The sequence below is a fragment of the Apium graveolens genome, chromosome 1 (assembly GCF_009905375.1).
Source record: "Apium graveolens cultivar Ventura chromosome 1, ASM990537v1, whole genome shotgun sequence".
Classification (NCBI taxonomy): Eukaryota; Viridiplantae; Streptophyta; class Magnoliopsida; order Apiales; family Apiaceae; genus Apium; species Apium graveolens.
Genome location: NC_133647.1, coordinates 190,214,093 through 190,286,181, shown reverse-complemented (window position 1 = coordinate 190,286,181; position 72,089 = coordinate 190,214,093). Strand labels below are relative to the sequence as shown.

Sequence of the window (72,089 nt, the reverse complement as noted above, 5' to 3'; positions counted from 1 at the left end):
GGGCAAAGCAGTTTTGGTTAAGGGAAGGAGATAAAAACACTCGATTTTTTCATAAGTTCGCATCGACTAGAAAGGAGAATAACAACATAAAAAAAATTAAAGATGCACAGGGGGAGTGAAAAGAAACTGATGTGAAGATACATGAGGTAATTACAAAATATTTTGGGAATCTTTTTAAATCAGGTTGGGCTGAGGAAGGATTGAGGGAAAGGGAGAAGATTTGTATGGTTTTTGAGGAGCAGAAAATAAGTTCATGATTCCGGTGGAAAATGAAGAAGTTAAGCAGACTGGTTTCACGATGTACCCAGAGAAGTCCCCGGGGGTAGACGGTTTAAATCCGGCTTTTTTCCAGAGTCCAGACGTATTGGGATATTGTGGAGAAGGATATGGTTGGATTTTTGTAGGAATTTTGTTGAAACAGGAGAGCTCCTCAGAGATTTAAACCAAAATCTTATTTGTTTAAGTTAAGAATCCGAAGCAAATGTCAGACTTACGCCCGATTTCCTTATGCAATGTGCTTATGAGGATTTTGTCGAAAGTAATGACTAATAGATTAAAACCATGCCTGAAGAGTATTGTTACTGAAAACCAGAGTGCCTTTATAAAAGGGCGACTTTTAACGGATAATGCTTTGATAGCATTTGAGATAAATCATTTAATCCAAAGGAAAACTCAAGGAAAAACAGGTATTGCTGGATTGAAGGTTGATGTGTCGAAGGCCTATGATAGGCTAGAATGGAGTTTTATGGAAAGTATGTTGAATAAATTTGGTTTTCATACCAATTGGATTAGTAGGATAATGACCTGTGTTACTACGGTTTCCTACAGTTTTTTGCATAATGGAGAAGTGTTTGGGGATATTAAGCCTAAGAGAGGAATTCGACAGGGGGATCCCATTTCCCCTGATCTGTATATTCTGTACGCGGAGGGATTATCAGCAATTATTGGGAGTTATGAGGCAAATGGGTTGCTACATGGTTGCAAGATTGCGCGAGGAGCGCTAAGTGTGTCCCATCTCTTGCATGCTGATGACTACTATTTCTTTTTCAGGGCAACAAGTTCAGAGGATGGTTGTATGAAATCGATTCTAAACAGGTACGAGCAAATCTCAGGACAGGCTATTAACTATGATAAGTCAAATATTGTTTTTAGCCCAAATACAAGCCTCACCGATAGAACGATGATTTGTGCAAGTTTGGGTGTTGGGGAAGCTAGTAAACTAGAAAAGTATCTGGGAATGCCTATGAGTGTTGGGAGAAATAAGGTTGAGGTTTTTGGTTTCTTGATGGACCGTGTGAGGCAGAAGTTACAAGGTTGGGTAAAAAAGGACATTTCAAAGGCTGGTAAAATTACGTTGTTAAAATCTGCTGCTCAAACAATTCCAAATTTTTGGATGTCCATGTTTTTAATTCCAGAGGGTATTTGTGAAGCTATAGAAAGAATAATGAATGGATTTTGGTGGGGTAGGGAGTCGAATGGGAAGGGAATAAGATGAATGACGTGGGATAAACTTTGTATTCCGAAAGCCAGTGGAGGTTTAGGAATGAAGAGCCTGTGTAGTTTCAATGTTGCTATGATAGCTAAATAGGGTTGGCATATTTTGAATAACGTGAATCCTATGGTGTCTGCGATAATGAAGGCTCGTTATTATCCTAAAAACGGATTTTCTAAATGCAGAGTTAGGAGTCAACCCCAGTTTTGTGTGGTGTAGTATCGTAAGTGCCCAGGAGGTGATTAAGGTGAATGCCGCCGGAAGATTGGAAATGGTAAAAATTCGGAGGTTTGGAATGCTCAGTGGTTGCCAGACCTTGAGAATGGGTATATGACTACGGAAAAGCCTGTACAACTGCAGCATATCACAGTTGCAAGTCTCATGGGTATAAATAGTAAGGAATGAGATGTTAAGGTTTTCGGGACATTTGTAATGAAAGAGATTCAGAGCTTATTAGTCGAATTCCAATTCCAGCGGTTAAGAAGGAAGACTCATGGTTCTGGCTTAGAGAAGAGAATGGAGTATATACTGTTAAAAGTTGCTATAGGTGGTTGAAAGGGGAGTGTGTTATTAGTCATGAAAGGTTCTGGAAACGATTGTGGTCCTTGAAGGTGCCTGGTAAAGTTAGTAGTTTTTTATGGCGAGTGTGTCGAGGATGCTTGCCCACGGTTCATGCTTTGGTTATGAAACAAGTTGCTGAGAGTGAAGGTTATCCCTGGTGCCTTAATGGAGTTGAGTCTGATTGGCATGCTTTATTTGGATGTGATTTTTCCAGGACTGTGTGGCAGAACTCGGATGTTAAACATTTGGTTCAGTTTGCTCCGGAGGAATCTGTGTTTGAAGTGCTATGTAGATGTTTTGCTATGGGATCATTAGAACATTGTGTTTTAATTGGTATGATGTGTTGGAGCATTTGGAATAGGAGGAATAAGTGGGTGTGGGAGAAGGTGAATGGTTCGGTATTTGGAGTTATGGCTGCAGCTAGAAATCTGTTAAATGATCGGAAAGACGCGCAAGGAGGTGGTAAGCATTGTTCCAATCAAAAGAGTAAGGCTGAGAGGATATGGAGTAAACTTGCAGCTGGGTGGTTCAAAATAAATAGTGATGCTACTGGAATATTAAATAGAGGAGTAGGAATCGGGTGTGTTATTCGTGACTTGCATGGAAGATTTGTGGGTGCTTGTTGTCAGAGTATAAAGGGAAGTTGGACCCCGAGGGAAGCTGAGGCCATTAGTCTCAAGGAAGCTCTGTCGTGGGTCAAGGAAATGGGGCTGAAGCAGTGTGTATTTGAGACGGATTCGAAGGTTTTAACTTTGGCGTGTAATGGTAAAACAGGAGAGTCCTATATTCATACTATTGTCTTTGATTGTATTCAGTATTTTAAGCACTTTGATCATGTGCTAGTAGAGTTTGTGTATCGGTCTGCGAATTGTGTGGCATATGAGGTAGCAAGAGTCGCGCATTCTATGACAGGCCTTGGCGAGTGACATGTCACTCACCCGGAGTTTATTAATCATGTACTCGAAAGAGATATCGTTTAAGCAATGCAAGTACGATTGATTCAAAAAAATGTAATTGAGCTTGGTGCCAGATTTACATGAGAGTATGAATTCAAAACCTTACATTCTTTAGTAAAAATCAGTTTAGTTGTGTCAAAAGTTTTCAATTTCATAGTTATTATAAAAAAATTGTTTTATAATTTCATTTTTTTATTAGCAAAAGTGTATGAGTATACTATATATCAATCAGGGATAAAAAATTATTAGACTATCAAATAATAAATAAACCATTATTAATTTATTATTTTAAATGGACAAGATTTTAATTGTAATCCTATCTGGACTTTAAATTTTTATAATCCAATCCTCAATATTTTAAAAATTCTCTCTCTGCAACAAACTAAAAACTAAAATAACTTAAGTTTCCCATGGCAACCTACGATCACAAACCTTCACGCACTAAACACATTTGCAACTCTAACTACGAAACGCAAAATCTTTCTAAACGTCATAAACGTCACCACCACCATTATAACCACCGCTCCAAGAATCGCGAAATCAAGAACGTGCGTTAGGCCATGTTCCTCGACAAACTAATGCATGTGTTATTGTTTCCAACGGTTATAAGCAGTAACTAGATTATGATAGAGAAGAAGACGAGATTCTCGATGTTGGAGTCGATAACAATGTGAATTCTGATTGTTCTGATCACGCAACAGTACGTTTCCTTGTACATTGTAGTAATTTAGTTCACTTTTGCGATTTTAAATTTTGGTTTTAAATTTTTGATTTTGGTTGTTGTAGGTTTATACTGCTTAAACTTTGAAATTTGAGGATTTGGATATTTTAGTCACTAAATTTGTGGTAACTGAAGTCGATATGTATATGAATTTCAATTGTTCCGGCCACAGTACAATGCCTATTATTATACATTGTGTTAACCTAGTTTATTTGTGTGACTTCAATTTTAGTTGTAGGTTATGAGTGTACTGTTTTAATGTCTTGGTTCAGTTTTTGCTTTAATTTTTATAATCATGTATTATGAAACCTGTAGGTTTTATATTGTTTATACCAAAAAACGTGGATTTAAGCAAGATAATTATTTGGCAATTATAAAGAAATAAAACAGGAGTTTGGGAATTTTGTTTTTCTTTGTAAGTTTTTTCAGGCCAAGTAACTCTAGGCATCCCATGAAGACTCTTGATGGCTTTCAATTATTCGTAAGAACTGGTTTACTACTTTTCTCAGTTAAATAAATATTTTGTTAGCATTTTTTTTTCTGTGTGGAGTTTTTAGTTTAATGATTTTCTTTTGTATTGTATATCAGGAAAAAGTTAGCGTTCAAGTAGAAGACCAGAATGATAAAGTTGGTAATGGTTTAATGTGTTGAAAGATGCTAAGAGTGATGTTAGTTTTAGGGTTAGTGTTGTACCTGTTCGAAAAGGAGAAAGTAGCTTGAATACTAACATATGTGATGGGGTTGAATTGCAAATGAATTCGAGGGTGGAAAATCATGTCAATGGTTTTAGGGCGCACCAACATGAAATCTGGGGCTCTAGATTGAATAAGCAGACTCTCGAGACTTCTGAATGTAATAAAAATAAGAATTTGGAGGAGCGAGATAGGGAGATGGAGAGAAAGAGTAGCAGGGGTAAGGAGATGGCGAGATAGAGGGACAGAGATAGGGACAGGGTGAGAGAGCGGGATAGGATAAGAGAGAGGGACGGGGTGAGATACAAGGAGATGAGGGATAAGAAGAGACCCAGGGACACCAATAGGGAGGAAGATGGTGTTAGAAATAGTTGCCACTGTATATATTAAGATGTAAATACTACTGGTGATCTAGATAAGCATTCTGATAACAAGCATTAAAGATTGCTAGATAAAGAGTATAAGCAAAGATCAAGAACAAATGAGAAAGAACAAATTAATAGCTATGAAACCAGTAACTTAGAAATAGACGCTCAGAGGATATGCAGGCGCGCTTTTTTAAAGCATGGTGTTATTTAATATCAGGTTGAAATATCATGAGTACTTGCATAATAATTTGTATATTGCAGAAACGAAGTTGAATTGGAAGATCTCCAAGAAACGGTTTGTAGCGTTGAACAAGTGGAGGAAGATCTCAATAGAATTAAAGAGGAGAGTAGACGACGGAGGCAAGCTATTCTTGACAAATATAAAGCTTAGAAAGCGCAACAGAAGCATGAGCTGAAGTCAGAGGAGACATGTGATACTTTTTTCCTTTTCTAGAAAGTTATAATTCGATAACTATGCTTGTTCTTTACATTAGGTAGTGCATGTTTCAATGGTTTTATTTATAGCTGGGAAACTGGAGAATTAGCCTTGTCCGCTCTCATTTTATACTATAATTAGCCTTATTTATAGCCGGGAAATTGGATAATTAGCCTTATTTGCTTTGAAGTATGAGCTAATGCGTATTAGAGGTATGTGCTATTCATAAAATATGAAGTAAACGTTTCAAGGTGTTGCTGTAGATCAAAATTCTTAGATATATAAATTGTAACTAACTTAATAATGTACTCTTGATACACATGGCCGATCCGTTGATTGTTTTGAGGCTTCAAATGAAAAAAAATAAATGGACACAATAAGCTTCACCGTGATCTTCCCCCTCCAGCAAAAACCTTATACTGATCTTAGTGGCATAGCCTTCTAGAGAAAATATATATCAACCCTAAGCAAGGCTGCTGCTGCTGTTTCTTCTAAACATTGGTCTATCCTATGCATGTTTTTGTGCATTTACTTGCAGAAACTTGTGTTGTCTCTATAGTGACGTTATATAAATTTTACTAATTTATTATCAACTGTTATTGCATTGAACAACTAAAGAGAGCTCTAAGCAGCCATCTGAATCAATTGGGGAAACTTATAGCAGCCCGAGCCAATTTTCTGGCATGATCCTCGATCATAAATCATTTTCCCTGGGCCCATCTCCTGAACAAACGAAACCGTCTGCCTCGAAGATTTCTAGTCCTGCGACACTGGGGGAGGGTACTCCAGAGGTGTGTCCACTTCTACTGTATTTGTTGGACATCTTCTGTAACACAGGGGCCATGACTGAAAATTAGAAATTATTATATTAAACAATAAAAGGGTTCGTTCTTGCATGTCAAACATAAACAATAGAAATATTCAGAAATTGGCACATACTTGTATTATTTGTGTTTCGAGTATCTATAATAGTTTTTGAGAATGTGACCGGAAAACCTTATAGAAGTTTAACTTAAAAAAGAACTAAGAAATGACTTTGTGGTGAAGTTGCATTAGTATTTTCATGATTGTTGAAGATGGAATTTGGTAATCTGCTCATTAAATTTGATAGCCTCTACCTACACATGAATTTTATCTGTCTATTCATTGTTACCATCTTTTGCCTCTGTGAATGTTGCTACTTATTGAAGTGCCTGATTTTTAATAATTGACTAATTTATCGTGTTTTAAAACTTGCAGGGGAAGGCATCAGAAGACATGTTTTGTGATATTTTTGGAGACTCTCCTGCTGGAGTACGCAGACAGGTTATCCTCTTTCTATGATTTTTCTGCTTCATATTATGCAACTTTATTATTCTTCTTTTGACAAGTCTGGAATGTATACAATATCTTGTGTACGAACATCCATTAGACACTTGGGGTATGATGACAGCCTCCTCATAGGTTTGAACATATCCTTTAACGAATGGTCCTTGGTTGGAATTTGTAAAGAACTCTGATAGATAAGTTATATCTCCACTAAACTCATTTAACTACTCGAAACATTTCAGAAGTTCAGATAAGCCACAACCTCTCTATATTATGCCAAAACTTCTACCTTTGTCATCGAAAAGTATTAAATTTTATTTACAGGTATGTAGTATATTGTTTGATTCTGAAAATAGGACTAAACTTGTCTTGAGTTCTTAGCTGCTTTATCTGTCTGGTAAGATGTAAATAATGATGACATGCACTGCAGCATTTTCAAAGGTATGTGTTTGGTTAAACTGGTGCGGAAAATTAACGAGTCACTTGGTTAAGAATGTTACACTAATAATTTAGATATCTTCCTGGAAAGAGTTGGTCGATGTCTCTTACTCTTTGACTTTGGCTTAGGCCGCTATGCCCTTTTACGACATGGCATGGCACCACACTTATTCTTGAGGTTATTAAGGCCTTTGCCTTGTCTCCATGTTTTAAGAAGTTGGTATCCTTTTTCCGTAGAATCACTTTTACTCTTTCACGACTACCAAAACAACTTAGCAATTACATACGTGCATTAAAAAAATGTTGTGTATATTATAAAAGAGAATTTTAGATATGTGTCAAATGTATTTACGTGATGCACAGTTCATAGTTGCTAGGAACATGCTTAATTAATTCATTGAAGTTGCAGGTTGTTAGATATGAATACAACACAGAGGGGGTGAATATGTTTTGGCTTAAATGTTTACTTTTTGATCGACTTTGGGTTTAGCAGTTGGTTGTTATCAATGATTTTGTAGAATAGATGTTAAACATAAATAACAATGCAAATATGTAAAACAAAGATCTTCAAAACTCACTTAATTTTATATTAAAAATCAAGCAGTATTTTGCTACAAAATCTCTAAGTTCTTGGTTTAGAACTTAGCTTCTTTCTTGAGAGAGAATACAATTTCTAATCTATTCAGTCTTATCTTAAACAAAGGACCTCAAGATTCAATAGGGCTTCTTCAGTTTTCTTGGGCTCTACTTGAGATAGAAAACATGCATGTAGGCATTCATTAGCAGTTGCACTTCTCGTTCTCACACCAGCTGAGGGATCACCAATAATAGCTTGTATTGTATGACTCCTATCCCACTTTCTAGTGTGTGCCTGTTGACTAGTGCCTTCATCATTTTCTTCAGTATTACCATGATTGTCATTTTCATTCTTTCCTTCTCCTCTGAGTTTGTGTCATCAAATGCAGGTGTCTGAAGAGAGCTTTCATTCCCATGATTTTGTTCAGAGGTCTCTTCATTTGTCATTTATTGTGCCACAACTTCACCTTCCTCATCAGAATCACTATCAATGGTTAGATTCTCAAATGCAAGGGCTTCAGCATCATTTACATCAAGACATTCCAAGCCTGGACACTTGTCATCATCAAAAGTCACATCTGTGCTTTCCATAATTTTCTTTTGATCAATCACATAAACTTTGTAGGCCATTCTTTCCAATGAATATCTCCGAAAAATTGCTTCAAAAACTTTAGAGTCAAATTTTCCCACATATTCAGAGTTGTCTTTTAAAATATAACACTTGCTTCTAAACACATGTAGATGCTTCACTGTAGGCTTCCTGTTAGACATGATTGAGTAAGGTGATTTTCCATGAGCTTTGTTGATGAGATATCTGTTTTAAGTGTAGCATGCAGTATTAACAGCCTCTTCCCAAAAATTAGTCGGCAACTGAGCATCTTGTAGCAAGGTTCTAGCAGCTTCAACCAATGTTCTATTTTTCCTCTCAACTACTCCATTCTGTTGAGGTGTTCTAGCTGCTGAAAATTCTTGAACAATGCCTTTGCTTTTGCAGAATTCACTTAATGTTGAGTTTCTGAATTATGTTCCATTATCACTCCTCAATCTTTTCACACTAACTTCTCCTTCAGCTTGCTTCTCAATTTTCTTGATGTGCTCAATTATAATGTTTGGAGTTTCATCTTTAGAGTACATGAACTCAACCCAAGTGTATCTTGAAAAATCATCAACCATGACTAGGGCATATTTGTTCCTTGAAATGGACAAGACATTTACTGGCCCAAACAAGTCCATGTGAATAAGTTGCAGAGGTGCACTTATATAATTCACATATTTTGACTTGTGACTTGATCTTTTCATTTTTCCTTTCTGACAAGCTTCACAAACTTCCAGTTGAGCAAATTCCAGACTAGGCATGTCTCTCACAAGCTCCTTCTTGACTAAGGTGTTGATTGCTTTGAAATTCAAGTGAGATAGCTTCTTATGCCATAATTTGCTTTGCTCTTCTGATTCCTTGGTGTAGAAACAACATACTCCATCCTTATTTGTTGAGTCTAAGTCTGCAATAAACAAGCTTCCCTTTCTTACTCCTTTAAGAGCAATTTCACCAGTTTTTTTGCTAATAAAAGCACAATCTTCTTTGTTGAAAACAACTTGAAAACCTCTGTCTGCAAATTGACTAACACTTAGAAGATTTACTTCTAATCTAGCAACTAGTGCTACATTTTCAATGACAACATTTCCAGAAACAATCTTGCCATATCCCATTGTGAATCATTTGCTGTTGTCTCCAAAGGTCACCAAAGGGCCAGCCATCTCCTCAAATTGTGATAGCAGGGCCTTATCACCTGTCATATGCCTGAAACATCCACTATCAATGATCCATATGACCTTCTTTCCTTTGCCCTGCACACAATGAGGATTAAGTGTGTTTAGCTACCCAAGCTGTGTTGGGCACTTTCTTCTTGTTAACTGATTTTGCAGATGTAGAATGAGAAATTTCAGATAAAATGGAATTCATAGACTGTTGAACATTTTCCCTTTCAGATATAGAACCAACTTTTGATTCTATGAGATCAATTCTCAATTTATGGCAACTCTTCATCACTTTCATGTTGCAGGAAATGTAACCAAACTTGTCACAGAATGAATAAGGATCATTAGCCTTAGCTTCATTGTACTTGTAGACTCCTTCAGGTGGATTGCTAACAATCTTTTTACAAAGGTGAGTTAGGTGATTCATTGATCCACAATTCTCACACCTCTTTCTAGGAGCATCTGCAACATAAGCAAAATTATTGCTTTTATTTATCCTAATCTTTCCATTTCTATTTTTCTTTTTCTTTTTGACCTCTTCAGCTTTAATCTCCTTCACAGGCTCCTTAGTTTCTGTTAGGAATATATGTGCATTAGTTTGATGATATGTTTAACAAAACACTTAAGTAGAAATTCAGTGTCTGTAGCCTCAACGGATAAGACCACTTTGGCTATCCGTTGATGGTGTAGCTTTACTTAGAAATAAGTCTAGTGTTGTAGCATATTTCAGTCTCTGTATTTAAGATGTAATTCTTAGAAGTTGAGAGAAACTATGAGTCATGTTGACTACTAGAAGATATGCAGATAGGAAGGCCAATTGTAAATATTTCATGCCTTGTAATTTTGTATAAATGAAGTGGTATCAACGGATGACTTAAAGACCTTCAACGGATGAGAAGCTAAGCTTCAACGGATGTCTCTAAAGCTTCAACGGATAACATCCTTCAACGGATGAGTGCATCAACGGATGAAAGCTTCAACGGATGTTCTGTTGATTAACCGTTGATAAGTGGTAGTTGTACCTACAAACAGAGGCACGTGGGTGAACAGAGATAACTGAAATGTGGCAGCCTAATTTCAGGAACATCAGAAAAAGCAGCCGTTCTACTCTAGTATAAAGAGACATTAAGTCAACAAAGTACTGGAGTGAACTGGAGAAGAAACAAGTGGAGATCTTACTTTATTATTTTATATATCCTTGTCTTCACTTGTAAACTTGGTAATATATAAACCAAGTAGTAGCTAGTAATTAGATAAGAATTTTTCCAGAGCTGTTTAGAAAAATCTTGAGAGAAAAATTATCTAGTTTGTACTAGGATGCAGCTGTGATCAAATTCTTAGATCACAGAATTTCTGAAATACCATCTCTGGTGGAACAACAAATCCACCAGAAAAGTTTTTAAAGGTTTATTGTGTTCTTTACATTTGTGTTTGAATATATATCTGTCTGTATCAGCTTAAAGCAATTCACACACTTGTTCATCTTGAACACACAGTCTTTATAAACTGCTCAAAACTTGAAAAAGTTTTGAGATTTACATTCAACCCCCCTTCTGTAAATCTCATTGTTAGTTCTCTAGAAATAACAATTGGTATCAGAGCAGGCTCTTGACAAACAAAGAGTTTAAAGATCTTGGAAACTAACAAAGATGAGTAAGAAGGATATTGGAGTAAAGATCCCAGTTCTTGACAAAGACAGTTATCACCACTGGAAGGTGAAAATGCACCTTCATCTGCTCTCCCAAGATGAAGGTTATGTAAACTGTATTGAGAATGGTCCTCACATTCCCCACAAAGTAGCCACAGTTGCTACGGCCACAATTGCTGTTGGTCAATCCATTCCAAAACCTAGAGCAGAATGGACAATGGAAGACACAGAAGAAGTCCACAAGGATAAGAAGGCTATGAACATTTTGTTTAATGGTCTTGACAAGGATATGTTTGATAATGTGATAAATTGCTCAACTGCCAAAGAGGTTTGGGACACAGTTCAGCTGCTGTGTGAAGGTACAGAACAAGTAAAAGAGAACAAGATGCAGCTTCTCATTCAACAGTATGAGTATTTTCATTTTGAAGAAAATGAATCTTTAAATGACACATTTAACAGATTCCAAAAGCTGTTGAATGGATTGAAGCTGTATGGTAGAGTGTACCAGGTGAAGGATTCAAATCTTAAATTCTTAAGATCCTTGCCAAAGGAATGGAAACCCATGACTGTCTCCTTAAGAAACTCTCAGGATTATAAGGACTTCACTCTTGAAAGATTATATGGAATCTTGAAGACTTATGAACTAGAGTTGGAACAGGATGAGGTATTGGAGAAGGGTAGAAAGAAAGGAAGTTCAGTTGCATTGGTAGCTGAAAATGAGAGGGAATGCAGACAAGAAACTGTGAGATCTACATCAAACTCCAAAGATGGTACAAGATATCAGGAATCAAGCAAAGGAAAAGAGCAAGTTGCTGAGAATGAAGACAACTCCAGTCAAGATGACTCTGATAGTGTTGATGAGCATCTTGCATTTCTGTCCAGGAGATTTGCAAAGATGAAGTTTAAGAAAAACACTAGAGCCACTAAACCTCATAAGAACATGGTGGACAAATCAAAGTTCAAATGTTTCAATTGTGGTATAAGTGGACACTTTGCAAGTGAGTGCAGAAAGCCAACTTCTGAAAAGAAGAAATTTGACCAAGTAGATTACAAGAAGAAATATTTTGATCTGCTCAAGCAAAAGGAAAGGGCTTTCATTACTCAAGAAAAAGATTGGGCAGCTGATGGAGAGGAAGAGAATGAAGATGTGGAGTATGTCAACTTAGCTCTCATGGCTGATTCTGAGGAAAATGAAGTTAGTTCATCAAGCAATCAGGTAACAACTCAGGTAATCACTACTGATGTAACACAACTTACTAAAGAAGAGTGCAATGATGCTTTTAATGACATGTCTACTGAATTGTATCATTTGCGTGTGTCTCTTAAATCTCTTGCTAAAGAAAATAGTAGGATTAAAGAGAACAATCTGTTTTTAAGTAATAGAAATGCTATGTTAGAAGATAAGTTGATTGACCTAGAGAAAACCAAGCTGCATTGTATATCTGTTGAGAATGAACTAGCTGAATCTATTAAGAAAGTAGAAATACTTTCTAATCAATTAAAGAGAGAGCAAGAGGTGATTAAAGCCTGGAAAACATCTAGGGATGTTAGTGCTCAAATTGCCAAGGTCCAAGGAATTGAATCATTCTGTGAAACTGCCTGGGATAAAAACAAAAAGAAACTGGAATTAATTGATGGGCTATCAACGGATGTGGAATCAACGGATGATGAAGGTTATCCGTTGAAGGAAGAAAATGAGCATCCGTTGAAGGTTCCTCAATTAAAACAGGCAGATGTTTCTAATAGTGAAAATCTAAAGAAACTCAACAAAAAGTTTGGTTCAACTTCCAAGAACTTTGTTAAAGAAGAAGCAAGCACATCCAAAGATGTCAGTAAGGTGAATATAGGGCACATGACCTTAGAACAGTTAAATAATAGGCTCAAGATGGTTGAGGATAAAAAGGAAACTAAAAGAAAATCTAATAGAAATGGGAAGGTAGGTGTTAACAAACATAATAATTACACACCTGATAGGTATGCTCCTAGAAAAAGCTGTGTGCATTGTAGTAGTGTTAATCATCTATCTGCTAATTGCAAATCTATTAAGAAAACCCCCATAACTGTACCCTCTTCCATGCCTAACATGTCTGCATCATCTCTACATGCTATGCCTACTATGTCTCAACAGAATCCTTATGCACATTTTGCAAACATGCCATATTTTAACAATCCTTATCTTGCTGCATTTAGTATGCCTCAAATGCCATACAATATGCCTATGTGGAATAACATGTATGCACAATCCATGCCTTATCATATTCCAAATGTGCTAAATGATTCTGTGACTAACCCTACACCTCAACCAACTACATCTAAGACCAAGGTTGACTCAAAGTTACCTAAGTCTAGAGATGCACATGTATGCACAATCCATGCCTTATCATATTCCAAATGTGCTAAATGATTCTGTGACTAACCCTACACCTCAACCAACTACATCTAAGACCAAGGTTGACTCAAAGTTACCTAAGTCTAGAGATGCAGGAGGAATGAAGTCTAGGAGAAAGGCTAACAAGAATGGACCCAAGGAAACTTGGGTACCAAAATCAAATTGATTGATTTTATGGTGTGCAGGAAAATAGAAGAAATCTATGGTACTTGGACAGTGGCTGTTCAAGACACATGACAGGAGATTTCTCCCTGCTCACAGAGTTTAAGGAAAGAGCTGGCCCTAGCATAACCTTTGGAGATGACAGCAAAGGGTTTACTATGGGATATGGCTTGATTTCAACAAGGAATGTCATCATTGATGAAGTTGCATTAGTTGATGGTCTCAAACATAACTTACTGAGCATCAGTCAACTATGTGATAAAGGGAATATAGTTTCCTTCAATTCTGAAGCCTGTGTTGTCACTAGTAAGAAAGACAACAAAGTGGTTCTAACTGGAGTTAGAAAAGGAAATGTGTACTTAGCTGACTTCAACTCTGCAAATGCAGAATCTATTACTTGTCTCTTCAGCAAAGCAAGTTCAGTTGAGAGTTGGCTATGGCACAAGAAGCTATCCCATTTGAATTTCAAGACAATGAATGATCTAGTCAAAAAGGACCTAGTAAGAGGAATTCCTCTTGTTGAATTCTCAAGGGATGGTTTGTGTGATGCTTGTCAGAAAGGCAAACAAAGGAAAGCATCATTCAAAAAGAAGCTTGAAACAACAATTGATGAACCATTACAGCTGCTACATATGGATTTGTTTGGACCAGTCAATGTATTGTCAATTGCAAGAAAAAGATATTGCTTAGTGATTGTAGATGATTTCTCAAAGTTTTCATGGGTCTATTTTCTTGGATCAAAGAATGAAGCAAGTGAAATCATTATCAATCACATCAGGCAAGTCAATAATCATCCTGACCTGAAGGTTAGGAATATCAGGAGTGACAATGGAACTGAGTTCAAGAATTTATCAATGAGGTTGTTCTGTGAAGAAAATGGAATCATGCATGAGTTCTCAGCTCCAAGAACACCTCAGCAAAATGGGGTAGTTGAAAGAAAGAACAGATCTTTAATTGAGGCTGCCAGAACAATGCTTGAAGAATCAAAGTTACCAACATATTTCTGGGCTGAAGCTGTTAATTGTGCCTGTTTCACTCAAAATATCTCTTTGATCAATCAAGCTAAAGGCATGACTCCTTATCAGTTGTTCAAGAGAAGAAAACCAACTCTAAACTTTCTTCATGTCTTTGGATGTAAATGCTTTATACTAAGGAATCAATCTGACCATAAAGGGAAGTTTGATGCAAAGGCTGATGAAGGGATATTTGTTGGTTATTCAGCTGGAAAATCTTATAGGGTCTACAATCTAAGAACCAACATTGTTATGGAATCTGTGCATGTTGTGTTTGATGATAAAAAGATTGATGGACTAACAGATGAGGGACAATATGAGAGACTCAAATTTGACAACATTGAGATATATTGTGATGATAGTGAAGAGGAGACTGATGGAGATAACACTTCAAAAGGGATTCAAAACATGCCCTTGGATAATGCACAAAATACTGCATCCGTTGAAAGTCAGAATTCTGCATCCGTTGATAGAGGCAATGCAGTATCCGTTGAAAGACATGGTGTATCATCCGTTGAAGTACTAAATGAAGCATCCGTTGATCATAGTTTATCAACGGATAATCGATTTACATCATCAGTTGATAGAACTCCAAGTTCCCTGCAAAGGACCAACAACTCAGGGGGAGTTTCAACTAGTCAACACTCTGTCTCACATCATGACAATACTGAGGCCACCTCATCTAGAGCACATCTTCCACTTCAAAGGAAATGGACCAAGAATCATCCCTTTGAACTGATCATTGGTGATGCATCATCTAAAGTGCAAACAAGAAGAGCTACTCAAGATGAATGTCTGTATAGTAGTTTTCTATCTCAGGAGGAACCTAAGAAAGTGGAAGAAGCCTTATTGTATCCAGATTGGATATTAGCTATGCAGGAAGAGCTCAACCAATTTGAGAGAAACCAAGTTTGGAAGCTGGTACCCAAACCAAAGAACAAGAGTCCTATTGACACAAAATGGGTATTCAGAAACAAGATGGATGAAAATGGCATTATCATAAGGAATAAAGCCAGATTGGTTGCTAAAGGCTATTCTCAGCAAGAGGGAATAGATTTTGATGAGACATATGCTCCTGTTGCAAGACTTGAAGCCATCAGAATTTTTCTAGCCTATGCAGCTCATGCCAATTTCAAAGTCTATCAAATGGATGTCAAGAGTGCATTTCTAAATGGGAAATTAGAGGAAGAAGTCTATGTAAGTCAACCTCCAGGATTTGAAGATCCAAATTTTCCAGACTATGTATATTATCTGTTGAAAGCACTCTATGGACTGAAGCAAGCACCTAGAGCCTGGTATGAAACCTTATCAAAATTTCTTTTGGAGAATCACTTCACTAGAGGTACTGTTGATAAAACTCTCTTCTTTAGGAATGTTAATGGCTCTAGTATACTTGTTCAAATTTATGTAGACGACATAATATTTGGTTCTAAAGATGATAAACTTTGTAAAAAGTTTGCTAAGCTAATGCAAAGTAATTATGAAATGAGCCTTATGGGAGAACTAACCTATTTTCTTGGTTTACAAATTAAACAAGTTAGTAATGGAATTTTCATTAGTCAAACTAAATATATTCATGATCTTTTAAAGAAGTTTGACTTAATGGAATGTTCATCTGCAAAAACTCCCATGGCCACTGCCACCAAACTTGAATTAAATAAGACTGAAAGGTCTGTGGACATTACAAGTTATAGAGGCATGGTTGGTTCACTTTTATATTTAACTGCTAGCAGACCAGATATAATGTTTGCTACATGTCTGTGTGCTAGATTTCAAGCTGATCCTAGGGAGTCTCACTTAATAGCTATCAAAAGGATTTTCAGATATCTCAAGGGTACACCAAATTTAGGTATTTGGTATCCTAGAGAATCTGGCTTTGATCTAATTGGTTATTCAGATGCAGACTATGCAGGTTGCAAAATAGACAGGAAAAGTACAACAGGCTCCTGCCAATTCCTGGGAAACAAGCTTGTATCATGGTTTAGCAAAAAGCAAAATTCAGTCTCTACTTCTACAGCTGAGGCTGAATACATTGCTGCTGGAAGTTGCTGCTCTCAAGTGTTATGGATGAGAAATCAACTCCTTGACAATGGACTTCATGTTGATAGAATTCCTATCTTTTGTGACAACACAAGTGCCATAGCCATAACAGAGAATCCTGTACAGCACTCAAGAACCAAGCACATTGATATCAAGTACCACTTCATTAGGGAGCATGTCATGAATGGTACAGTGGAACTACATTTTGTTCCAAGTGAACAACAAATTGCAGACATATTTACCAAGCCACTTGATGAATCAACATTCACAAGATTAGTAAGTGAGCTAGGTATGCTTAATTACTCTTAAAATTCATGTCCTTATTGCAATTTGAATTGAAGCCTGAAATGTATTAGCTACTAGAACAAATTTGACTTCTAACACAGATTATTCCATCAACGGATGTTCCCTATCCGTTGAAAGTCAAAATTGTTCTGTCAACGGATGTTCATTATCCGTTGAAAGACAAATACATTTCTGGAATTTTTATCCGTCAACGGATAAAGCTGAAGTGCTTTTCAACGAATAATAGTTTACCTTATCCGTTAAAATGTCACATCAGTCGATTCAGGTGTTTCACAGCCGTTGATTCTATTTTCTTAACCGTTAATACTCATACATACATCTGTATGTATTGGTTTTAAAGGTAGTTGTTAGAATACTTACAGTTTATTCTTAAACGGCTGAAATTCACTAACATATACTTATTGATTAATCTTTTACTAATTTTTTTTTTGAAAGCATATAAGCCCTTCTGATTTTTCATTTTTACTTTACGCTTTCTTAAAATTTCAAGCATTTACCATTTTCTCTCTGCAAAACCTTCAAGTTATTCTCTGCAATTTCTACTCACAACAATGGCACCAGTCGTGAAAATTATGTCTCAATCTGGGTTCATCTATGAGAAGAACAATTTCATAGCTTTGGTAGAAAAGAATGAAGCCCATTCAGACTATCACAAAATGATGGACTTCATCAAAAACTGTAAACTTAGCTATGCAATGCTGGAAGCCCCAACGATTTACTGTGAAGTAGTTGAGGAGATTTGGACAACTGCTGAGTTCAACTCCATAGATATGACTATCTCCTTCACTCTCAAAGGTAAAAATCACTGTATTAACTGTGATGATTTACAAGCATGTTTTAAATTACCTGAGAACAATGCCATGACACCACACACTGATAATGATGTATCCAGCATGTTAGATTCCATAGGTTATTCTCTTAACTCTGCTAGTTTAGGGAGTATTAGAAGAAAAGGCCTTAGGAAAGAATGGAGTTTTCTTGGGGATGCCTTTATAAAGGTTTTCTCTGGGAAAATTAGTAATTTTGATGCCATAACTTCATCTCTTGTTAATATGCTCTATATGCTTGTTTCTGATAGGTATTTTAACCTTAGCAACTATGTGATGCTAGAATTGGGTACTAGATTAGGTAACAAAGCTAATAGACCTAATAACATCTATTATGCTAGATTTTTTATGTTATTGGCTAACCATGTTGCTGAAGGTTTGGTCATAATCAATGAGAATAATAAACTCAAGTGCTGGGCACAAGAGAAAAGAGTTCTTGCAGATTTATTGAGAATGGATCTCAACAGCAGTGTGCCATTGGTATATTTACCAATCATGAATGCACCTCAGGTAGGTGAGGTAATTGCTTCTACAACTCCTACTTCTTCCAACCCCTCTATTTTTTTATCTTCTAGTGTGGCCATGAAATCTGTGACAATGCCCCAACAGATTTCTACCAAGGTCACCAAAACTAAACTTTCAAAATCAAAGACAAAGAAAACCACCTCTGTTGTTTCTCAAAAGACAACAGTTGTAACACCAACCATTAACCCTGAGGGGAGTGAACAGGGTGTGAGTGGTGAGGGGAGGAGTGAACATCAAAGAAACCCCCAGGATAAGGAAGGAGAGTTAAGTGCTTCCCAAGCTAGCCAAGCCACAGTTTCTCAAAAAGCTGTGGTGGTTGAAAAGGTATCTAGCACATCCCTAGTTGCATCCTCCCAAAAGGATGTTACTATTGAAAATAGTTCCCAACCAGGAACACAGAACAAACGAGGGAGGGACACTGAAGCCAAACACTCACCAACAAAAGCTTTTATTAGAAGAAAGAAGGCTAGAACCCAATCTTCTACACAGGGTGCACACACTGCACAGATACATCCATCTGTATCTATGCCTTCTCAAACTCAGTTTGATGTGGCTCCAATAAATGTGGAGTCACAGCCCCATTCTCTCACAATAATCACACATCAATCACCAAACACTTCATCACCATCTCTGGATGTGGATATGTTATTCCCATCAATTCCTGATTCTCCCTCTTTACAACTCAGGGAGGAGCCCCACTCAAATACAGGTGATCATCATCTCTTAGATGATTTGTTGGATCACCCGTAAATTCTTTCAGATATAATTGAAGGATCCGTGTCACCACATCTCAAATCAATCTACACAGATTCAACAGTTATATCACTTTCAATTTCAACTTCTTTTCCTTCTTCAACGGATATCACTCATCCGTTGACAAGTGGTTGCTCTTCAACGGATAAGCTTAACAGCAGTTATCCGTTGATAACATCAGTTTCACCTTCAACGGATATTCCACATCCGTTGATAGTCTCTCCACACATAACTGAATCAATTCCAAGTGTAGAAGACATGAATACTGTGCAATCACTCTTAGGATTGAGGGAAGGGAGTGAAAATTTGAGTGAGAGGCTGGGTTGCTCCCAGGCAAAAAGAGAGATTGAGAGCTCAAAAATGCATGCTATTTCTTCCAGCATGGCAAAAGTAAGTGAGAGGAGTACCACCTTAGTAGGTGAAGGTGAGGGAGTGAGTTGTGTGAGCCAGGGGGAGCCCCTGATGCAAGAAAATAGAGAAAAAGAGAGAAAGGCAGGTACAGTAGATATAAGGGTGGAACCAGCCATTGCTAGTGAGTCAATGATTGTGGATGATGCTGAAAAGGAAAGACAATTTCAGCAACATTACAAAGCTGTAATTGATAACATTTCCTTGGATGCTGACACTTTTACTCATCATGTGTCAGCCTATCAAATGTTGGCTGCTCAGGGCAATGAGGAGGCAGAAAAGACACTACATCTAGTACACACAACAGAATCTCTTCAAAGGGATAAAGCTGCTATTAACAAGATGCCCTCTACAGCTGGTGAGCCATCTGAGGAATTTGGAGTAAATTCTGATGATGATGACTCTGTTTCTTTTGATGGAAGCATGAACTTAGGGGGAGATGAAGGCCCTAGTTCAATTCCAAATCTACCTGAATGGGCTTTGACAAAGGAGTATAGATCAGGGGAATTCAATGTCTCCTTAGTCAAACAAATCAACACTATTCAACAGGCCATTCAGAACACTTCACATGCAAGTATCAAGGCTATCCTTCAAGCTCACCTGGACTCACTGCATCTCATGAAGTTGCAGCAAGTAAAGCAGAATCTGAGTATGGATGATCTCAGGAAGGATATTGCTGACTTGAAATCCTACAGTTCTGAAAAATGGGATTCAGTCATGCCCTATGGTACATTGCAGGACTTGGTTTTGAGATTGAAAAAGGAATCAGTTACTGAGAAAAGGCTGGCCAAGTTGGAAGACAGAGTTCAAGTTATTGAAGATTCTGTGGCCACCATTCTTCACAACCAACAATCTCAAACCAGTCTCCTAATGCAGCTGGCAAAAGCACAAGGCTTGACCCCTCTCCTTGATGATAACAAAAAGGGGGAGAGTAAAAGGGAAGGGGAAGGAGAGCCATCTACAAAAATCAAAATATCTAAAGTGCTAGTTCCTGCCATCACTACTTCTCCAATCATTCAAATCAAAGGAAAGCCTGATGGAATTGATTTGATTCAGCTAGCAGCAGCTGAAATTCAAGTGAAAGAGCAAAGGAGGAGAATTGATGAAAGGTTGCAACTGTTGTTTGGCTCTACACAAGATAAATCAACATCTGTGAAATATAGCACAAAGATTGAACCAATCAACATGGAGCTCAAGCCAGTAAGGAGACATAAGGATGGAGAAGCTTCTTCCAAAGAACTACAAGCTATAATTCTCAAGCCCAATAAAAGATCCAATAAGGACTCTACAAAGAATCCTTTAAAAGAAGTGGACTTTCCTCCTCCAAAAGCTGATGAGAACAAGCTTTTAGGTAGGAGTATTGCTTATCTCAAAGAGACCATGGATGAGGCTGTAAGGAGAAATAGGGCTATTATCTCTAGAGAGGGAAAGAGCATATGTGTGATGCAAGGACATCCCAAATTCTCAATAGCCAAGAAGGAAGAAGTCAAGCAACTAAAGGCTGACAAAAGAGCACAAGCAAAGCTTGAACAACAGCTAAAGTCAAGTCAAGTTGAAGAAGAGAAAGGAATTGAAGTCAGGGGTGAAGACAAGATTGCAAACCTAGATGAGGTTTTTGGGAGTATATTTGGTGAGAGTATGGAAGAAAGAGAGGAATGGCAGAAGGGAAACAGAAGAAAGGCCAAGGCACATAGAAGGAGTGAAGATAATACTGAAGTAACCAAATCTATATCTAAACCACTACCTTCCATACCTGAACCTCTTGTTGCTAATCCCACTATAAACATCCATGGTGAACCAATCATTCCAAAAGAGGAACCTATTGATTGGGACACCATCAAATTGCCTACCTTTCTAACCACTCTTCCACTACCAAAGAAACAGAAAAGGAAACCCAAATCTACACCTCCCATAACCTCTAAGAAATTCACTCAAAAACAAAAGCCTAAGCCTAAGCCATCCATTTCTAAAGATGATTATGTTCACATCTGTGACATAAAAGAAATTTCAGACATTGAACTCTATCTGGATGAGCTGGAGGATGTAAGAGGAATAGCTGCTTACAGACAGCTACCAGAGAGATTAGTGTTCAGATACAAAGGAGCTGGGGAAAGAACATGGCCTCTCCACAGGATTCTGAATGAAGGCTACTCTACCTTGATTAGAGTCTTTTCAGCTATACAAAAGGATTCTGGCTTTACCAGAACTGCCAAGACTGAAATTCTCAACAAGATTGCCAATATAAGGAAAACTTGGAGGGAGCCCAATGCTTTACCCAGGACTTTACTCATTCAAGAAAGGGGAATTACAATTCACAAATCACCTCATTGGTTGATGGAATTTAGAGATGATAAAGGAGTCAGAAGATTTTTCAGACTTGAAGACCAACTCAAGATTGCCAGCAATGAAACTCTCAAGGAAATGCAATCTAAGTTGGATATCAGTGTTGAAGATGAAGCTGAATTCTTCAGACAACTCCAACTCCAAATTGAGGAAAATGACAAAGGGCTAGGAAAGAAAACCAGGGAACAAAGAAGAAAAAGATGATTTGCTCAGGCTAAAGGAGTATCCTTGGAAATACTGTAAATCTTCAATTTCCTCCTAGTACATACATTTTTGCAGCATTTTCAAATTTCTACTTAGTTTCAATTCATATATCTGTTAAGTGTTTTGTTATCATCAAGTTAACCCTGAATTTATGCCTACAATTCTTATAGACATAAATAGGGGGAGATTGTTAGGAATATATGTGCATTAGTTTGATGATATGTTTAACAAAACACTTAAGTAGAAATTCAGTGTCTGTAGCCTCAACGGATAAGACCACTTTGGCTATCCGTTGATGGTGTAGCTTTACTTAGAAATAAGTCTAGTGTTGTAGCATATTTCAGTCTCTGTATTTAAGATGTAATTCTTAGAAGTTGAGAGAAACTATGAGTCATGTTGACTACTAGAAGATATGCAGATAGGAAGGCCAATTGTAAATATTTCATGCCTTGTAATTTTGTATAAATGAAGTGGTATCAACGGATGACTTAAAGACCTTCAACGGATGAGAAGCTAAGCTTCAACGGATGTCTCTAAAGCTTCAACGGATAACATCCTTCAACGGATGAGTGCATCAACGGATGAAAGCTTCAACGGATGTTCTGTTGATTAACCGTTGATAAGTGGTAGTTGTACCTACAAACAGAGGCACGTGGGTGAACAGAGATAACTGAAATGTGGCAGCCTAATTTCAGGAACATCAGAAAAAGCAGCCGTTCTACTCTAGTATAAAGAGACATTAAGTCAACAAAGTACTGGAGTGAACTGGAGAAGAAACAAGTGGAGATCTTACTTTATTATTTTATATATCCTTGTCTTCACTTGTAAACTTGGTAATATATAAACCAAGTAGTAGCTAGTAATTAGATAAGAATTTTTCCAGAGCTGTTTAGAAAAATCTTGAGAGAAAAATTATCTAGTTTGTACTAGGATGCAGCTGTGATCAAATTCTTAGATCACAGAATTTCTGAAATACCATCTCTGGTGGAACAACAAATCCACCAGAAAAGTTTTTAAAGGTTTATTGTGTTCTTTACATTTGTGTTTGAATATATATCTGTCTGTATCAGCTTAAAGCAATTCACACACTTGTTCATCTTGAACACACAGTCTTTATAAACTGCTCAAAACTTGAAAAAGTTTTGAGATTTACATTCAACCCCCCTTCTGTAAATCTCATTGTTAGTTCTCTAGAAATAACAGTTTCTTGATTGGCTTTTAGTGTTTCAACAAAGATGGAAGACTGAGTTGTCTCATCATTTTTCTTTTCCTTGTCCTCATCAGCTATCTCCTGTTTGATGATCAACTCTTCCTCACTGAAGTTCACCTCACATGCCTTGAATAAAGGTCATTCAACTTTCTTCAAAATAATTGGAACATTCTCAGTTTCAGCTGATTTTCCTTTGTCACTGACAGACTTCTTTTTGTTGTTCAAACCCTCATAATCAAGACCAATGGCAATATTTGCACATGGCTTGTTCTTTTCATGATATTGGCCAATCAACTCAGAAGCATTTTTGAAGGATTTCAGCTTCACTTCATTCTTCTCCAGCCTTTCTCTCAATACTGCTTCAATTTCACTTGCACACTTTAATTTGTTCTTTAAGTATGCATTTTCTTGCTTAGAAGCATCAAGCTCAACCAGCAACAAATCAGTCTCTTATTTTTCACTCTCAAGTTTTTCATTAATCTTTTTCAATCTGCTAACTTTCTCATTTGCAGCAACCATGCTTGTATGAATGTGGAACATTTCTGTGCTCATCTTTCCAACAGTTTCCTTATATTGACTCACATTTAAATCAATTGTGGTAAGAGTTGGTACCTGTGATTTAAATGATGAAGAATCTCCTTGCTCCAAGGCCATGAGTGCATAGTTTCCAACTTCTTTATCTTCATCATTATCTGAATCATCCCAGCTTTTGTCCTCAACAATATAAGCTTTCCCTTGTTGCTTCTTTAGAAGAGCATCATACTTTGCTTCCAATTCAAGATAGGCTTTGTCTTTCTTTGCCTTCCTGGGTTTCCTACATTCTGTATCAAAATGACCCAACTCATCACAGTTAAAGCACCTTATGTTTGATCTATCAACAGATCCAGTTTTGTAGCCAGTTTTGCTATCAGGAGTGTACTTCCCTTTTCCTTTCCAGCTGCTATCTTTGTTGAAGGATTGTCCTTTGCTCTTGAAAAATCTTGGTTTCTTCACTCTAATGTTAGAGAATTTTCTAGCCAAGTAAGCCATTGATTTGTCTAGCTCATCAAGCTCATCAAGAGTGTAGAACTCATCTTCTTCATCCAATTCCAGTATGACTTGCTCTTTAGTGTCATTGACTCTTTTCTCACTTGTAAAAATTTCTGGAGTTTGGGATCTTTGCTCATCATTAGAAGTCTGGCCATCATTCACAATCAGTGCACTTGAGCCATCCATTACATATCCTTGACCAGCCCTTAATGATTTCTTTTGAATCATTTCAAGTTCATAAGTTTTCAGAACCCCATAGAGCACTTCCAGTGTGATTCTACTCAAATACCTTCCTTCTCTGATTGTAGAGATCTTTTGTTCTAAATGATCAGGGAGAGTAAGCAAGAACTTCAAATTCACTTCTTCAACATCATAAAATTTATCATGAAGCTGCAAGTCATTTATCAGCTTATTAAACCTTTCAAACACATCAGTAATACCTTCCTTTGGTTTAGCCATAAAACCCTCATACTGAGAAATCAATATCCTTCTTTGATTTGACCTAACCTCTTCAGTTCCTTCACAGAGTATCTCAATCTTTTCCCAGATCTGTTTAGCAGTGTCACAGTTGACAATGTTATTATACATTACATTGTCAAGTGACTCAATTAGTATCAGTTGCAAAGCGCTGTCTAGGGAAACTTTCTCTCTTTCTATATCAGTATACTCAGAGGCATCTTTGGGAGCAAAATGAGATGGAATAACCATATCTCCATATGTGGTTTCCTCAACTCTAACCATAGGAGTGGAGGGCCCATTCTTGAGGATCTGAATGTAAAGGTAATTGGCCATTCTTATAAACAACAACATTTTCTTTTTCCATAAGGTGTAGTTGGCCTTATCAAAGGGAGGAATCTTGATACTATTGCTTTTCTGTGTATTCATTTTCCAAGATCTAATCTGTTTACTTTCAGATTTTGCTCTGATACCACTTGTTAGATATGAATACAACACAGAGGGGGGGTGAATGTGTTTTGGCTTAAATGTTTACTTTTTGATCGACTTTGGGTTTAACAGTTGGTTGTTATCAATGATTTTGTAGAATAGATGTTAAACATAAATAACAATGCAAATATGTAAAACAATGATCTTCAAAACTCACTTAATTTTATATTAAAAATCAAGCAGTGTTTTGCTACAAAATCTCTAAGTTCTTGGTTTAGAACTTAACTTCTTTCTTGAGAGAGAATACAATTTCTAATCTATTCAGTCCTGTCTTAAACAAAGGACCTCAGTTAACATTATATGATAGTTAACTTTGGTTTACATAGTGAACAATAAGAAGTGCTAATCACTTTTCTAACCTGTCACTAATCACTTCTATTTAAAGGAAAAGTGAGATTTCCATATCTAGATTAGCATATCTTCATCCACTGTGTATTGGTTGATTCTCCTTTGTCAGTTAATCTTCACCATTAATCTTGCAGATCTCTCAAGCTGCTTTTTGTAGACTTGTCAATTCAGCTGTGTGAATTGTTTGTTGATTTGCAACCTTGGATATTGAACTGTTCTGCAATTCTGTACTTAGAGAAATTTCTTCACTTCGAGATCTCCAATTAAGCTGTAGAGAACTCGACATCTCGATAGGCATGTTGGCTTGTCGATATCTCTGGAACTTCATTGTTGACTTGACTTATCGACAACTCTGAGTTCTCTAGTGAATTTTGGTTTATCGATAACTTAGAGTTCTCTAATGGACTTTGGCTTATCGATAACTCAGAGTTCTCTAATGAATGTATACTTGTCGATATCTCTGAGTTCTCGAATGGGTATCTGACTTATCGATATCTCCAATAGCATTCCCTGAGTTCTCGATAGGTCTTTCTGAGTTCTCGAATGACTTCTCTATAACACTAATTCTGTGACTTGTAGAGATCTTGACTTAGAATGTTTTTCACCAAACAGAATTATTCAACTCCAAGCTTCTTCATAATTGTTCTGAGGCATGACCTTCTTGATCTTCTTCCAGATAGAATTCTTGGGCTTGACACTGTTTAGGGAAAAATGCTCCAGTCTGCTCCATTTACATTTTACAGACATTATGTGTTACAAGTATAAATTACAGATTAAGGTTACAATACAATTAATCTTAGGGTTGTCAATATGACTTAGTCTTGTTATGATACATGCATGTCTTGCACAACACATGTACTTGTATGATTGAGAATTAGTTTTTTGTTGGTTAAAAATACTAAAACTTTTGTGTGCACCCCTTTTACAATCTACAGGGCAAATGAGCTGGAATGAAGTTTAAAATGAGCGACCATACAGATAATTGGGATGATGCTGATTGACATTAAAGCAAGTATTTGGGCAACCATTCCTATATGAAAATAATATTTGTGTTGGAGATAATTTTTAAGTTTTCTCTAGTTCCATATGTTTAACAGCTTGTATTCCTTTATGCAGAGTATCAGATTGAAGAACTACTTGATGATCAATATGCAATTGTTGGTCCTCTTCGAGAAGGTGTATTTTCTAAGGTTGTTCGTGTAATTGATCGGAAGGCTGGATGATGCGATCCAGAAATGACAGCTATTAAAATTATACAATGTAATGACATAATGTAAGTAACTAATTTGCTCCCCCAAAAATAAGTCAATCAATTATTTACTGCATTTTTGCGTTCCATTTGTCATAGATTTCTCATTGTCATACTTGGTTGATCTAGCTACAAAGCCGGTCTTGAAGAGTTGGTCATCTTAAAAAAGTTGGTTGATGCTGACCCAAAGAACAGGCGACATTGTGTTGGTTTTCAATCGAGTTTTTAAGTACAATAATTATCTCTGTCTTGTTTTTGAATCTCTTGATATGAATCTTCGCCAGTATCTAAAAAAGGTTGGCTGTGATATTGGACTTTAACTAACAGTTGCGAAATTTTTTGCAAAACAACTATTCATCGCGTTAGGGCATTTGAAGAACTGTGGGATTCTTCATTATGACATTAAGCCAGACAACATGCTGGTAATGTGTCTGTATCTTGTCTTTCCTTTTCTTATTAAACTTAAAAATGTCTGAAATCTAAGTTGAGTCTGTTACTCAACCCCAGGCCAACACTGTGCTCGGGCTCTCTGACTTTGGTAGTGCAACATTTGCTGGGGACAACCAAATAACGCCATACCTTGTGATCCACTTTTATCGCACCCCTGAGATAAGTAAGCATCATCCACCAGATAAAAAAATATTCTAGTTGTGCTAGATGTATCAAATTTCTTGTTTTTTTAGTCGAATACATTAATCATTTGATCATATTCTCTGCGGTTCTAGGCTTGTCTTATGACCATCCTATAGATATTTGATAAATTGGCTGATGTTTATATGAGCTTTATACATGCAAGGTTCTTTTCACGGGTACTTCAAACAATGATATGCTTCGCCTTCACATGGAACTGAAAGGTCATTTTCCAAAAAAGATGCTTCGAAAGTTAGATTTTGATAACCTGCACTTTTGTAATTTTTTATCAACTTGTTAATATAGTTTATGAAAGAACTGCTTCAAGGCCTTTCACTTGGTTATAATTCCTTTTTTTAACCTTTATTCTTGAAAATTGAATTTGTGCAAAATAATCTACTTTGCTCTATCATGATCTAGGGAGCATTTACACATAAACACTTTGATCGGGATCTAATTTTTTTTTGTTATGGAGGAAGATTCTTTTTACAAAGAAGGTAAACACCACTAATGTATAAAAGTAGGGTTTTTTTTATTAATATGTCCCACTTTAAATATCTGTTTATAAATATGTCCCATTTATAATTTTATTTATTAACATAACCCATTTTCAATTTTTTTAACAATTTTATGTTAACCATGGTTAACTTTACTATTTAACATTTTTGTATGACATTTATAACCTTTAGTCTTAACTTCATAAATTTTATATTTTTAAATATTACTGCTTTACTTCTTGTAAAATTATATAAATGTAGAAATTAATTCAAATTATAACATATTCTTGCCATGAAACTTTTTAACAATGTCTGACACTATTTGTTTTAGTTGTGTCTCACAATATAGATGTTCATTACCACGTGAAAAATCAAGTCAAAACAATTAAAAAACTTTAAAAGTTTCAAAAGTAATTAACATAACTATGGGAAAAAATCAGCAATCCAAATAAACTAATTCAACTATCTACTTCACCTCTAACCCTTTTTCTTTTTGAGTAAGAGCCTATATGACCGCCACCACAAGTAGTTTTGTTATGCCCAGGTTGCTTACGCTTGCTGCAACACCTTGTTTTTTCCCTGGAATGCCTCATCATAAGCCTTTTTTCTCTTCTTTTTAGGTCTGCCTTATTTTCTAATCAGCAAAGGTGGGACAATAATTGCTCTAGGCTACACAAACAAATATATTGACTATTAGTTATCTTAAAAAAATTGCTTATATGATTTAATATAGCAACCTTTTAAATATATATACCTCTTCCCAATCATCAGGACCTTCCAAAGATACCATCTCTGATGCATATGTTATCTTATAATTATCCACAGAATAATATCTAGCACAATACCTGAGAATCCATAAAAATAAATTAATAATATTGATATGTATTAACAACTATTTTATTATTTATTTATTTAATTAAACACTTTCTCAGCCCAATTGGGTCTGATCTGTTGCAACGCACATACTGCATGTTGACAAGGAAAACCTTTTAGCGCACATACTGCATGTTGACAAGGAAAACCTCTCAACTGCCACTGCACACAGCTGCATGTTTTTTTTATCAAGATCAACGGTGAAAATTGAAGAGTGGATGCTTGTAACTTCATAAACCTTGCTGCTACTTTGTACTCCCCTGTTTTCTTGAACATTATTTTTAGTAATTTCTTGGCGCTAGGAACCAAATCTCGAGAATCCCAAATAACACATGCAGTTCTTCTCTTGAAAAACAACCCCATGACCAATTCACCGTACATTAATACTAATGTACAAACATGTTTCTCCCTAATTTTTGTAATCATATTATTAAAACTTTCGGAGAAATTATTGCTCAAGTGTTCACAAGAGCTGTTATGATCAAAGAAAGCCCTACACCAGCTTTTTGGATCCTCTCCCATCAAGTACTCAAAAGCATTAACATTTTCCACCATCATACTATCCATGTGTGCCTATAATTAAAAGTATTTATCTAGAAATCTTTAATTAATGAAAACTATTAGAATCCACAAAAAATAGTAATGAAGAACATCACCTCAAAGTGTTTAGCTTTATAAGCTCTGGCAGCATTCCAGAACATAATGTGAAGCTTAGAACCTTTGAAATGTGATTTGAAGTTCTTAAACATATGTCTATGATCAATTCAAAAATTAATGCAAAATCATGTAATACAGGGGTTATGTAACAAGAAATATCAAAATGTAGTTACAAACCTGAAACAAAACCTGTGTGGTGAAGTTGAGAATAAATTATGAACAACTTCCCTCAATCGACCTTTTTGCCTGTGAGATACGAAGTTGATTGTCTTTATCGGATGCTCATCCAACCTAGGCTTTAGATATTTTAAAAATAAAATATTTTTAGAAATCATGTTTCCTAAAGACACCAAACCGTTTTGTCCATCCAGAGAAATGGCTGATAATAACCAACCACCATACTTCCCCTTAAGGTGACATCCATCAAGACCAACCACATATCTACAACCACTAATAGAAGCCTTCATAGGTGCATCAAAAGATATTGTTACAGACTCAAAAGTTTTATCTTCACTGAAACAAGAAAAAGAAAAGTTAAAGCACACATAATATGTATTTGTTTTGTAGTAAAGAAAAAATATATATTAATTTTGAATGCTAAATCACAATTATACTAAAATATGTGTTGGTTTTAAATCTAAATTAGTATCAACACTTAAATGCGTGCTAATTTATATAAAACAAATGTGTACATATTCTTTAAACTAAAGTAGTGTTATACTACAAAATGTATTAATTAGTAAAAAAGAAAAAAATAGGTACAAATTTTTAAAACCAGAGCAATATTAACACTTGCATATATTAATTTTTATGTAAAAATATGTAGTAAAGTTTTAAAATTACAACAATATTGTACTAAAATATGAAGTTAATTTGTGTGAAAGAAATAAGTATCTACTAATTTTAAAACTAAATCAATATTAAACACCTAATTATGTATTATTTTGTAGTAAAGAAAAAAAATATGTTTTAATTTTGAATGCTAAATCATAATTCTACTAAAATATGTGCTAGTTTTTAAATCTAAATTAGTATCAACACTTCAATACGTGCTAATTTATATGAAACAAATATGTACATATTCTTTAAAACTAAAGTAGTGTTATACTACAACATGTGTTAATTAGTAAAAAAGAAAAAAATAGGTACAAATGTTTAAAACCAAGCAATATTAACACTTACATATATATTAATTTGCATGGAAAAAGACATGTAGTACAATTTAAAAATTATAACAATATTGTAGTAATATATGAAGTTAATTTGTCTGAAAGAAAAAAATATCTACTAATTTTAAAACTAAATTAATATTAAACACTTAAATATGTATTATTTTATAGTTTTAATGCTAAAATATATATTATTTTAGGTCCTAATGTAATAAAGTATGTATTACTTATTATAAACTAAAACAGAGAATATCATAAACTAAAAAAAGTATATGTTATATGTATAAGTTGCAATTGATTTTGGATTGGTTCTAGTAATTATCTGACATAAGCTTGGTACTAGTTTGAAACTTTCATCATAACTGCCATTAATTTTCTCCAGAACATTATTTCTAGCCATCCATGCAACATGATAAGGAAAAATATGTATTAAAATTTAAAAATTACAATAATATTGTAGTAATATATGAAATAATTTTTCTGAAAGAAAAAAGTATCTACTAATTTTAAAAACTAAATCAATATTAAACACTTAAATATGTATTATTTTGTAGTATTAATGCTAAAATATATATTATTTTAGGTACTAATGTGATAAAGTATGTATTAATTATCATAAACTAAAACAGAGAATATCATAAACTAAAAAAATGTACATGTTATATGTGTAAGTTGCAATTGATTTTGGATTGGTTCTAGTAATCATATGACATAAGCTTGGTACTAGTTTGAAACTTTCATCATAACTGCCATTAATTTTCTCTAGAACATTGTTTCTAGCCTTCCATGTAGGTAGCATTTTCTTATACTCCAAGTTGGCTCACCAGGGATCTTCCGTGCTTATACAAACCAGGGACACATGATCGGTTGTCCAAAATTTTGACATACTTGCATACTATCATATTAGATACACAATATTTTCTAAGATAATTTTAAAAATCAGTCTTGTCCAAAAATTGCAAACCTACTTCAATTTTATCATAAACAACTTGTTCATCATTTTCTGGTTCAGAAAACAACTCGGGATCCACCAAATCAGCAGCAAAAAAATCATCTAAATCATTATCATTCAACAATGGCCCAATACTAACATAACTTTTTGTAATATTAGAAAAGTTCTCAGAAGACACATTGTCATTAACTATAATATTTTGCTTTGTTAAAGTAGGAACATTGCCTTCAACTTCTTTCTCATTATCTTCATCATCACTTCTGTTTTTATGCTAAAATGAAAAAGAAACTCATCCCACTCTCTATTATCTTCACCCTCACGATGTATAAGTGGTTGGTTCCATAGTTGATCTTCAGGATGACAATCATCTTCTCCAAAATTCTCAAGTTGTATAATTGGTTCTTGAATCACACTGAATGATTTTTCAACATTATCAACTTTTGCAGAGACCAAATTCCAGAAATTCGGATCTAGGCCATCAACATTCATATTCACAAAATCTTGATTACTCGCAACATGGGTTTCAGACATTAGACTGGACTTTTCAACATGAATTTCAAATCCAGCACCATCTTTAAAATATTTTGCTTAGTATGTCAGCCTTTTCAATCAAACGTGGACTTTTTCTTTGAGTGTATACTTTGGTGGATAGTTGACAAATCAACTTTTTAGGTGTTACACACCTAATTTGTGGGTTACATATCAAGGTTGATCTTGAATCTCTGTTATAATTAACAAAAGACAATTATATTATTAAATCAATTAGAACTGTTAAATTTTAGAAAAAAGAATAACAAGTAAACAATCAAGAAATATTACCTCATAGGATTGGATGATATAATCTCTTGAATCTTCTCCCTCTCCATAATTATGAGAGAACACAAGTGATGAGAAAACACTGAGGGGAGGTATGAGGATGTGTATTACGCGGGAGGGTAGACACCTGATAAAAAAAATAACTGGCTGGTAAAGGCGGGAGTAAACACCTAAGATAAAATTTTTTGGCAGGTCATGTTACGTGATTACTTAAAACTAATCTCTAGTTTATTAACTTATATGTAAAATTCTGGGGAAATTTTAGTCAATTTAAGTAAATAAATATATAAATATATAAACTAATTATATGTTTATGAGTTATAAGAGTTAGAATTTAACCTTGGGACATTTTAATAATTATTAAATAAAATGGGATACATCTGTAAAGTAACATACTAATTTGGGATATATTATACAAATCCCCATAAAAGTACCCTTGAGCTTGATGCTCCTTATTTTGTAGTACTCTTTCGGTTCTTTAATTATTAAGTTACCTATGCAGGCTGTGAAGAGGTTGATTCATAATTTTGAGCTGAAAGATTTCAGTATTATACTTTTGCGTTCTGTGGATGATGATCCAAAAATGTTTGCCAACTTCAAGGAGCTTCTTGATAAAATATTCGTGTTGAATCCATAGAAGAGGATTACAGAATCACAGGTGCTGAGCTATCCTTTTATCACTGACAAGTGAATTATAAGCTGTCTATTGTCGGACAACTCACCAGAAGCAATTCTCCCTTGTATTCATTCTTTTTGTAGTTCATTATGAACTACAAATACGTATGTAAGAAACATTAGTTAAATGATTCTAATTTAATGCAAATTATTGATATAAAAAAATAAAGTATTTGCATTCTAATGAACGTTATATCATATCTCAGATTTATGCATTTTAAAAAGATGTATTTTCCGGAAACCCCAACCGGTATCACGCCGAAAAATTTACTAGTGACAAGATCACATTTATGGTTTTTCAACGTGGAACTCAACTCGGGTTACGGGAAATTTGCAAGATCATATTTGTGACCCTTCAACCTTAGAATTCAACTTGGGATGAGGAAAAATTTCCCTCAACTCATAATTCCAGCCTTGAAAATTTAACTGCTATTCTAGAGATTACTTTTTTTCAAGTTACGATCCTTGTCAATCTGGAAAATTTAATGGGTAGTGTAAGAAATTTTTAACCATAGTAAAATTTACATTCGAATTAACGGAGGCAAAACATTTCTCGATAATAAGGCCAATTTTTTTTAGAGATCTCTTCCATAGACTAGAAAGTCATTACATCACTATACATAAGTTTTTTGTTTATAACTTATTTGGTGTTAGAAAAACAAAAATTTAAAACTAAAAAAATGTAAACTTTCAAAGGTACAAGAATATTGATTATTGAAGGCAATTTTTGGCATGTTTTTAACATAGTTTCAATGTTCGCATTTGTACATACGTCCTTTTCCTTAATTTTTAAATTTGGGAAATTATTTTTTTTTCGTAAAACATTTGAATATCACATAGTATCAAAAACATGACACTTCTTAATTCAATTTAATCGTAATCATATTTGACTGTTAGAAAATCAACTTCGCGAAAGATCTGTTTTTTGGGACACATACCGTTGTGTTGTGTATTTTACACCATTTTCGGCCTGTTCTGTGTTGCCGTGTAATCTCCGGTTTCCTGTCCGGTTTTATGCGTGTGTGTGTGGACTGTGTGGGTGAGTGAGGGCTGCGTTGTTGCCTTCTTTCCTGTCACTGTCTGGGCATTTTCCAATCACTTGTACTGTTTCTGGTTGCCTGATCTTGGTTACAGTTGGGGGTTATTGGGATACATATATACGCATACGCGTGTATACATCTTCTTCAAATTCTCCGTGGCAGTGACCAGAATATAAATTGGATCTTCAATAACGGAATAGTACAATAGATTCTTCTTCAATTACTTGGTTCTTCTCATACTCCAAACTAAAGATATTAAAGTAACGTGTTTCCTTCTTGATTGGGTTTTGTTCCGTGAATTGAACATACTCTTTCCCTCTCTTCCCCGCCTTATCCCTCCATCCCTTTCGAACTTCTTTGTCTGTAATTACCGGACGACGACAATTTGTTAATATTCCGTCTTCCCCCTTGACTGCCGAGACGGGACGCAGTTGATTTTCGTAATAAGGCTTTCAAACGCTTTCTGCATATCTTATATCTCTCTGGCACCGATCAAAGGCAATTATTATTTTGGAAATCTTGGAAGACAGAGTATACAAGGGAGGTGTTTCTGCGACCGGTTATTTTCAAGAAACAGTGTAGGGTTGTAAGTGACTTGCGACAGTCACTTTCAGTATTGTATCTTATATTTAAGTCACTGTTCTTGATTTTTTAGTGTTATTTAGTTTATTTATTTAGTGTTCTTGTTCTTATAAGTGGTGTACTTTTATTTATGGCATCCTCGAGTAGAGTCATTTTGGAGAGTGGAGGGAGGAATAGGGAGGTTGTTGGTTCTTTCTTTAGGGTAGGTTCTTTGAATGTAGGCACTCTTACTGGAAAATTTTTAGAACTTGTAGATGAGTTAAAGAAGAGACATGTTGATACTGTGTGTGTGCAAGAGACCAAGTGGAAGGGTGCTAAGACCAAGGAAGCCAATGGTTTTAAATTATGGTATTCAGGTGTTGTAACCAATATGAATGGTGTTGGTATTATGTTAGGTACTCATCTGAGGAATAATGTGGTGGAGGTGAATCGATTTGGTGATAGGGTGATGATGATTAAACTAGTTCTGGATGTTGTGGTTGTTAATTTAGTTAGTGCCTATGCCCCACATGTTGGTTTGGGAGACGAGGAGAAAAAACAATTCTGGGATTGTTTAGATGATTTAGTTCGTACAATACCTAGTGATCAAATTTTATATATAGGGGTGATTTTAATGGTCATATTGGAAAATTTTCTGATGGTTATGTTGGCACACATGAGGGGTTTGGATATGGTATGAGGAATGAAAGTGGATGTATTCTTTTGGAATTTGCATTAGCTCATGACTTGGTGATAGTTAATTCTTGTTTCAAGAAGCGAGATCCGCATTTAATTACTTTTAAGAGTGGAGGGTGTAGCACACAAATAGATTATTTTATTACGAGAAAAAGCAACAAAAATTTCAAAGATTGTAGAGTGTTTCCGAATGAGATGTGTGCTACACAACATCGTTTATTGGTAATGGATATTTATATGAGGAGAAAGATAATGGTAGGTGTTCAGGTGGCGACACTGCGTATTTTATGGAAAAATCTGAAGGGTGAAAGAGTACGCATTTTCAAGGAAAAAATTGGTTTGGAACAAAGAAGTTTTGAAGAAGCTGATGTTAACCAATTATGGTATCAAGTGGCATCTTTAATCAGGGGTGTCGCTAAAGATGTGTTAGGAAGCACCTCGGGGAAAATCCATGATCAAAAGGAGGCTTGGTGGTGGAATGCGGATGTACAAGAGCGAGTAAAAGATAAACAAACACGCTTTAAGGAGCTTATGTGCTGCAATGAACAAGAGGAATTTGATACAAAGAAAACTATTTATAAGGAAGCAAAACGTCTAGCCAAAAAGGCTGTTGGGGAGGCGAAGGATAAGGCTTATGAAGAACTGTATCTAGGGCTATCTACAAATGAGGGAGCAAATGGAATTTATAAATTAGCAAAGGCTCGAGAAAGGAGACAACGAGATTTGGGATTTGTCAGATTTATTAAGGATGAAGAAGCACATGTGTTAGTTAAGGGCGAAGATATTAAATGTAGATGGTATCATTATTTCAGAAAGTTATTTAATGAGTCTTTTTTGAGTGGGGCGGCGATGGAGGGAGAAACAACTTGTCAAGCATATTGGGATTCTAATATTCCACCTATAACTGGTGATGAGATTGAGTGGGCTCTAAAGAAGATGGGTAAAGGCAAAGCCACGGGGCTAGACGAAATACCGATAGAGGTATGGTGGTGTTTAGGTAAGGAGGGAGAGCGGTGGTCGGTGCAACTCTTCAATCTTATTTTTCGGGCGGGTACGATACCACATGAATGGAAGCTTAGTATGGTTATTCCGATTTACAAGAATAAGGGTGATGCTCAGAATTATAGTAATTTTCATTGTATTAAACTTTTAAGTCATACTATGAAATTATGGGAGAGAGTGATTGAAATTAGGCTTAGACGCAAGGTTACAGTGTCAGAAAATCAATTTGGTTTCATGCCTGGTAGGTCGACGACAGAGGCGATTCATCTTCTTAGGCGTTTAATGGAGAAATATAGGGAACATAGTAGGGACCTGCACTTGGTGTTTATCGATTTGGAAAAAGCTTATGATAGTGTTCCGCGTAACGTAATATGGACAAGTTTGGATAGTAAAGGTGTGTCCTACATATATGTGAGGGCAATTCAAGCAATGTATTCTCAAATGATGACTTGTGTCAGGACTCTGGTTGGAGATACTCAGTATTTTCCGGTCAAGATAGGACTTCATCAAGGATCATCATTAAGTCCTTTTTTATTCGCTATAATTATGGATGTGCTCACTAAAGGAATTCAGGATGTCGTCCCATGGTGTATGCTTTTTGCGGATGATATAGTTATTATTAGTGAGACAAAGTCGATGATAAATGAGAAGTTAGAACAATGGAGGGTGACATTGGAGACTTCAGGCTTGCGTGTTAGTCATTCAAAAACTGTATACATGTGGTGTAACTTTAGTAATGATCCAGTTGAAGAGGGAGTTGATGTTAGAATTGGAGGGCATTTATTAGTTCCGAAAGAAAGTTTCAAGTATTTGGGATCTATGATTCATAAAGATGGTAAGATAGATGCAGATGTAACTCATCGTAATCAGTCTGGATGGTTAAAGTGGAGGGCGGCTTCAGGAGTACTGTGTGATAGAAAAATTTCTTTAAGGTTAAAAGGAAAATTTTATCGAGTGGCGATTAGACCAGCTTTATTGTATGGGGCGGAATGTTGGGCGATAACGAAACTCAAGGACATCGACTCGAGGTAGCGGAATTGAGGATGTTGCGTTGGATTTGTGGTCGTACCTTGTTAGATAGATTGCCGATTGGTTTTTTCAGAAGGAAACTACGAGTTGTTTTTATAATAAAAAAGGGAAAGTAGGTTGCGCTGGTTTGGGCATGTAAGGAAGAGATGTATATCGGCCCCAGTCTGGAGAATTGAAGGTTTGGTGTTACCGGGTGTGAGAAGGAAAGTAAGACCGATAAGAACTTGGGATAACCTACTTTCACTAGATTTACATTTTATAAACCTTCGGAGTGAAATGGTATTAGATCGAAGGTCTTGGAGGAGGCATATTAGAGTAGTTGATTAACTTTTGGGATAGATGGTTTTTGTATTTGGAGGTGTTAGTAATATATATTGTCAGTTTATTCATTTTTTTATTATTCTTTATGTGCTTAAGTCTATAATTATTGTAGTCTAGGTTTCATCCATTATTGGTACTAATTGTTTTTTTGGTAGATCGATTGTATTGTCTCTTTAACACAAGAAGTATTTGATTTACAATTCTCCGAGTCATAGTCATAGGAGATGTTGTCATCTTTACTGTCCATGGGTGAAAATATCAAGAAGTAAGATATGGATCAACATTTGGTTGAGGGCTGGAGTTACATACAAGAAAACGGTTCTTGCAGTTATCAGCGGTTTTCCTGGCACTGAGAATTTACAAGATACATGTAAGTTCTATGTGAATAATGTCATAGGCTAAAATTTGTCTTGATTTATTTTTAAATTATGCCATCAAATTTAAAAATTTTATTTGGAATTTTTACACTTTTATATATTGTACACATACACACACATAAGCCGAAGGTCTTTCGGGAAACAACCTTCATTCTTATGAATGTGGGGAAGGTTGCGTACATCTTACCGTACACAGACCCTGCAAAAACGGGATATACTGGGTATGTTTGTTTGTAATATAAAAACATTTGAATTCCATATTTTCATATATTTACGCAGAAGTCGAGATCTTTCTAATAACCAACTCTTCATTTTTTGAATGATAGAAAAGACACGTACATCCTATATTCGCCTGCTTTTTGCGTGATACAGTGGAAAAGTTTGGTTTGATATTAAAAAAATACAGTTAAATTGGGCTAGACAGACAACCCCATTCACCGGCCCAAAGCCCAATCCTAATTATCCCCGTCTCCAAACCTGATCACAAATCTACTGGGCTTCCCGACAATATATAAACACTATTTTATATAGATACATGAAAATCTATACTCTCTCTCTCTCTCTCCGCCCGGCTACATCTTTTCCGAACGGTAAGATACCATCCCTCTCCACCTATACACACAAATATACACACATCTTTTGTATCTATATATTTTAATTTCAATTATTCAAATTCGATCATTTATCATTATTTTATTCATCATTTAATTCGTGTTTATTATTCGATTCAACTTAGATTCACTAATTTATTATCGTAATTAATTATTCACACTTTTTTAAAATTTAATTCTGTACAGATCTTACATTTATACGCACAATTACACTTATTTGTCGGTGATTTTAATCATTTCTGATCGAATTGCGTTTATATTTGTGTATCGATGTGTATGTATATGTTTTTGTTGTGTATGTTTAGTTTTTAGTGTGATGCGAACCATGCGATTGCTTGTAAATTGCGAAGAATTTTAGTTTTTGTTGTTTTCGAGTGATTGTTTGCGTGTTATCGGAGAATGTATGTGATGATTGTTCGATTAAAGCTAGATTGAGTGATTTGTAATTGTAGTTAGACATTTACAATAAATGTATCTATGTATATGTATATGTAGGGTGACAATCCATGGAGGGCTCCCTTAGATAGAGGTCCGTAGAGAACTATTATTTAAAAAATGTAAATACACAATTTTTTTTCATTTTTCATCATATATAGTTACAAATTTTAATTACCCAATTAAAAACAAAGTTGCACATGTTTTTATTTAAAAAATCATTGAAATTTGATGAAATAGTTTAAAGTGGTTCTCTAATAGAATCAAGGGTTCTTTACAGTTCTCTATATAAGAGGGTTCTCTCAAGAAAGACCTGTTTATGTATATGTGAACCAGGCGATTAGTTGAAGAATTTGAAGCATTTTAGTTTTTGTTGTTTTTCAAGTGATTGTTCGTGTGTTATCGGTAAATGTATGTGATGATTGTTCGATTAAACTTAGATTGAGTGATTTTTATTCTAATTAGCGTTTTATTTTATATAGTTTTTCGAGTAGTTGTTTGTGCTATATCGTTTTATGATATTGTGTGTGTCAGTGTGTGTGTGTTTGTTCCAAGTTTACGAGCATTTATGTTTGTATCATATTTGGAGGTTGATTTTTTTATCGTTTAACTGATATCGTGTGTGTGTTTTACTTCTAAATTTACGAGCATTTCAGTTTATACTGTTTTTCGAGATTGTTTGTGTGATATTGTATGTATGTGTGTGTTACTTTCAAATTTACAAACATTTGAGTTTAAATCGTTTGTGGAGATTATCTGTGTGTTATCGTTTAATTGATATTGTGCGTGTGTGTTACTTCTAAATTTACAAGCATTTCAGTTTATATCGTTGTTCGAGATTGTGTCTGTGATAACTGCTAAATTGATGTGTCAGTAGTCATGTGTTTACTTATCGTTTTCAAAATTGTTTGTGTGATATGTTTTGATTGAGCTATATAGATGTGGATTTATTTATGTATTAGTTGTTTAATTCTCTACAGTTGAGTGAGATACAATGTCTACCACAGACGAGCCGCTGTATCCAATAGCTGTTTTGATTGATGAGCTAAAAAACGAAGACATTCAGTTGAGGTTGAATTCTATTCGGAAGCTTTCTACAATTGCTCGTGCGCTTGGTGAGGAGCGGACGCGGAAGGAACTTATTCCGTTCTTAACCGATAGTAATGATGACGACGACGAGGTGCTTCTTGCGATGGCTGAAGAGTTGGGGGTGTTTATTCCTTATGTTGGAGGCGTGCAGCATGCTCACGCATTGCTTCCTCCTCTTGAGGCCCTTTGCAGTGTTGAGGAGACATGTGTGAGGGATAAAGCTGTTGAGTCATTGTCTAGGATTGGATCACAGATGGGAGAGAGCGATGTGGTTGATTGGTTTATACCTTTACTGAAGGTTGTTTGGTTGTTGAAAGAATTGTGTTATTTGTATATGTTTTCGTATTTCTTACAAGGTCTTTTTGTTCCTCTAGAGGTTGGCAGCTGGAGAATGGTTTACAGCTCGAGTCTCCGCTTGTGGATTGTTTCACATTGCGTATCCCAGTGCCTCTGATATATTGAAGACTGAACTGAGAACAATATACAATCAGTTGTGTCAAGATGACATGCCTATGGTGAGGAGGTCCGCTGCTACGAACTTGGGAAAATTTGCTGCTACAGTTGAAGCTGCTCATCTTAAGACTGACGTTATGGCAATGTTTGAAGAGCTTACACAGGACGGTTAGCACTCAATTCCCATGTTACTGTTCCATGGACATTAATGGGATGGATATGTAATTTGGTTACTTCGTTCCTTGGTATATGTATATTGGGTAGTTGGACCAACTTCTAGATTATCTCATAAGGCAACAGTGAGGTAAAGGATCATGATAGGTGAGAGAAACTCTTAGTGAAATGATATATGAGTGGGAGAAACAAGTATTAAGATGTTTAAAAACACATTCCTCTGTTTGAGGTTAGTTGGGTTCTTTTATAGTTCCTACAATTGTTAATTATGGCTGTTTTTTAATGAGGCTTTAACATCCTTAAGTTGTGTTTGGTTGGAGACTGGTGAAGTTAAACAATGGAAGGAGGGAAGGGTGAAAATAGTAAGGGAGCTCAAATATCAATAAAATAGCGAACACATTTTTATTTCATTCTCTCCTAATTTCATTTTCCCCAACCAAACACCACATTAAAGTTTCCTTTGGTTGTTTGCATGGATAAACTTAGCATTAAATAGTTCTTCCTTTACGGAAATGCCCTTATCCAAATATTTGTCTAGTTAACAATATGGACTAGCAATGTGTGCTTCTTCATTTGACATCTAATGTCATGCCAATACTATTTCTTTTCTTGTTGATTCAATTTTAATTAAAAAAATTTGAAAGTTCCGTACATTGTTTTTTTTAATTCGAGGACTTTGCATGATTTTAATGTAATTAATGCTTTTTTCAGATCAAGATTCTGTGCGCTTACTAGCTGTTGAAGGGTGTGCTGCTCTTGGAAAACTTTTAGAGCCGCAGGATTGCATTGCACATATTCTCCCTGTCATTGTCAATTTCTCGCAGGTGCACTTTTGGACATACTGTTATTTAAGTTGTGGTGTTGCCCTATACAAATAGTTCAGTGTTTCCCACACCATGTTTTGCTTTCTTCTTTAAGGTATTCTTCATATGTGGTGTCTTTAGTTGATTTCTTATGATACAAGAAACTCTATATGGGGATACTTTTGTAGTTGGTAAACGTTTATTTACCTATTCTTGTAACGATGTTTTATTGTCGATATGTATGAATTTCCATGTAGTGATTAATATCTTCTTCAAGTTATCATCTTTCAGTTGAGTGAGACTAATTTAGTTTGTTAATCTAATTTCTGTTTCTCATTCTTATCATACTAAATATTTCAAAGCCTTTAATATCTTCTTTGTAGCAGCCACAGGCCCACAGGTTTCAGGAAAATGCCTAAAGTTTTAACCTTGACTAGTTAATTTACATTTTGGACGGGGTGTTTATGCTAGACATTTTGTTGAAGAAAATATTGAGTTGCTCAAATAATGTATACTTCAAACACTGGGAGTTATATGAGAACTGATGTTAATCTGGTTCATATAAAGTTCACTGTTTTTTATTATTTGAGAAATACTAATGGTTGTTTTGGATGCATAAGAAAACAAATCTTAAATTGGAAAGATATCTATGAGTTTTATAAACGAGATATTGGCTTGTTCTTTTCAGTCTACTGTAGTGGATATCTGTTCGTTACTGAACTTCTACTTTTACACCACATCGTTTTGCCTCGTTTTTTATGCTTAAAGGCATTACCAATTGTCTTTACTTGTTACCAAATAGTAGGTTCATGTGATTTGCTTTATTATTCAGGATAAATCTTGGCGTGTTCGCTACATGGTTGCTAATCAGCTGTATGAACTCTGTGAGGCTGTGGGGCCCGAACATACGAGGTGAATATGCGTAACTAGTGTCATTCTAGTACTTGATCAAAATAAGATTCAAGTGTCGTTTTGGTATAGTTCCTGAATACCTTATTTTAGGTCACCTTCTTTTGGCCACATCTTCTGAAACATTCTTGAGCAATGTTGTCAAAAGGAAATTGAATGTTAAACATGTTAGTTATGCAGAATATTTTGTGAGGCATGTGTTATTTGAAATGCTCTGTTGAAATTCTTGTAAATTGAGTAATGTTTACATTAATGTTTGAAGTTCGGATTTGGTTCCTGCATATGTGCGGCTACTTCGAGATAATGAAGCTGAAGTACGTATAGCAGCTGCTGGAAAGGTTACCAAGTTCTCCCGGATTCTCAATCCAGAGCTAGCAATTCAGCATATTCTACCCTGTGTGAAGGTATGAGTTTTTAGTCCTCTCATAATTTTAGGTAGTTCTCTTACTGTGTATTCAGTTATCATGCAGCTCAGTAATCTTACTATTTGTGAATACATTTTGTAGGATTTGTCTTCAGATCCTTCCCAACATGTTAGGTCTGCTCTAGCCTCTGTTATAATGGGCATGGCCCCTGTATTAGGAAAGGTAACATATACGGTTCTTTAGTTATATGCAACCTCTGCTGTTTTTGTTATCATATTTCTTATTAGTACGGGTTCTTGTGTTGCTTTGATTATCAGGGAGCCTCTAGTTCCTTCTATGCTTTGTATTGTCAGGATTGTTGTGGATTTATGCTCTGTAAGGCAATTTTAGTATAATATTTAATTAGTGATAAAATTTGTGCCAGAGGGGAAATCTGAAAACTTGAGAATTAAAAACCAAAAAGGAAATAGACATCGTTAAATTTTTTATGTTTGATTTCTGGTCATAAACATGATTTTGCTATTATGAGTAATTGACGGTTTACCCTGTGACATTTGTGTCGGGGACTGGTCTCACCATCATCTACATATTTATGAGCTTCTGTCGATGACCTATTAGGATGAACCTGTTCACCTTTTTGTTTCAGGTATCCCTCTTTGTAGTTTAGAACTTTGAAGTTATGTTCCCTTAATTTCTAGATTAAGTTTCTGTTTTTATCTTTCAGTTTTTACTTTTAGCTTCTGCTATGAAAAACAATACATCAACTACAATAATCTAAAAAAAGTGGGTGACGAGAGTACCAAAATTTGGAAAAACGCCTAAAACACGTCAAATACGCATACGAGGGAAGCATGTTTTATAAGTAGTAAAAAAAATCTTCACGCAATGATTGGAGATAATCATCCCCAACTTGCGCAATTGAGAGATAAGCATCTCCAACATGTGCAATTGAGAGATACACATATTCACTATACGTATTTTAAACATATGCTTCCCTTGCATGTGTATCAGATTATTAATTAGTGCTTTGATCTGTGCCAGAGGGGAAACATGAATTTTTGGGAACTGGAAATTAAATTGGAAAATACATCTTTTAATTTCCATGTTTTATTTCTGGTCAATAACCAGTTTATACCATCTGAATAAGCAATGGCCTACCCTGTGTTCTGGAGACTATGTTGTCATTTTAATCACAAATCATTAACATTAATCAGTGGCTTCCTACGAGGGGTTTCACCCAATGTTACTCTGAAAATACCTTTAGTTCTACTTCTTTTCCCAAGTTTATATTCTTATTTTTTGATTTCATCTATTAGCTTCCATTTATGGAAAAATTACATGAACTGTCTAAATTTTGAAGGCCTACAGTATAACATTAATAACGAGTAAAAATATCATCACGCATTGCGCAAAGATAAGCATCCCCGACATCGCATATGTGCATAAGAGAGTTACATGTCTTAAACATGCGCAATTGAGAGAGATGCTTCTCCACCATGCATATTTTGAAATTGATCAAGGGATTTTTGTCGATCGCCTCTAGCTATCTAACATCAACTTCCATGGTGCTAGCCCTTTGGCTAACTAAAGAGACATAAAAATGCTAACTACCTAAAATTTTATTAGTCAATTTTTTTTTTGCTCCCAACTATGCTGGCCAAATTGGCTAGCTAATAATTTTTATAATAATTAGTAATAGGATTTATATTCTTTATAATTAAATTTCTCAATCATTTATCTTTATTATGTAATTTATATTGTAGTTATAACTTCTGATAATTGTAACTTTTTTATAATATTCATTAATTGTGTTCCTTTTTTTATTATCTTTTTACAATGAATTATTTTGTCTTTTAGCTATATTTTTATTAAATTCAATAGGATGAAGTAGATTTCAGAATAATAAATCTATACTATAGCAACCATAATTATTAAGAAAAAGTTTTGAATGCATCATGGGCCCGTTTGGATCGTGGGATTTGAACCCGAGGAACGGGATTGAGAATGAGATTGTACAACAAAAATGTATTAAAATCTTATTCTGAGATCCGTTAACCGGATTCAAATCCCATGATCCAAACATCCCGTTATGATTCGATACTAAAAAAAATACTTTTAACTTGACGCTTATAGGCACAACAATATCTTGAGTAGAGAGATAATCTTAAAATATTGAAGTAACTAGCTGTAGACACTAACCACATTAGCTGAAAATGAAGGCTGGCTAAATTTTTGATGGGCTATTCACGTAGCTGATACCTCAGCAGTTGGATCGCCATTATATTATAGCGACGAGCCTGGGAGGCTGTCAGGAATTGGTGGTTCCTGAACTAGTTTTGTAACTGTTTTTGGTATTTTCTAGTTATATGAGAGAGATAACTGCTAGATATAGCAAAGAAACAGAGAGAAACAGCAGATTAGAGGGCAGAAATAGAGAGATTGAGTCAGAAATTGTAGAGAGAGAGAGAGACAAAATCAGATAGTAACTTGAAGAAGAAGATAGATTTCTAGAGAGAAACCCTAGAGAGAGAAGAGAGAGACTTGTTATTCTGAAAAGTATTCTTACAACTCTATTTATACTAGTCTGCAAATGTAACTAACTCAACAATTACCATACTACCCTTAATGACCTGATACTACCATATCTGTAGTACTAATAAGACTCTTGGCTTGACATACTACTATTATTATACTACTGCTGCCTTCCTGACATTCCTCCCTCCTTGAAATTGAACCATGTCCTCATGGTGGATCATGTTCTTCAAAACTATCCTCTTGCTGGTTCAGGTAGACCTGTCCAACTTTCCAATGCACTAATATATCTTCATAGAAGGCTGAGACATGCTCCCTGAGATGCTGCCTTGGAGCATTGATGAGGGCATAAAACTTCCAATTGTTCTCTTGTAATTTATTGGTCAGCTCTTCTACCTCTAGAACAATTTGCACCATGTAATGACCATTTAGAAATTCAGTAGAACCACCATAGTAAACATGATTGAAACACTTCAAATATCCTCCTGGATCAAAAATGGTTCTTTTTACACTTTTCTTTGAGGCCTCGGGGTCTTCAATTTTAATAACCCTATCCATTTTAGGTATGCCTTGTCTCATCTTAAGGTAATTGTGTATATCACCTTCATTCCATCCCTTGCAGAATGCGCATACCATTGATTTATCTTATTAACAATTTCAGCAGTCTCAACACAAAATCCTTGAGTTTCTTGAATATTCCTGACCAGATCTTTGAACACATCAACAAAATCTGTTTGTTGGCCATTTAAACCACAACCACCAGGATCTGTTTGCTGGCCGTTCAAAACAGAGAGAAACAGCAGATTAGAGGCAGAAACAGAGAGATTGAGTCAGAAATTGTAGAGAGAGACAGAATCAGATAGTAACTTGAAGAAGAAGATAGATGTCTAGAGAGAGAAGAGAGAGACTTGTGGAACAAGTTCCATTTTCATATATTCATAATGCATAATCTGAAAAGTATTCTCACAACTCTATTTATACTAGTCTGCAAATGTAACTAACTCTACAATTACCATACTACCCTTAATGACCTGATACTACCATATCTGTAGTACTAATAAGACTCTTGGCTTGACATACTACTATTATTATACTACTGCTGCCTTCCTGACAGAGGCATTGGAGTTGCTCTAAGCACATTACTTAATATTTGAGGATAGTGTTGTAAAAATCAGCAATCAGATCTAATAGGTTGAGGTACCGATTTTAGGATTAATCGAAAATCGGAAGGATTAATCGAAGTAAAATTTGGAAGTATTTTTTTAGATATTCTTTATTAACTGGCATATATTTATCATATCATTTAGCAAAATATATATACTTATGATACCACAAATTTATATATTTTATAGAATTGTAAATTTACTAATTTATTTTAAATACTCGGATAATTAAATTTCTTTCTCGAATACAAACATTTACTTGGATAAGTAATGGCAGATTGACAGTTTCCAATGAATTTATACAAAAAACAAATATACACAAAATGCACCTCATTCTCCGTAATCAGTAATTCTTAGTTCAAGTGACCTTGTCAACTTCGCTAAATAAGAATAAAAATAATTAATAGGTATTAATTATAATATTGGAATTCAACAAGTTGTTACATATTAAAAAATTGAACTGGATCTGGGTATAATTTTCTCAAAATAGTGCGAACTAAATTCTAAGTTAAAACCGATTATATTTTAAAAAATCCGGAATCAAATATCTGGTTCGATTTTCTAAATCAAAAACCGAATACCAAATTAATAATAACACCATAGACATTCTCGTCGCTATTGACCGGTTCAATATATGCAAAGACAAAAATACCCTGATTTACAAGACCCCTTTCCTATTTAAGATTGTGTCTGAGTGGAAAATAGGGAATAAAAAATTGCGAAAGACGAGAATGAGGCTGCAGAGAGAAGGGAAGTTTCCAAGGGTGGTTGCCCTTCTGAACTACAGCCTATGATTTCAATTTCTTCAATCAACCGCCCTTTTCTTTTCATTATGAATGCTGAAGACTCTGCTCTGACTAAACAATAAAAAACGCAATCCAGTTTTGTTACTACTAAAAAGGCTGTGATGATAAATTAGGTCTTTCTCAGTAAAAATGGGTAGTGAGTGATTTAGCAAAAAAAAAAAATGGGTAGCGAGTGAATGTGACCCGTATCTTGGCAGAGTAACCCGGATGGCACTAAACATGTAATTCTTGTGTCTCTTGAGTGTTTGCAGCCATGGCGGTGTTACCCTTTCACCCATTTATATTATAGATCTGAGCCTCCCTATTTCTTCGAATTGATTACAATCTGTTCTATTATATCTTTTTAAAAACAATTATAAGAATTAGAATAATATCTTTATCTCTCCGATTTAAAGATTTTAAGTGGTGAACCGGTAGATAAACAAAAGTCAAAGAGAAATATGGATAAATTAGAAGTGTAGTTATATGATACATATTGTTAACATTAAAATTATATGATAAACTAATATTTCTCAGTTGAAATGTATATTTTGTGGATGTGACCCGTATTTTGGCGGGGCAACCCGGATGGCACTATAGATGTAATTCTTGTGTCTCTTGAGTGTTTGCAGCCATGTCGGTGTTACCCTTTTACCCATTTGTATTACAGATCCGAGCCTCCCACTTCTTTGAATGAATTACGATCGGTTCTATTATATCTATTTATATATTTATATGAGTATAAATTAGAAATAGCTACTAATGGATTTACTAAATCATAGCTAATAGTAATACTCCTAATTGACTATCTAACTGCGGAATATACTCAATAATTGCTAGTCGAACTTTCCATTGTAATACATTAAGCTGATATGCTTAGCATCTTTGTTTTGTATCCATGGTACTATATAAAGATATATGAAAAGGAGCAGGGACTGCAAAACTTATCCAAGGTAGTGCCTTTATGTTGTTATTAGAGGACCATATATGATTTTATGATTTTTCCGTCATTAATTATTTTTTCTTGATCATGATTATATCTAGCTTTCACTGGTCTTAAAAAGCACTATACCGTAATTCTTATTCTCGATTTCCAGGATGTGATTCGCTGTACTATATCTTGTCTGTAAATGCTTAATTCAGTTCTTTCTGTAAGCTTAGTTTTGAGACTCATTTGGTGTCTATTGCAGGATGCAACAATTGAGCAGCTTCTTCCAATATTTCTCTCCCTTCTGAAGGATGAATTTCCTGATGTGCGACTCAACATTATTAGCAAGCTAGATCAAGTTAATCAGGTTTGTGCAATATTTTGGCTGAAGTTTTTTTGTTTTGTCTGCACTTTTACAGAGTAGATTATGCATTATTTGTCGGCCTCGTCTTAGATATCAAGCTTAATTATGTACTTATAGAGGTAGTATATGTGTTTATAAAAGTTTGGTTATGTATTGTGATTATTTTCAAGAAAACATCTCTCTTGCTGAATGTATTCATGCCTCCAAAATTCCCATCTAGAATGTAAATGCATCTCCAATAGGGGTTGCCAGTATCTCTGTTGCATGGATCTCGTAGTTGCCAACATGTTGGAGTTGCAATGTTGCTAAAGTTTGACAACTTACCATATTGCTAACTTCTGACAACTTTTCAAATTGTTTAAAGCACATCGAATTGCCCAAAAATCACTTGCAAGTACTCTAGTTTATGTCTTCTCATTTTCATATATTTTCTCTCTGTATACGGGACCAGATTGGCAAACCTTTGTAGATACTCTAAGTACTTTATAACCCTTTGATTGATAATGGTCACTTGGTCAGACTGTAGTTTCTTTTTAACTAAAGTTTTGCAGAAAATAGTTCATAGTTACACTATTTAGACGAGGGCTTAATTTTTTTCATGAAACACACCTTTATATAATGTGTTGACACCCTTTATGTTGTTTGCTTGTGTTTCTCTGTGTGTTGTTATTTTCCATACCAGCACACAGAATCCATGAGTTGCATCCATTCACATTTTTCCATTTACATGGTGATATTATTTACTGTGTGTTACAATTCCTATATCGTGTATTCAATTAGTAGTTGTGATTACTCATTTTATAACTTGTCTTCAGTGTCTCCTTTCCTGATATTTGTGCTAAATGCCATTCCATGCAGGTTATTGGAATAGATCTTTTGTCCCAATCTCTGTTACCAGCCATTGTTGAGCTCGCAGGGGATAGGCATTGGAGAGTTCGACTAGCAATAATTGAGTATATTCCCCTATTAGCTAGTCAATTAGGAGTAGGCTTCTTTGATGATAAGCTTGGCACTCTCTGTATGGAGTGGCTAAAGGATAAGGTTTGTTCATTTACTTGAGTTGAAATGTTTTGCATATCTGGGCCTTTTTTTCTTTTTATTTAGAAGATCAAGTTGTAATTACACTCTACTAGTCAAGTCCATATTTACTCGGTCAATATGAACTAAGAAATGTCACATGAAAGAGCATGTTGAAAGGTTTAAATCTAGCACTGTGGTTTTTCTTTGGTTACAATTATTTGGCATGAGGTGCAGGTTTGCTCGATTCGAGATGCTGCTGCCGATAACTTGAAGCGCCTTGCAGAAGAATTTGGCCCGGAGTGGGCGATGCAGCATATTATTCCACAGGTTTGTCCGACGGCATTAATAATACATCCCTATTTCTCAGTGATAATGAGTTGATTTTTTTATCAAGCTGTTTTTTCTGGGATGAATAAATCTACAAATTAAAGAAGGTTAGTTCGTCATGTGAATGAGATGATAAAATCATGTTCCAAGTACATATAATGCATCTTCTTTAATCATTGGGCTGGTAGTTTAATCTTAATTTACTATTGGCATGTGAATCTTGAATATTATTCCGAATGACAAATACTTGTGGCATAAATGGATTGCATTGCATCTGTCATGAATCAACAAGCATGCTTAAAATTCACTTTTTTTGCAGTGTACTTTCTTATTGAGAAGATAAAAGGTTAACGTTTGATTTTCGCAGGTATTGGACATGATTAACAACCCACATTACTTGTATCGGTTGACAATCTTGCGTGCTATATCTCTACTTGCTCCTGTCATGGGCTCAGAAATCACATGTTCTAAACTGCTACCTGTTCTAGTAATTGCATCGAAGGATAGGTAATTGACTTTCTTGAAACTTTATTGCAGTGTCTTTGTTTTTGGAATTGTCACAGAAAAAGAAATCGTTTGCTTGTTTTCAGAGTGGCGAACATCAAATTCAATGTGGCAAAGGTGTTGCAATCCCTTATCACTGTAGTCGATCAGTCCGTAAGTGATTATCTCATTCCTTTACCCTCTATTTTCACTTCAGTAAAACTTGTTAATTGCAATTTAATATGGTGATAGTCCTTGTAGTATAGTTTTTGTAAAATATTTTCTTACAATCGTGTAGGTGGTTGAGACAACAATTCGCCCTTGTCTGGTGGAACTTAGCGAGGACCCAGATGTTGATGTTCGTTTTTTTGCCAATGAAGCACTTCATGCCATTGATCATGACATGATGTCAAGTTAAGGAGATCTGGATCAATCCATCTGGAAATTTACAACTGGAACGTTTTTTATTTTACCCTTTTTTTAGAAGTTGATATCACAAATTCTTAGTTAAATTGTCAAATTCTCTTCAAGTGTTTCAGAGTGTAGTACATAATGTTTAGAAACATATGGCAGACAACATGACCATTGAAAAGACAATTTGCCTTCTCAGTTATGCAATCTCTTTTTACGACTTCTCTTTGACAGTTCCACCCCCAGCCCCCACCCAATTGTTTTACAAAGCACAAATTTAAGAATAAAAATGTTCTTCTATTTAAGGTTTAAGTGTAAAAAAAGGATATATTTGAAATTCAAATAACTAATAATAATAATCATGAATAATGTTAAATACATAACTATTCAAGCTCCCTTCTATGTTAAATTAGAGTTAAGGTCGTCAAAACTTTAAAATTAGACTGAAAAACTTCTTGTAAGAGTTGTTAATATTCTTTTATATTAAAAAATGGCGATTTTCAGATATATATACACACTTGCATCTGTTTTTACATTGTTGTGGTGCATACTTAGCAACAATCTTACGAGGTAATTAGTCAGTTTTATCCGTCTAAAAGAACATTATTATCAGGAAATACATTGTTAAACTAAATTATATATTTGGGCAACAATCTTCTGAAACAATTATCACTTTTCTTCTTTCGAAGGCAACATCTTTACCAAGGAGTGCACTAATGCACCACTAAACTGAATTATTACTATGTTTTACCATAATATATAAGAATAATGAATACTGATCGATAATCTTGAGGCTATTTTTGCTTGTACTCTATATTACCTATGTTAAATATGCATAATCACTAGAACTTTAGTGGAATTGCTACTGGAGTAGCAAAAAGATCAAACTTAAGCTCTCAAAATTGGACTTTTAACCCTATTGATGTGCACATCCACCCATCCCACCCTCATAAAGCACTCTTGACTTCATTCACAGACCATGCACTACCCACAAATCCGGAACTGGAAGAATATGGGAAAGTGCAAACAAGTCGGCTCTAACTCTATCCAAGCAATCAACATCAATGTTAAAACTCCTATTACAAAATATATTAGCGGCGATTCTTTGAAATTCTGGTTCCGCAACTGGATTTGCATTACATAATTTTCGGTAGTATAATACATGTACAAAAAAGTCTAATAAACACCAATTTAATTTATAACATATAATACAAATTATTGTACATTTTTACTACTGTAGTAGCATGATATAATTGATTTACATGATACACTTGTTTTGGATGCATTGTATAAGAAAGTCAAACAATTAGTAGTTGCAGTTTATAATCTATGATAATCAACTTCATCTGTTAATGAAGGCCTTGACATGAGAGATCATCTCATTTGCACGAGTTTGTGAAATCTGAGTCGTGCTCAGAATTTGAAATGCATGTCCAACTCCTTTCGAGATTAAACATTCCACTTTGGTTCCCGAAATTTTCAGAGCATTGCAGAACTCCAAGTTCCTATCTTTTAGTATGTCCAGTTCAGATATACAAACCATAACGGAAGATGATGAATTTTTAGCTGCTCCTATTTTAATTTTCCCATTTACTGTTGGATTGCACCACGGATGGTCACGGTTTGACCCCGATGGCAATGATAATCGCCAATATTTATCAGAAGTATCCAAGGTAAGTGCAGAGTGAGGTGGCTGGACCATATGTTTCTCCGAGTGAGTTCTGATTTCACCCCCAAAAAATGGCTGGATTAGTATAATTCCTTTTAGCGACGTGCTAGAATTTAAGCGCATGGACACATTGTAGGCTATATTGGCACCAGCACTATCACCAGCTAGAAACATGTGAGAGAAGTCACATTTTCTTGACCATAATTCAGTTGTTGAGTATGTTGCTTGTTGTATTAGCCATGTTAGAGCCTTTAAACCATCCTCGTACGCTGCTGGGAGAGGATTTTCCGGGGCTAATCTGTAATTTACGGACATGATTATGCATCCGGCTTTAGCAGCTAGTCGTGCTAAAAAATCATGATAACAACTCCAAGCAGCAGAACCAACACAAAATCCACCACCATGGAAGTACACAAGCAAAGGGAGCTTATTCCCATTAAACTTCGGAACATACAACCGTGCCCAAATGCCTGTAAACTTATCAATAACAATGTCATGAGAGACGACACCAAGCTCCGGGGCTAATACATTATTCGTGACACATGGAACGATCTGTGGTCGTTCCACGTGTCCGTCTTTATAAACCCTAATAAGGCCATGTATTTCCTCCTTCACAACTCTAGGTAGTTGAGGGATATGTTTGGTAAGTTTAAGGCTTAAAGGTGGGTCTAAGGTTAAGGCAACCATTCTTTTTCTTCTCATGTGAAGTGTTAGAAGTGTTTTAGTTTACAAAACGAGTTCATTGAAGTGGATTTATATAGAAGAATGAGCATTGAAGAAAGATAAGATTGTAGTACTATGGAGGGTTAAAGGCCAAAGGATGGTTCTCCCATCCTTAGATGACAAGTGGGCAAATTGGACAGATAGTCAATATGGAGTATATGATTGTGGGCGCAGTGATTACAGAGATGCTTGCATTTTTTCAACGCTCTTGTATAGCTAAAACTACACAATGTAATGTTCAAAACTGTGAAGTGATGGAATAGTCTACTGATATGGATTTTTCTTTGTTGACCCGTGTCTTGATTCTCGTTCATTCCGAAATTTATCTCACAGCAGATGGATGCTACTATGGAATGAGAAATTAAGAATGTTTAAAGCTTCCTACTGATAATGATGATACATACGAGATCTTGTACAAGAACTACGAAATCTTGTACAAGAACATGCAAATGGGCCTTTATGCTATTCTTATTCTTCATATAACTGCCTATTTATGTTCATTATTCTTTTGGTGTTGACCATCTCCTTTTTTTTTCTCATATTAGGTAGATAGGGATGCAAATTTCGTCAATTGCAACTTGAAAGAATAATACGGTTATGGTTTCAAAAAAAATACGGTTATGGTAAAAATATATGCTATTTTTCGTCAATAGCTAGAAAAAAGTTTGTTTGATTGTTTCTCCTCATACTCAACATGGCCCAATCACTCAAAGCCCATTTGCCCATTTTCTTCAAGCCCGCTAGAATCATCAAAATTTGGAATTAATATCCAATCCGTTTTTCTCAATCGAATAATTTGGGTTTTTGTAATATTAAAATCAGAAATAGAAATTAAAAACACAATCTTAAAAGTAAAACAAAAATGTCAACCTCAAAGCTTCTTTTAAAAAACGCATTCTCAAAAATAATAAACAGTAAAAAAAGTTGTTACTTTAACAGTTACTCATCAAAGGCAGGGCAAAAAGGTAAACAAAAAAACACACACGGTATAAAACCAGGTCTAGGTAAAAAGAACAGAACATAAAAAACCCAGAAAACAAAATGAGGCAACAAAGAGAAGAGGGTGTCTTAAGGGCAGTTGCCCCTCTTTGTTAAGATCCAAAGATCTTGCAGCCCATGATTTTTTAATTTCAAATCAACAGCCCTTATTCTGTGTGTGTGTTTGTGTGTGTGTTTTTATCATATCCCTTATATATTTATGTATATATGGGAGAGAGAGAGAGAGACAAAGAGAGATTGATGTTTTAAGGGCTCGTTTGGGAAATCTTGTTAAAAAAGGCTGTGATGATAAAAATGGTGTGGTTTTCTGGGTAAAATCGAGTGTAGAGTGAATGTGACATTGTAGCTTGGCGGGGCGACCGAGATGGGTCGCAGCCATGGCTGTGTTGCCCTCTATGCTTGATGTTCTCTTTACAGATCTGAGCCTTTTTTCTTCATTTTTCTTGATAAAAAATTAAATTTTACTTTTTTTTACAGTTTCTAAAGTGTAATTTAGTAATTAAACAAGGACCAATGTAGATGGTGAAATCTTATTTTAGAATCTAGTTTATGATAAATACGTGTATCCATTTTTAAAACCACATTTACAACTTGAAAATATAATTTTTTTTATAAAAATACGTAAATTATAACCATAAACCTAATTTGTAACATAAAATATAATCCAAAATATAATCGAAAATGGTTACCATATATACTAAATTACAACCTATCATCAAATATCATAATTTTATAAATATTTTTAAAATAAAATAATATTTTATAAATCTTTTCAGAAGTTGGTCAATCTAAAAAGCCCAAAACCAAACAAATTTTTTTTCTACGATTTGTTCGGTTTCGATAGTTTTAGATTGACTTTTCGATTTTTGAGCTCGGCAGTAACTTGAATTTCTCAATTTGTTTTATCGGTCTTTCTTTCGAATGTTTGCCTTGTGCACATAATAAGTACGAGTTTGGTGTATTTTGATTTTGATTGGTAGAATTGTTATAAATATAGGACGTTCATCAATATTTATGTATCATGTTTAAAATAACCCAAAGCTAGTATAGTGTTCTTGAAAATTCTAAAGTTTATTTTACCAAGTGAGTGCCCATCTAGTCACTTCCAGATATGTGAAGGAAGATGATCCCTCGTAAATCACAAAAATAAATGTAAACGTAATGACCTAAATACCCTTCTAAACTTGAGCTTTTACAATTCCCAACTACAGCTACAGGGACACACTATAAAACAAAGGTCTGGGGAAGCAAAGCAAATTAGGGGGCATGTAAAACTCAGAAAAACAAGAATGAGGTTCCAGAGAGAAGGGATGTTTTCAAAGGGTTGTTGCCCCTCTCTGTAACACTTGAATGTATTTTCCAAAATCATTCAATGAGAGCCTGTGATTTCATGTCCTATTCCGTAACCAACAACCCTTTGCTAGTATATACCCAGACAAATAAATCTATACTATACTATTAAACCCCAACGGGGATCTTTTGCTAGTGCCGGCAGCAGCAGCAGAAGTATTCTTGAAATATTTGTTGATGGAAAATATGAAACAAGAAAAATATATGAGCAGCTAGCTAGACCGAAGGGAAATTATATTTGTAACAAAGGGGCTGTGATGATGATTTAAATAATTTGTTTTTCTGAGTAAAATTGGGCAGGGAGTGAAAGTGAGCCGTATCTTGGCGGGGCAACCCAGTTGGTCTGGTGGTTGCAGCCATGGCGGTGGCACCCTCTTTGCCTGATGCTTTTACAGATCTGAGCCTCATTTTTCCCTTTCTACCCCTGTACTTTATTGACAATTTACAGTTTAGAAAAAAATTTGTTTAACATTTTTAAGGGTTAAATTTAGACAAGGGAAAGAATTATTATTATTTGATTGCTTCGGAATAAAATCATATACCCTTTTTTCATACAAAACAAATTCAATTTTGTAATTTCCCCCTTCATTATGCAATTAAATGTCCACATTAATTCAAGCGCGATGAGACAGTAAAAAGTAAAAGGCTTATCTTTATGTTCGAGATTTGATATGATCCTAATTATTCCAAGTATCTATATTATCGCATTTTAACTGATATTTGATTTTTTAACCCAAATTTTATGATGATAAAAGTACTACTTATACTTGATAAATAATTATAAATTTTATATCAAGTTAAAACTTATATTTTAAACTTCAATTGGATATAAATATTAAAGATAATAAATATGTGTAGGTATGTCTTTTTATCACCTCAATTTACATGATAAAAAGTCAGTTAAAATGGGACATGGGAATAACTTGGTTTGTTTATTTGTTTTCAATTGAGATATATAATTTTATTCTTAATGACAAATATAAATATATTAAAAAATGCGCAGTTCGAGAAAAACGCTAATAATTAAAAAAAAAAGATAAGTGAGGAAGTTGAAAAGAAAAAAATATCCCTCTTCACTAGATCCATTCGGATTACTGATTTGGTTTCGGATCGGTTCAATTTTGGATCAGATCTACTTTCTAATTATGATATATTTGAAAAACATTCGGATCGGATTTGATTTTGCTTGGTTCCAATTCAGATTAAAATCGGATAAAATTTGGATTAAGACTGGACAAAATTTTATTCGGATTAAATTTGGTTCAGATATTTTCGGATCATAATTTATTTATTTTTTCAATTTTTAAGATTAAAAAATATCCTTTTTATTTAATTTAATATTTTTAATATAATATAATGTACTTTTACAAAAAAAATGATTAGATAAGCATGTTATGATAAACATAAAATTGTTTAAAATATAAATTTTGCTTATTTCGGGTGATATTCAGTTTTGATAATTTATTATTCGGTTTTAATCGGTTTCAAGTTATAATCAGATTTTATATTTCGGATCATTTTCAGTTAAATTTTTGATTCAAGTATTTTTCAGATTGATTTAAATCAATTTTTGGATAATTATCGGATTGTATTATTCAGATTTCGAATCAAATTTTGATTTCAAAAATATCCCTGTTCACAAGACCCCTAATTTCTACGAGGAAGTGTTTGAGTGGCCAAAACACACAAACTGAGAAAGACAGAGAGATGAGGCTGCAGAGAGAAGGGATGTTTAGAAGGGTGGTTGCCCCTCTCTGAACACAAAGCCTATGATTTTATATCTTCTTAAATCAACCACCCTTTTTTTACATATATGTGTGTACATATATATATATATGTATATTTAGAGCTTTGGAGTTTGGACTTGCTCTTTCATCTTCAGCCAACAACCAAAATAACAACAAACATGAAAACATTGATAGTACAGTATTCTAGTTACCAAATATAAATAAAATTTGTTCGAGGCTGTGATGATAAATTAGGTCTTTCTGAGTTAAAATGGGTATTTGTGAATGTGACCCGTATCTTAGCGGGGCAACCCGGATGGCACAAGTGATTTAATTCTTGTGTGTCTTGTGTGTTTGCAGCCATGGCGGTGTTACCCTTTTACCCATTCTATTACAGATCTGAGCCTCACTTCTCTTTTGATTTTTTTCTAATTTAATAGTTTTATGTAACTTTCTCTCTCCTATGTAAACATAAATATATTCCACAACGAAAGTACGAAACAATATGACTTTTAAATTCTAATCGGCATGATTTGTAGTGAGTCTGAGATTAGCTTTAGCTTATTCCAGAATCTAAGATTAGCCGAAGCCCGAGCTTTTAACCGGGCCGGACCGGACTTTACCTAAAAATATAGGGCCCGTCGAGGTCTGAAACCCGGGCCGGGACTGTGCCGGGCTTGACCGGGCCAGATTTTCAGGCCCGGGCTTTTTGTGCATTTCTATTCCATATGAGTAAAATTTTACGGAGTTCACCTTTTAATTAGAATTCTCGGACTCCATCTATATTCTGCAAATAAAATATTTTCTAAAACGTGTTATATTGTTTTACAAATATCATTATTTTAATAAACTCATGCAAATTTCATATATTTACAAGTACAATATGTATATTATGCAACATGAACAATTATGTTCTGCAAACTAAGCATGTTTTGTTGAATAATATATTTTGCAACGCTCTACTTGTAAAATCTATGCAATCTGTAAGATTTTTAATAAAATTGTGATATTTGTAGAATATCATTCGAAAAATAATACGTTTTGCAACAATTTAAGCTCTATTTTATTTGCAGAACATATATGGACTCTAAGGACTCCAATGAAATAGGGGAATACATAGAACTTTACCCCAGATGAGTAGTGTAATATTCGGGTTTTTCACAAAATATAATATATGAACAAATTAATAATTATTTAATTATGTGTAATTTATGTGAATTATTGAGTAAATAATTAAATACAAATTTATTTAAGGTTTGATAAGTTAATTTATGACATATATTCAAGTATTTAGTTAATAAGTGAGTCGGACCGTCAATTAAGAATTAAGACATAACATGTAAAATTTGTTAATACGAAAAATGAATTCGATGATAATAAAAAAACCTGAGTTGAATTGATTATATAAAAATATGTGATGAGATGAGTTATAAGTTTTTTTCTGATTATTTAAATTAAAATTTTAAAGTCGTATTGTTATTCAAATTTTTATATGAGTGTTAAATACAAAAAATAGGTGATAAATAAAATGAAAATAGGAAAATAGGTAGGTATGAGGTTTGTTTGATTTAATTACGTGATTATATGTTATTTGACTCTTATGTGATTGATCATGGGTCGGGGTGTTTTTAAATGATTTATTTAATGAAAAATATTGATTATTTAACTTTTAAATATTTTTATAAAATTATTGGAGCATTTTCAAATTATAAAATTTATTTCACTATATCTACAACAACCTTAGAGATATTTCTAAAAATAAGAGTTTGTTGTAATATACTAGCTTTAATATTTTAGAAGGGGCTACTAAATCTGAGAGGGAAAGAATGATAATCGGAGGGAGATAGAGAGCATATTTGTAAGATGCTTGGTGCAAATTTTTCATTCACCAAGGCCATGTATTTATAGCCAAGTTGAAGAACAAAAACATTAAATGCATTATCAAAATTTCTACTCCTAAGACTAGCTTTACTATTTTACCATTGACTTAAAAATTACAATCAATTATAACACTCTCCTTTGATTGTCATTTAACATGGATCATAGATTGCCCCGTTAAAACCTTGTTCAAAGAAAAACCCAGTGGGATAAAAACTTTGACGAAAGAAAAAGAGTACAATCTCCCCTGGAAAACTAATCATTCTCTGAATTTTGTTGTAACAAATCTTTGAGTCGACGCATTCCAATGTTATGTCGTAACTTCCCAAATGTTGAATTTGGTAATGATTTCGTGAATAAATCAGCAAGGTTGTCACATGACCGAATTTGTTGAACATCAATTTCACCATTCTTTTGAAGCTCGTGAGTGTAGAAGAATTTTGGTGAAATGTGTTTTGTCCTGTCTCCTTTGATATATTCTTCCTTGAGTTGATCAATGCATGCAGTGTTATCCTCAAACATAATGGTAGGACTTCTAGTGATGTCTGGTAATCCACATGATTCCCGAATATTCTTGATGATAGATCGCAACCAAACACATTCTCTACTGGTTTCATGAATTGCAATGAATTCTGAGTGATTTGTTGAGGTTGCCACTGTAGTTTGCTTCGTGGATTTCCAGGAAATGGCTTTACCGCAATATGTAAATACATATCCAGTTTGTGATTTACCAAAATGAGGATCTGACAAATATCCAGCGTCTGTATATCCAATCAACTGAGATGTTGATTTTTTCGGGAAGAATAATCCAAAGTCTGTTGTTCCACGAAGATAACGAAATATATGTTTGATCTCATTCCAATGTCTGTACATCGGAGCAGAGCTAAATCTAGCCAATAAATTCACAGCAAATGCAATATATGGCCTTGTATTATTTGCAAGATACATAAGTGCACCAATTGGACCTAGATATGGGATTTCAGGACCAAGAACCTCTTCATCGTCTTCTCATGGTCGAAATGGATCTTTATCAGGATCTAAAGATCTAACCACCATTGGAGTAGTTAATGGATGAGATTTATCCATATAAAATCTGTTCAAAACCTTTTCTGTATATGTGGATTGGTGGAGGAAAATTCATGTTGACAAGTGCTCGACTTGTATCCCAAGACAATATTTTGTCCTTCCAAGATCTTTCATTTCAAACTCTGTTTTTAAGTATATGACAGCATTATTAACCTCCGTAGCTGTTCCTACAAGATTTAAATCATCCACATATACAACAATAATCACAAAACCAGATTGTAATTTTTTTGATAAAAACACATGGAGAAATTTGGTTATTAATATACCCATTCTTTTGTAAATAACGACTTAGTTTGTTATACCACATACGACCAGATTGTTTCAGCCCATACAATGATCGTTGAAGTTTAATGGAGTATATATGACAAGATTTCTTGAACTCATCCATTTTTAACCCTTCTGGGATTTTCATAAAAATTTCACTATCAAGTGAACCATATAGGTATGCCGTAACGACGTCCATAAGACGTGTTTCCAATTTTTCTTTAGATGCCATACCTAATATAAAACGAAAAGTAATTTCATCCATCACTAGCGAGTATGTCTCTTGATAATCAATTTCGGGCCTTTGAGAAAACCCTTGTGCTACAAGTCGGGATTTATATATCATAATTTCATTCTTTTCATTTCGTTTTCTTATGAATACCCATTTATTCCCAACAGGGTTCACACCGATTGGTGTTTGGACAACAGGTCCAAATACTTCTCTTTTACGCAATGAATTTAATTCTGTTTGGATTGCGTCTTTCCATTTTGACCAGTCTTTTCTTCGACGACATTCATCCACACTTTGTGGTTCAGGATCAGAATTTATGTCTACTTCCAATGTTGCGGAATACACAAATACATCATCGATTATGACTTTACTTCGATCCCATAATTTCATACCATGCACATAATTTATTTAAATTTCGTGATTGTTTAACCCCGTATCTTCAGGGACTGGAATCTCTTCAGGAGATAATACCACTTCAGGGGTATTTGCTTCTTCTGGAGCATGTGCCACTTCAGGGGAAATTTTCTTTATTTTTCTTTTTCGTGGTGCAACATCTTTTGCACCGACCGGTCTACCACGCTTCAGGCGTGGCTTTGATTCTGTACCCAATTCTTTTGTATCTGATTTTTGAATTGGTATATCTATTCTAGCTGGAGTATTTACTGCAGGTATATGAGATTTAGTTATATTTCTAGAATCGTTAAATGCGTCAGGCATTTGGTTTGTGATATTTTGCATATGAATAATTCTTTTAACTTCAAGTTCGCATTGACCGGTACGTGGATCTAGAAAATATAATCCTGATGCATTCCATGTTATGTCAGGATTAACTTTATTTGAATGTTTATCTCCCCCTAAGAGAGGAAACATAGACTCGTCAAAATGATAATCTGCATATCTTGCGGTAAATAAGTCTCCGGTTAGAGGCTCCAGATATCTAATTATAGATGTGGAATCAAAACCAACGTAGATACCCACTCTTCTTTTAGCTCCCATCTTCAATCTTTGTGGTGGAGCAATCGGTACATATACAGCACATCCGATAAAATTGAAGTGAGAAATATTAGGAACTTGACCAAGTACCAGTTGTAGCGGAGAATGTTGGTTGTAGGAAGTTGGTCTAATCCTAATAATATTAGCAGCATGAAGTATTGCGTGACCCCAAATAGATGTAGGTAATTTTGCTTTCAACAACAACGGTCTTGCAATAAGTTGGAGTCTTTTGATAAATGACTCGGCTAACCCATTTTGTGTATGTACATGAGGAACTGTGTGTTCAACTGAGATTCCTGCAGACATGCATTAGTCGACAAAAGTTGCAGATATGAATTCGCCGGCATTATCTAAACGAATTGACTTAATGCAATGATCCGGGAATCGAGCTCGTAATTTGATTATTTGGGCAAGTAATTTGGAAAAGCATCATTACGAGTTGAGAGAAGACAAACACGAGACCATCTAGTTGAGGCATCGATTAATACCATGAAGTACCTAAATGGGCCAGATGATGGGTGTATAGGTCCACATATGTCGCCTTGGATCCTTTCTAGAAAAGTAGGGTTTTCAAGCTGAACTTTAGTAGGGGATGGTCGAGTAATCAATTTTCCTAAAGAACATGCTGAACATGGAAGGTCATTGTTGGAAAGAACTTTAAAATCTTTAAGAGGATGACCAGTAGAATTCTCTATAATACGACGCATCATAGAGACACCAGGATGACTTAATCTTTCATGCCAAAGTGTAAAAGATTTTGGATCTATGAGTTTGGAAGCAATGACATTGTGTGACTCAATAGTTCTAATTTTCATCATATATAATCCTGAGTAAAGTGAGTGAAACTTTTCTAAGATTTTCTTGTTTGTAGAATTAGCGGAAGTAATAAGAAGATATTCTCTATCAGCCTCATAGGTAGTTTCGATATGAAAATTATTGAGTCGGATATCTTTAAAACTAAGAAGATTTCTAGTAGACTTACTAGAATATAATGCATTTGGAATGTGTATGTGAGTACCATTAGGGAGGATAAAACTAGCTTTTCCAAAACCTTCGATTATATTAGATACGCCGGAAATCGTTCCGACTTGAGCTTCGGTTTTGGTTATTTGGGTAAAATATTTTCGGTTCTGTAGAATCGTATGAGTTGTATCACAATCAGCAATGCATATATCTTTAGAATCCATTCTGTATATAATTAAGAAATATAATTTATTTGATAAGAACAAAACACACTACATAGTTCAAACAAAATAAAGCACACAATACACACTACTATAGTAATTATATGAAACTAATCTTCAGCCTCCCATATGGGAGTTTCGTTAGGTTCATTCGGACCATTAATGCTTATTCCTCCAGTTGCAATTCTCGGGAAATCATCTATGTTATTGTTGGCGAAATTTGTTTCTACCATTTTCTCTTTTGATTTTTGTGAAGATTGGTATAACTTAACAAGATGATCCGGGGCATGACAATTACGTGTCCATCGCCCATCCATGCCGCACCTATAGCAAACATTTTTAGTTTTTCCTCCTCGTGGTGCCTTTCTTTTACTCTGTGATTCAGATTGCCACTTCCGGTGACCAGAGTTGTTATATGGACGAAAATGCTCGTGGCTCCGACCTCGTCCACGGTACCGCCCTTGGCCCCGTCCACTTCTATACCCTTTTCCATGTACATTTTGCTGGAATGACATGTTATTTACTTCAGGTAATGGGGCAGATCCTGTTGGACGAGATTGATGATTCTTAATCACCAATTCATGATTCTGTTCAGCAACAAGGAGAGTTGATAGAAGATCCCCGAACTTAGTAAATTTGCGCTCCCTGTACATCTCTGCTAAGTTGATATTGTTGGGGTGAAAAGTTGATAGCGTTTTATCGATTTTTCTTTTTTCCGTAACTTTCTCACCACACATAATAAGCTTAGAACTTATTTTGAACAAAGTAGAGCTATATGCTCGGACACTCTTAAAATCCTGAAGTCTTAAATTAGCCCAATCATTTTCAGCTGCAGGTAGATAAACTAGTTTATGATGTTCGAACCTATCCTTTAGATTTTCCCATAAAATAAAGGGATCCTCGACTTTTAACTACTCAGATTTTAAATCTTCATGCATGTGGTGTTGGAGAAAAATTATAGAGGTAAAGTTTTCTTCGGCTGTGGATTTATTTTCAGCCTTTATTGTATCGCTTAATTTTTTTGAACCCAAGTGCAACTTTACATCTTGTACCCATGATAAATAATTATCGCCAGAAATGTCCAAGGCAACGAACGACAAGCTTGTAATATTTGTCATACTAAATCTGAATTAACATGAAAATTATTAAATTTTAATTCATCAATGTAAATATTACATAAAATCTTAGTTAATCGGGTGCGTTAACAAGTACGCAATAATCAATGTATATATCATTATTATCATTGATATTATAAATAGATCTATATATAAAATGACAAATGGATTTTCACCCGCCATACGGACGTCTGCGTATGCAGGTTATCTCCGACCAATAATAAATTAAAGTGGACAATCCTGCATAAGTTAGTTAGGGGCAAAAAAAATTATTATCCGATAAGTATGCAATTTATAAATCAAGGTTCCCACTATACTTCGGTATTACCCAAAATTAAATGGTACCGTAAAATAATTTTAATAGGCGGTGCTCCGGCCATATATATTTAAATTATTAGTAGAGGGTGTAACCACGTCTACTCCGGTTATATATATTTGAATTATATGTAGAGGGTGTAACCACGTCTACTCATATATATGTATATTTAAATTTAAAATTATACCTTATCAGTTTCGGCAGGGCTTCGTGCTGATAACGTGTTGTAATATACTAGGTTTAATATTTTAGAATGGGCTACTAAATCTGAGAGGGAAAGAATGATAATCGGAGGGAGATAGAGAGCATATTTGTAAGATGCTTGGTGCAAATTTTTTATTCACCAAGGCCATGTATTTATAGGCAAGTTGAAGAACAAAAACATTAAATGCATTATCAAAATTTCTACTCCTAAGACTAGTTTTACTATTTTACCATTGACTTAAAAATTACAATAGATTATAACAGAGTTCCATTTATTTTTGTGCTTTAGTATTTTATGAGGAGTTATGAAAGTTGTTTCTAGTTTTGAAGCCTATTTTTTAAAATTCAAATAAAATAAACCGTTCGTTCAAAAATTATTTTAAAAATATGGGGAGATAGATAATTTAATACTCTATAACTTTAAAATTAAATTTTATTTTTAATAAGATGTTAATCCCCAATTTTCTATTTTCCAAGCTCGATTTTTTGTATTTCAAGTCAAAGAAAAATAAAAAATAAAAAAGGGTGCAATGACCCATTTGCCCCTGACACAGCCCTTTAAACCCATTTTTCTTTTTTCTACTTTCTCCTCTGTATTTGTTTCTCTTTTCGGCAAAAGCTCTCGTGGCCATTCTTTTGGTTCCTCTCTATTCTAAACTCAATTTCGTGCCTAATTTTAGATTCTATACATGCCGTGTATGTCACCTATCCTATCTTTTGTTTTGATTTATTTGAAATCCTAATTGACGGGTTCTCGAATTTTGGTGGATTTAAAGTTTTTTTATGATGAAATTAAGTCGGTTGTATCCATACATTATGAAATCGGTGAAGATTAGGAAGAAAACCCGAAACTCGGGCACCTCCTCTTTTTTTCTGCCACCAGTGGTGAAACTTGGTGAGCCGGTGGTAGGTCGTAATGTGTTACCAAGCCCTAATAAATAATAAAAACTTTGTATCTTGGAATGCATGTCGAGTTCTAACAATTTCGAGAATTTTCTAGTTTGGTTCTTAATTTTTCGAATTCGATTTTTGTGGTAAGTCATAATGTATGAGTTCGAAATGTTGATTAATATCCAGAATCAGTAAACAAATTAAAGTTCAAACAAAGAAAAAGTTTACCAATTTACGTTTGATTTTATTTGGGTGAAAAATTAAAATAACCAACATTTGGGGCTAATAACCAAAATACTGATTGACGGGAGTGTATGCCGAAAATACCCACGAAACATGCATCTGGAAGATTGGTCTTCGATTTTAAAATTTTAACAAAGAATACGAATTCTTGGAATGCGTATTTGTTTTTTGTTTTTTCTTTACAGCATGATAGTCATGCACACTGATTAAATATTTAAAGGCCATACGCATGCATAACATGCGCATCTTACATGCGCATCTTACGTCAAAAAATTCAAAGATGAACATGTATACCTGCAATGCATATTCCGTGGGAAATTTGGGCGAATACTCCCGCCAATTGAAATTCTTTCATTTTTTTTGGCTCTAACTTGGGTTCAATAAATCAAATTCAGCCCACGCAAAACTCACAAATTAATGTTTAATTTAGTGATGTTTAAATAATTGTATAAAAAATAATATCCAGAATTTGAAGAAAATAATAAATATGAATTTTGCATTAGTATTTTGTTCAGTTTAGGATACCTACTTCTTTTTTATTTAAATCATTAAAAGAGTAGGATATTCTATTAAATTTAGAATAACCACTGATAGTTGGTTATAGAATATTTATTTATTTTAGTTACAACGGTTATTATCAATTGTTTAAATATCTAAGACTTCATATTAAATTGATAGTATAAGGATCATAACTACCAAATATTTGGATAAAATTATATAAGGATAGAGTACTATGAAGTGTTTCTAACACAAAATCATCTCAAGTAGTTTGAACCAATTACTCTAATTAGGGGATGATTTATTGTGAATTTGTAATCAAAAGGACCTAATACCCGATTAGCAAAAGAAAAAGAAAAAAAAAGGACCTAGCACCTTGTTGCTTGGCTTGTTTTTCAAGAAATTAGAAAGCAAAGAAAACTCTTCAGTAAAAAGATGTTCCATCATTCCCTAGATTTAATAGTAGGGGTGTTCGCGGTGCGGATGGTGTGATTTTTCATAAAACCGCAAACCAAGCCACATATGCGGTTTGATCTGAAAGGATATCTTCGATATATTATTTATTTTGGTATTTGTACGATTAAATATAAAATTAAGAACACATAGATCCTCTCCATTAGGACATGAATTTAATTGATCCAAATCAAAGTTAAAAAGCCAAACTAGCAAAATCATGTCTTTTAAACAGATAAAAGAGATATTCCATTTTTGCAAAATATCAAAACTATATCTTTATGAAATATATCTCTAAGGCAATATGATAAAAGAAGAAACATCAAGATATGATATTTCTTAGATCTGTGTTGCAACAAGAATATGGCAACAAGCTCGAATAAGGAATATATCAGAAATATTCTTTGAAAGGCCTCATGCTATATCAAAATTATTTAACTCTTTGCTCAAAAATATATTCTCACATCAATCAAAAAGAGTTTTATTCAAGGTTTATTAATATTCATGGTTGGAATATTAATATCCAGTTCTGCAACTCATTTATAAATACTTACAGTAATTTTCTCCCATATCGTAAAATAAGCACTTCTCGGAGAAAATTATTCAAAAATACTCAAACACATTTCCTATCATTCAAATATATTTTATATATTAGGAAATATATTTTAAGTATCTATTCAAGTCAAAACTTTGATCAAAAGATCCATCTCCTTTATTTCAAGACCGGTGATATTTTCTCTTCGAAGAAAGGCTGACATGACAGTTTAATTTTTAGATAAAATACTTTCACATGCTATAATGACTTGAAATTTAGTATGGATCATTTAAATGGTATTTTATAAGTATGGTAAAAATTGCATAGCATTCAGAGAATTTTTGTCCGGGCACAAAAATCGAGACAGTTGGTCCCACAGTTGACCACGTTTGACCTAGTTACCGTTGAATAAAGTAGACCAAAACTTGCAGGACATCGTTTTATATTATTTAAGTAATTATCATATTTTTTATGGTATTTATTTAGGAGTTTTCAAGGTGGTCATAATTAATGGTGTTTAATCCTTAATTAAGTGATTAAACAATGATTAAAAGAAAAGGAAAATATATTTATTCAAATATATAAGCTAAGATTTTGAACCCATAAAGTTGCTTGTCTCATATGGAAAGTTGCAAAGAAACACACTTTGCTTTCCATGTCATCAATCCATGTGACATACACCATCCACCATCCATTTTCCTCAAATCTCCACCATTCAATCCACCCAACTTCTCCTATAAATAAACCCCCAACCCAACCCATTTTCTTCAAGATAAAGAGCCACAAAGTTTCTAGGATTTTTTCAAGAAGTGCTTCTCTTCATCTCTTTCAAATTCTATACACACACTTCTTCTCAAAAACCTTCTCTCTATTCTATATACTTACATATATACAAGGTTTTTGAAACTCAAGTTTAGCTTCACCAAACCAAGATTTATCCCACCAAGTGAGCTCATTCACTACTACTTCCTGGCCTCCCGAAGGGCTGCCCAAGTTCGACCAAAGTGCCAAAATCCGGCCGAACCTCCGTCGAATTTTTCCGGCAAACTTTTCCGACCGTTCTTCAAAAGTGGTAACTTTTAGCTTCTTATTTGAGTTCTTTTTATTTGAGCTTTGTACTTAATTTCTTTACTTCATCTTAAGCTCTAATACAAGATCTCTTATAAATAAAGTTCTTAAGTGAACTAAGATTCGAACTCGGAATTCGAATAAGTACTTGATCTTCACATAAATCATCTAAAAAGAAGATCTATAAACAAAAGTACTTCGTCTCCAAAGGGGAGATTATATTTGACCCAAGTTCACGAGTTAGCCAATTATTTTTATTATTGGACCTTGGCTAACAATTATTCGTGCACATAAAATATTACGAAGTAAAGTTTTAATCCCTTCTAACATCTCCAGTGTTCCGGGGGATTATAACTCGATCTATAAATACTTCGTAATTTGTCAAATATCAAAACAGATTAAGTTCACGAGTTATCCAATTACTTGCACTTATTTAATTGGATCTTGTCTAACACATTTCGTGCACATAAATTATTACGAAGCATAGTTTTTATCCTTTCTAACATCTTTAGTGTTCCGGGGGATTATAACTCGATTTATAAACAATTCGTAATCATCCGTTAAAATTAAGGACGAATCAAATTCACGAGTTAGCCAATTAATTTTACGCTATTTAATTGGATCTTGGCTAACACATATCGTGTATATAAACTATTACGAGTCATATCGTATAAGCCCCTTCTAACAACTTTCAGTGTTCCGTGGGGTTATACTATGACAACTATAAAATACTCGTAATTATTCGTCCAAAATTTCGAAAGCACAGTTTTAAGCCAATTATTTGCACTTAACTTATTTGGATCTTGGCTAAGACTCATAAATCTTATAAAATGCTTGAATTTAAAAGAGTATACTTTGACCTTATAATCATCAATATACAAGTATACCTTAAAATCTTAAGTTGATATACTTAAAGGTAAAATTACAACTCCGAGGTTGTAATTAAAGTATTCTTTGATCTATAAATATATAATCGAAAGAAGAAGAATACTAAATAAGTCATAAGCCATAAATGCTTAATATAAAAAGACTTCTCATATTACTCCACCTATCTATTTAATCTATAAAGGAGTAATCATAAAAATACTTGGACTACTATTTATTATTTTAAGTCAAGTATTCTTATTTAGTGTTAATATTCTTATTTGAATATTATACTATTTGTGGGCTAGCACAATAACATACTAGTTCAAACCATCTTTTCTATACTTGGTTTGTTTCATGGATTGTCTTATTAGTTTAGTAGTGAGGTGAAGTGACGTGACGTGATTCTCGTTCTATTTACACCGTGAAGAAGAGGAAAGACCCAAGACCGGATCACTAAGATCCAAGACTGACAAAAGCTAAGGAAGCCAAGTCCACACAAAGGCTCTACAACAACTATGAAGAAATAGCGGGGAGTTATTGTCTAAGATAAGTTGTGTAGGTATTACATTTATTTTGAGGTGGTGACCCTTATGTTACGCACCAAGACAAATACTTGTAAGGGTGTAAAGGCTTCTCCGCCTACTAAAGGAGCGAGTTCATTATAAGGGAAATCCCGAGTCCGGGAGAGGAGCTCGGGGATTGGAGTAGGGGTGAGCGAATCTATTAGAGGTTGCGCCATCGTGAACCAGGATAAAATCACCGTGTGGTATTTTCTTTCCTTGCACTTTATTTTCCGTACATATAAACTGCATAACCACTCAATAAAGTTTTAAAAAGGGTTAAATTATTTTAAAACGCCATAATAATTTTTAAATTGGTAATTAAGCTATTCAATCCCCCTTCTAGCTTAAAATAGCCCTCATACGTGACCTTACAATTGGTATCAGTGCAGTGCTTTTTAACGTGTTTGTTAAGTGATTTGCAGATTTACAGGCACAACAAAAAGTGATCCGGAATGGCGTATATTAATCCCGTTGGATGTGGTGAAGGTCTATCTAGCTCACGACCTCCTCTATTTGATGGCACCAACTTTGTAACATGAAAAACGAGGTTTCACATTTATGCTAGATCTCAAGGAGTCAAGGTTTGGATGGCTATCGAAGACGGTGTTCGCATTCCTACCAAAACTATCGATGACATCATCGTCGAAAAGAAGGTTAGTGAATACAACTTAGAGGAAGAAGCCACAATGAATATAGCCGCCAAGGCGGAAATGGTTCTCACAAGTGCACTTACAGAAAAAGAATATAAAAGAGTAAATAATTACAAGTCGGCACAAGAAATGTGGAACAAATTAGTGGTAATCTATGAAGGAACCACTGATATAAAAGATTCTCGGATGGATACATTGATCCAAGAATATAAGAACTTTAAACTCCAAGAAGGTGAAAATATCATCGATATGGAAACAAGATTTACTCGTATTATCGATGAGTTATCTCAACTTAGAAAGAATTATACTCAAAATGAAAAGAATAGAAGAGTGCTCAAATCTCTACCTCGTAGTTGGAAGGTTAAAGTCGCTACTATAAAAGAGATGCACAACTTAAATGAGTATAAGATTGATAACCTATTCGGAAATCTTCGTGCTTACGAAGAAGATAATATTCCAGCAAAGGTTGCTCCAAAAGTGGAGGATAAAAAGAAAAATATGGCTCTAAAGGCCATATTAATTGATGAAGATGAAATTGACGAGGAGTTGAACGAGGAACTCCAAAATCTCGATGAGAGTGAAATTGCTCTACTCACGAGACAACTTCGTCGTGTGCTTCAAAGCAAAGCTCAAAGATACGAAAAAGGCTTCCTAAAATCAAATAATCAACAAAGAGTTTTTAACTCTAACGGAAGGCCAAATTACTCTCAAAATTATTCTTCCAATTATAAGCGTAATTAACCGTCAACGAGCTACAACAAAGGCAAAGGCAATCAAAATATAAATACCCATAGTAATGCCAATGCCTCTACAAACCATCCTGTTTACACTCCTCCAAAATCTAAAGCTCCATTACCGGAAGAAACACAAGATGTGTATTTTGAGTGTAAACAACCCGGTCATTATAAAAGAGAATGTCCTAAACTTTCAAAGGGACGAAGTCTCGTGGACGAAAATAGTTGGGATCTAAGTGAAGATGAAGAAGCTCTGGAAGCTAGTGAATAAGTGGTAAATCCATGCTTAATGGCTCTCGGAGATGAAACTACCTCAACGGAAATCTCCTCTTCAAATCAAGAGGTAACATCTAACTATGTCTCAATTAAATCTTTATTAGATGAATCTAATTTATCTCTTTTAGATATGAATAAGCATAATTTAATTGAACTTATAGTAAGTTATAAGAATAAATATAAAGATGATGAACAAAGGTTTCACTTATTATGGTCCGAGAAGATGAAAATTGAGGAAATTCATCATACTCAAAATAAAGAATATACTCGGATGATGGACTCAAAAGTCCAAGATGAGAATGAGATTACATCTCTAAAAGATCAAAACCATCTCATCAAGATTGAGGTAAATAAACTTCAAGAAAATATACTAAATCTTGAAATGGAGAATATATCATTAATTCTCAAAGACGAAGAGATGGAACATGAAAAGATATAATTGAATGATAATATTTGTAAACTTCACGTTGATCTATTGAACTTAAAGATTCTAAATGAATCAAATGTTCAAGATAAAGAAACATCTTATAAAGACAATCTTGATAAAGAAAATGAGCTATTAAAAACTAATGAGCTTAAAGATGAAGCTCTAAGGTTAAAAGAAGAAAATTATAAACTCATAGGTCAAGTTAAGGATCAAGAAATAATCCTTAACAACAAGATTGATGCCTTAAAGAAAGAAAATGAAATCTTGAAGAAGTCATTCAAAGATTTACAAAAGG

At 34.6% G+C, this 72,089-nt stretch overlaps 3 protein-coding genes and 1 pseudogene across 3 annotated transcripts; 2 read left to right on the top strand and 2 right to left on the bottom strand.

Moving 5' to 3' along the window:
- The first annotated feature begins 5,425 nt into the window (after window positions 1-5,425).
- On the top strand, window positions 5,426-27,833 carry LOC141713797 (serine/threonine-protein kinase prp4-like; annotated as a pseudogene).
- A 10,623-nt stretch (window positions 27,834-38,456) lies between these two features.
- Window positions 38,457-51,069, top strand: LOC141674017 (uncharacterized). The gene is made up of 13 exons (XM_074480747.1): window positions 38,457-38,587; window positions 40,024-40,430; window positions 40,507-40,753; window positions 41,471-41,583; window positions 42,395-42,474; window positions 42,734-42,875; window positions 42,978-43,058; window positions 48,507-48,611; window positions 49,467-49,649; window positions 49,863-49,955; window positions 50,323-50,462; window positions 50,546-50,612; window positions 50,737-51,069. Exons 2-13 carry the CDS (start codon window positions 40,038-40,040, stop codon window positions 50,854-50,856), a joined length of 1,764 nt encoding a protein of 587 aa, XP_074336848.1. The 5' UTR covers window positions 38,457-38,587; window positions 40,024-40,037; the 3' UTR covers window positions 50,857-51,069.
- A 934-nt stretch (window positions 51,070-52,003) lies between these two features.
- LOC141723176 (putative carboxylesterase 6) lies at window positions 52,004-53,292 on the bottom strand. The gene has a single exon (XM_074525079.1). The coding sequence runs from the start codon at window positions 53,218-53,220 to the stop codon at window positions 52,192-52,194; it is 1,029 nt and encodes a 342-aa protein (XP_074381180.1). The 5' UTR covers window positions 53,221-53,292; the 3' UTR covers window positions 52,004-52,191.
- Window positions 53,293-63,064: 9,772 nt separating this feature from the next.
- Window positions 63,065-63,607, bottom strand: LOC141713778 (uncharacterized). Its single transcript, XM_074517355.1, has one exon. It carries the CDS (start codon window positions 63,605-63,607, stop codon window positions 63,065-63,067), a length of 543 nt encoding a protein of 180 aa, XP_074373456.1.
- Between the last annotated feature and the right edge of the window lie 8,482 nt (window positions 63,608-72,089).

What these genes read in the sequence shown, in the direction of transcription:
- LOC141674017 (XM_074480747.1), top strand. Translation starts at nt 40,038, where the DNA reads ATGTCTACCACAGACGAGCCGCTGTATCCAATAGCTGTTTTGATTGAT. An exon ending in TCATTGTCAATTTCTCGCAG is followed by an intron (nt 41,584 to 42,394) that starts GTGCACTTTTGG and finishes TTTATTATTCAG; the next exon opens with GATAAATCTTGGCGTGTTCG. An exon ending in GTAATTGCATCGAAGGATAG is followed by an intron (nt 50,463 to 50,545) that starts GTAATTGACTTT and finishes GCTTGTTTTCAG; the next exon opens with AGTGGCGAACATCAAATTCA.
- LOC141723176 (XM_074525079.1), bottom strand. Translation starts at nt 53,220, where the DNA reads ATGAGAAGAAAAAGAATGGTTGCCTTAACCTTAGACCCACCTTTAAGC.
- LOC141713778 (XM_074517355.1), bottom strand. Translation starts at nt 63,607, where the DNA reads ATGTACAGGGAGCGCAAATTTACTAAGTTCGGGGATCTTCTATCAACT.